General features: G+C 47.4%; 1 protein-coding gene and 1 pseudogene across 12 annotated transcripts; one reads left to right on the forward strand and one right to left on the reverse strand.

Annotated features, from left to right (window-relative positions):
• Window positions 1-11061: 11061 nt before the first annotated feature.
• FAM156B (family with sequence similarity 156 member B) lies at window positions 11062-54451 on the reverse strand. Of its 12 annotated transcripts, XM_027608577.2 has the most exons (5): window positions 54150-54325; window positions 45998-46160; window positions 45645-45741; window positions 45338-45518; window positions 11062-12491 (listed from the first exon to the last, which is right to left on the reverse strand). In XM_027608577.2, the coding sequence occupies exon 5, from the start codon at window positions 12368-12370 to the stop codon at window positions 11729-11731; it is 642 nt and encodes a 213-aa protein (XP_027464378.1). In that variant the 5' UTR covers window positions 12371-12491; window positions 45338-45518; window positions 45645-45741; window positions 45998-46160; window positions 54150-54325; the 3' UTR covers window positions 11062-11728. The 12 variants fall into 12 exon arrangements, with proteins under 12 accessions (XP_027464378.1, XP_027464377.1, XP_027464379.1 ...); XM_027608576.2 differs by lacking the exon at window positions 45338-45518; XM_027608578.2 differs by lacking the exons at window positions 45338-45518; window positions 45645-45741; window positions 54150-54325 and adding an exon at window positions 54334-54451.
• LOC118356542 lies at window positions 38892-39855 on the forward strand (annotated as a pseudogene).
• Window positions 54452-72089: the final 17638 nt, after the last annotated feature.

The following is a 72089-nucleotide window of genomic DNA, read 5'->3' on the forward strand; positions in this document are numbered from 1 at the left end:
GCATTCTCTGCCGCCCCTCTGCATACATGCTCCACAGGGCAACCAGCCCCTCAGCTCTGCTCGGGATCCCGCGCCTCCCACCTTCTCAGAGACTTGGCTCCTGCAGTGGAGTCTCCTCTCTCCTGCTCTCTCTACGTGGGAGCATTCCACAATAGAGGGGGGGAAAAAAAACCCACTGCCTTCCCCCAAGTCATCCTGCAGCTACTGGCCCCCAATCTGTACCTTTCAAAGCAAAACTGCTTCAACTTCTCCCGAGGCCGTTAGCTCCTGCGCCAGCTTCAATTAGAGCTTTTGTCCCTATCTCTCCACTGCGACTGTTCTTGTCAAGGCCTCCCTTAACATCCATATTGCCTGACACCACTCACACTCTGTGCACGTGCTAGGGAAGCTCTGAGGCACCTTTGGCGCTGTGACCATTCATTTCTCCACCTATTTTTTAGATAGATAGATAGATAGATAGATAGATAGATAGAGTTGGGAGGTGTATATAAACTCAATTTCTATTGTATTTGACAACGTGCCAATTTCACATTATGCCCCCTTTGACCTGGATATATGGGAATTTGGGTCAACATGAAAGACAAGCCAAAGAAAGAGTATCCTTTTCAGTCACAGAGGGGGCAAAGGCCCCCCAGAGGAAGTGGCGGCAGAGGTGAAACAGCTCAGACAAGGGACAGGTGTTCAAGAAGTGAGGAGGAGCTCCAGATACAGGAGGGTTTCCCGTCATTCACGCGTGGGACTCACAGGGTACACTCTGTACAATGACCCAAGCGCTCTCTTTGAGTGAAGGGATAACTGGAGTGGAGATATATAGCTTTCTGGAGCTGATCTTAGTTCCTGCTATGTTGTAGATGAGATGGAGGGGGGCTGGACTCCCCTATGGGGGATGTAGAATGTGGCTGGGTTCATAACCAGAGGTTCATGAAGGAAGCTTTCACCCGGTAGAGGCTTAGATGACTCTGCAGCTGCACCTGTGGAGGGCACAGTCCTGCCCAGGGGTGGGATGGAGGATGAGACCCAGATGCAGAGGTATTTGCAGATGCCAGCTGAGTGAGGTAAGGCTGAGGCAGCCAGGGAGCACCAGGTCCCCACCAAGAGGAGGGAGACGGAAGTGCAAGTTACACCCGCCTCCGTGCATGGCATCAGCAGCTGGACCTGGGGGGACAAGAGTCATCCTTCCCTCAGAGACCACCCAGGGCACTGTGAGCCACATAGGTGTGTCATAGAACCCCCCACCCCTTTCCACATCATCACACACACCCGTAAGCCACACATACCCTTCCTCATATTGGGGAGGAGTGAGGGGCGAGGCGTGGTGGAAATGTGAGACTGAGCATTCGTAGATAGGGACCATTCAGCGATTGCATCGGACCACGCTTACCTATACCACATTCAATGTAAATGCATGGCTTCCCTCCCCGCTTGCCTTCCAGTCCAGATGAGACTAACGGAACCAAAGCGCCTGGGTGATGTGAGGAGCACGAGTGAGTCTGTGATCCGAGCTCACCATCCCCACCGGCTTTTCCTCTGCCCGCGGTCTGTCCAAGCAGTCATGTTAAAGGAGACTGGGGGTCCTTGTCTTGTCCTCTCCTTTAACTCAGGAAGCGTTTACCATCCACAGACGGACCCCAGGACAGAGGACAGAGAGAAGAGGGGCCCACACAGACACACACAGTGGAGTAGTTGACAAGCGTTGTCACAGAGCTGAGCTGGGCCTCCTCGTGGCCACCCTGCGCCTGCCCTCCACAGGCAATTTCTCCTCGAACAACACAGACGCTCACTTCAGGGCCTGAGTTCTGGATCTGGGCTTCAGAAAATGTGTCCAGAGCCAGAGGAGGATGCCTGGAGGATTGCACCTAAAGCCAGTGATTTTTATTAGAAGAAGGAGAGGTTTTCCCTTCTTAATTTGTTTGAAGGTAAAGCATGTGAGTTTCCTCCAGAGAGCTGAGGGGCCCAAGTGAGGACCTCAGTAGTTGCTGGCAGAGCCAGCACTATCCCCACACCCCAAGATCTTTTCCCCCCTCTGCTGGGTGCTCAGAACATCTGATCCTCGAGGGAGGGCCTCCCCAGGTCCGCCTAGAGCTGTCACATCCGCAAGTAGGGACCCGGGCTTTTGTTTGCAGAGACCAGCAATCGGGCACCCAATAAAGGACAAGTCTCAGGCCTCCAGTTGCTGTCACTGGCCCCGTGAGTGTGTTCTCCGTGGTGAGAGCCCATTAGCTTCTGGCTCATGACAACACAGTCATGCAGCACGAACGGTGTTCGACGGGCTTTCTTTATAGAAAGCTAGAGGACTTAGAACGTACTCGCTTATGCCCACTGCCCCACTGGGTTCCTGAAGCTCAGAAAGTCATGCTTTCTACCCCCCTTCGTCTGAAACAGACAGTGGTGCCCTGAGGCCCTAGAGTCTCTCAGATGGAAACCACGGTCTAGTCCCGAAGAAGCCATCACGCTCTCGTGTCACTCTGGGGAAGGAAGGGGTCGACCTGGAGCAAGGGCTTGGTCTCTTCTTACAGTCGTGGTTCACCGGGCCTCCCTTCCTCATCTGGCCTCCTCTCAGATAATGACCTATCCCTCCCTCCCTCATCCAGCAGGGATAATAAGGAGCTTTGGAAAGATGGGGTTCCCTTCAGAAAGGTGTGGACTCTGTGGCCACAAAGCAATGGCCGAAGTGGCTTTCGGACCGGACCTTGGTCCTTCTCCTGAGAGCGTTCGCCTGAGTTACCGCTCGGCGTCTGACCAGTGGCCCCTGTGTAAGATCTTAGAACAGTCCGGACCCGGGCCACTCCCTGACTTGCAGCCACCCGCAGGAGCCTGTGCCCTGCATCCTCTTCACGGTGATCTGAGGACGGCACTCTGACCCCAGCTTTGCAGGGGCAGAATCACATGGCGCTTCTGTCCTGCGGCTCCATGGCCCAGCCTCTCTGTTCCTCATTGGAAGGACCTGAAAGCCCAGGCTCCTCACCACCGGAGAGGACATGCTGAGGCCAATCTCATGACCAGGACTTAGGTTTACAGAGCATTCTAGTCTATCCAGGCCCCGGCCGCAGACGAGGTTGCCCCGAACCAAGAAACATCTTTGTCGGAGACACCTGGTCTGAATGTCGTGGCCAGATGCCCAACGTCCCCAGACCTGCCACCGCCCCAACCCCCGGCCCCGACACCCAGGGCCCTCAATGGCGGCGCTGCTCTGAGCGTCCCCAGCACGACTCCTGTCCTCAGATGCCACCTCTGCCACAACTTCCCAATCCGTCCCCCCTCTGTTTCACTCTCGTCTGACAACTCAGTGTGGGGCTCTGCCGGGACACCAGCCGTTGAGGCATCTACCTGGAAGATGATGAATCTCTGAAGCCGCTTCTCCGTGGGTCACAGAGGCAGGAATGGGGCGGGAGAGAGGTGATGGAAGACTTGCTCCAACCCCACCGCTGCACGGACCCCACCGCTCTGCCCGCAACTGAAAGACACACCAGTGAGGCTCACCCCAGCTCTCGACTCTGTCATCGAGTCAACGGTCCGCACTATCCACAGGGGTTTCTGGAACCTGCATCCAGTTGTTTTTCAGACCTGCTTTTGGGGACAGAAACTAACATCCTCTGAAAGCACATAGCCACCTGCTTCTACTACCACCCTGTGTCTCTGATTCCTGTCAAGCCAGGTTTCTTGATCGTGTAGGCCGCAGTGTGGACTTACTTGGCTACCTCTGGATCCCTCCGCGATGTCCCCCACCCGCAGATCATCCCTTTGCCAAATTCTCCAAAGAGCTCCATGTTGCCAAACCAAAGTACCCAGCGCCGTCTCGGCCACAGTAACAGCCCTCGGTTTCACGATGCTGTGGTTCCTCAGCTTCTGGGACCGCAGCCCACCCTGGCTTTCCTCCTGCCTCCCAGATCTTCACTTCTAAGTCTCCTTGTTGGCCCGTTTCATTTGATCCCGTCCTAAATCTTGTTTTGTTTTTTCCTCCCAGGGATCCAACCTCTGCTCTGTGCTCTTCTCATTCTATACACGATCCGTGGGCGACGACATCGCCACCCAGAGCTCTACCCCCCCGACTCGTTTCCATCTGTATCCCCATGTATCCCTGTGGCTTCTCCCGTCAACGAGTCCACCGAAGAAATGCCTGCTGGGCCCCAGATCCCCAGTGGGCTGAACCTATGGGGCATCTGCACTCAGAGGTCCCACAAGCCTTGCCAATCTGCAGACGACCCCAGACCTCCATTCCCTCCTCTCGGGTGGACACCACCATCCACCCAATGCCTTAAGGCAATATCCTGGGGAGGTTGCTAGGTGTGCTCTCCATCGCCCTCCACCCCCCCCCCCCCGCCTCGCCCCGGCCCGCCCCGCCCCTCCTCTCTGGGACCTGCTCAGGAAAAGGCTACACCATCATCCTCGCGTTGCCACAGGTGTTCGCAAAGTCGCCTGTGAGAGCTCCTCCTCCGCAGATACACTCTGAGCACGTCCTCACAAAGCTCCTGGTTCGGGTGCGTTCCCCACAGGAATTCCCGAGGACACCTGGGCCCTGCAATACACCTGGGAGACTGACATCCCCATCTTCTGTAAGAACCCCCTGTGTAAACTCGATGAATGAGGCACAGCAGTAAGCCCGGGATTTGGAATATGGAGTTGAGTATCTGGAAGCAATCTCTCAAGGAGAAAGTTTGGGGAGGCACGTGTCCTTGGGTGAGCATGAAACAAGGGACTGCCCAATTTTACTTTTCATCATAAATACCCCGACCTGTTTGGGCTCTTATCTGAGCATGGGAATGAGTTTGAGAACATAAAGTCTAAGAGAAAGTTAAAAAACACAACTCAGTAAACTTGGCAGATAAGCCTGACAGCCGAGCCATTGCCATCAATGGATACAAATCTCAGCCAACGCATTTTCAAAGAATTATTGGGATCTGTCCGATGAAGTTGTCTATACAATGTTTTCTCCGATCTTAAAGTAGCTAAGCACAAGGGATCTTGACAGGAAATAAAAAGTCTTACGTCTCGTGAGCAAACTTTGTAGGGTTTTAACTTCACACTTTGGTTTTCGGGAACATTGAGAGCAGCCAGTACAATGGCAATTTTAAAGCCCGCGTTTACTCTGACGTGTTTTTCCTTTCCTCACAGCCTATGAGATCGGCCAACCACAGCAGGTAATGGTGAAAACCTGCGGGCCTTGTAAGGGGAGTCTCAAAGTTCTGACTTGAGGGTTTCGCCTTAAGGATGGTTCTGTTTCCACGGCTGCAAACTAGGTTTTCATAGAAGTTTCCAAATAATGCTCTCGCTGGGGCCACATTCCAGACTCTCTACCTCAGACTCCCTGGGGATGGAGCACCTGCATCTGTCCCTCTTTTTGTTGTTGTTGTTTTATTAATAATTTTTTTATGTTACTTCCAGTATAGTTAAGATAGTGTTATATAAGTTTCAGGTGTAGAGTACCGTGACTCAACAATCCCATACACCACCCGGTTCTCATTAGGAGAGGGGCACTAATTAATCCCCCCACCCACCTCCCCTCCGCCTACCGTCAGTTTGTTCTCTATAGCTAAGAGTTTGTTTCTTGGTTTGTCTCTCTCTGTCTCTTTTTCTCCTTTGCTCCTTTGTGGCTGTTAAATTCCACGAGTGAAATCATATGGCCCTTGTCTTCTGACATATTTGGCTTAGCATCATCCTCTCTAGCTCTACCTGTGTTATATGCAAATGGGAAGATGTCTTTCCTTTTTATGGCTGAGTAATATTCCATTGTATATATACCACATCCTCTTTATCCATTCATCTATCCATGGACGCTTGGGCTGCTTCCATGCTTTGGCTATCGTAAACAATGCTGCTATAAACATAGGGGTGCATGTACCCCCCCAAATTAGTGTTTTTCTATTTTTGGTTAAATGCCCAGCAGTGTGATTGCTGGACTATAGGCAGTTCTATTTTCAACTCTTTGAGGAAACTCCATACTCTCTTCCAGAGTGGCTGCACCAGTCTGCCTTCCCACCAACAGTGTGAGAGAGTTCCCCTTTCTCCACATCCTCGCCAACGCCTGTCGTTTCTTGTGTTTTTGACTTTAGCCGTTCTGACTGGTGTGAGGTGGGATAGCTCACTGTGGCTGTGATTTGCATTTCCCTGATGGTATGTGATGCTGAGCATCTTTTCACGTGTCTGTTGACCGCCTGGATGTCTTCTTTGGAGAAATGTCTGTTCATGCCTTCTGCCCATTTTTAAACTGGATTATTTGTTTTTCAGGTGTTGAGTCCTCTTTGAGCTGCTCCAGGAAAGATTCGATGTGCAGCTGAGGTTGAGAAACATCGCTGAACTTTCCCGGTCCTGGTTTAAAGAGAATCTTGGAGTCTACAGCCATGTGTACTAATACTGAAATTAAAAAAAAATTCCTCCTGTGTCTTCTCTTGCAGGAGCTTTTTTTTTTTTAATTTGAGTCTAGTTGACACACAATGTCACGTTAGTTGCAGGCGTATATCACAGTGATTCAACATATCTAGTGTCACGCTCTGCTCCCCAGTAGCGTAGCTACCATCTGTCACCAGACAATGCTGTTAGAGCATCACTGACGATATTCCCTATGCTGTGTCTTCGATCCCGTGACTTTTTCATTCCTTCACCGGAAGCCTGTATCTCCCCCGAGCCGCCCCCGCCCCGCTCACTCCAACTTCCCCATCCACCCACCCCCTTCCCTCTGGCAGCCATCAGTTTGCTTTCTGTATTCATAGGTCAGGAGCTATTGGTGACATATTTACTTTACAGCCATATTGAGAATAATTTCAAGGACTCAGGGGTGTGTTTATGCGCCAATGTCCCCTTCTCTACAGGACACTCAGGCAGGCGGAGGGGAGGGAGAAGGGCCTCAAGGATGGAAAGGCAGCGGGATTTCCATTGTCCTGGTTACCCCTATGCCGTGGATCCCCACTGGCTTGCTGAGTGAGGCAGGGGCCCGTGTGTGTGTGTGTGTGTGTGTGTGCGCGCGCGTGTGCGCGCGCGCACGGGGGGAGCAGGGGGGAGACAACATCACTCCCCAGTCTACACATGTCTTCCTGTGGCCAGAGGTTGAAGTGAAGGGTGAGGCTGGTTACCAGGGACACCGCAGCCGGTTCCATGGGATTCCTGAAGAATGGAAAAGTCCTAAGTGGGTTTCAGATGCAGCATGGACTATGGGAACGTGGCCCCAGCCAGATTTCTGAGACAACCACTCTGTTCACCCAGTGGCTGCCCGCGCACGAGGACACGTGGACACGCAGACACGCGCAGACGTTGCACTCACCAGCACTCCGTTCCGTCGTGCCCAGGGCTCGTTCTGTTGTGCACAGGGCTCGGGCTGGCGGGAGCTGCTAGCTCACATGGAGGAGGCAGGTGATGATGGGTCCCGCGGGCAGGACCCAGAGAACATGGAACGAGAGATGGGGCAGTTTCTTAGTGTTATAAAGTCAATGGCATACCTCTTCCTCCAGGGCTTACTTAGACATCTGCATTACATTTTCTAAAGGCTGTAATTTGGGGCGCCTGGGTTGCTCAGTCAGTTAAGCATCTGCCTTCAGCTCAGGTCATGATCCCGGGGTCCTGGGATCGAGCCCCACGTTGGGCTCCTTGCATAGCGGGGGGCCTGTTTCTCCCTCCACCCCTGTTCCCCACTCATGCCCTCTCTCCCTCTCTCCAAATAATAAAATCTTACAAAAAAAAATAATAAAGCCTATGATTTATCTCCCAGGAAGTTCACCCAATTAAAGGCTGCAATGCAGTGACTTGTAGTAGATTTATGGAGTTGCGCAGCCTTCACCAGGATTCCGCTGTACAACATTTCATCCCTCCAGAAGGACCCTGCGTATCCGTCAGCACTCAAGTCCCACTCCTACCTCCAGGCCGAGGCAACATCTAAGGGAATTTCTATCTCTTGTAGGTTTGCCCTTTCTGGGCACTTCCCGTAAACGGACTCATGCTTCAGGCGCACTTGTGTGTCCGTGTTCTTGCACGTAACATAACACCGTGGAGGCTCCTCCGTGTTGCTGCAGACACCGCAAGGTCATCCGTCTTCGTAGACCAGTGGCATCCACTGCCAGTTTGGTTATCCTTTTACCCGTTGAGACTTTTAGACTGTTTCCTTTTGATTATCCTTTTACCCGTTGAGACTTTTAGACTGTTTCCCCTTTTTCGCCGTGAACATCTGAGTACAAGTCTTTGCTTGGGCATAGGTTTCGTTTCCGGTTTCTCCATGTCCTCATTCTTTGTCTTGCATGATTGCACCGGCCGGACCCTTCAGTCAGTGTTGGACGGAAACGGTGGGCCCCGGCATCCTCACCTTGGTCCGCCTCTCAGGAGGAAAGCATTCATTCCTGCACTACTCAACGGGATGTGACATGAGACTCATTTTTCTTCTAGATACCCTTTACCGGAATCGGAATGAGGACGTGCCCTTCTCGCCCTAGGCGGCTGAGCGTTTTTGTTTTTTTTTCCTTTTTTTAGCATGAATGGGTCTTGAATTTTGTCAAATGTCTGTTCTCTGTCTATCGGGATGATCAACTACATGGTTCCCGTCCTCACTCTATGATGATGGTGTTTACCTTAATTGCATCTTGAACGCTAAAGCAATATTGCAACCCTGGGGTAAGTCTCACTTGGTTAGTTGCATACTCCCTTGTGAATGGTGTTGGATCTGGTGTGCCGTTTTGGTGAGGGTTTACGGGTGGACAGTCGTAATAGATATTGGTTTATAGATGTCTTGTGTTGTCCTGTGTGGCTTCGGTAGCAGGGTAATATTGTCCTCATAGGCTGAGTAAGGAAGTCTTCCCTCCTCCTGTCTACTCTGGAAGAGTCTATGAAGGACGGCTACTGTCTCTTCCCACAGTTTACCAGAATTCACCAATGAGGCCCTTCCTCTGTGGGAAGGTTTTTAATTCCCAAATTCAATGTCTTTACTTGCGATAGGTCCATTCAGAGTTTTCTCTTTGAGCATATTCCATTTTGCCCCTCTTCTCTCCCTGTGATTTCTTGCCTCCTGGTGGCTCTGCCTCCGGGTCTCTGGTCTGGAACCTGGCGTGCGGAACATCTCTAGACCTCACTGGATTCTGGCTCCCAGTCCGGAACTTGGGACCGTATGCTGTGTCAGATGGGACCCCCAGATATGCTCGCGCGCTCCATACGTAGGCAAGGGGACCATGCCTTCGAGGGGGGGGGGACGGGGTGGCACCAATGAGTCCCTCGGGGACACCCACCCAGCCATTCTCCATGGGCCCCCAGGTAGGCCGTAAGTCTGTGGTGAGGAGCGCCCTCAGCAAGCCCCCGGTCTGCACTGCCCTGCCCGGGTCCTGCCCGCTCCTCTCGTCTCCCGGCGAGGCAGCCGCACAGGGGATCCGTGACGGCTCCCTGCCACACGTCTGGGTGTCCCAGCTCTCCCTGATTGAAGGCTCAAGTCCCGAGGCCCGGGACCGTCTCGCCATTACTCCAAACTGCCCCGCCCCGGCAGCCAGCCTAGCACGGAGTCGGGGAGGCAAGGGAGACAAGGAAACCTTCACGAGTGGCTCTGCATTTGATGCTGGTTGGCGTGGCTGCAGAGGTGAGGCCACCTCCTTCCCGTCTCTGTGACTCTGCCAGGTGGGGAAGACTGGCCCTGCCCCAGGGCATTCTGCAGAGGATTCAACGAGGTAGCTCCTAAGACTTGGTGCTTCCAGCTGGGAAACGTCCACCAAAGTCACCGGTTCTCCGCACTTCACCCACAGCCTTTGTGGAGGTTACAGGTGGTGAGCTGGTTGAGATGCCCGCTCTGAATGCAGCCCGCCTAGGTCTGTGTGCCATGCCCCGCTCCGGTGCCCACGTGCGCGACACTCAGCAAGTCACCTAACCTCTCTGTGCTCCGCTTCCCCACCTACCCATTGAGACTGAGGTCTTGCTCCACGAAGGGTCTCTGGGAGCGGATTCCATAAGCTGATATTTGCAAATATGCAGCATAGGGTCTGACAGCTAGTACACAATCAAGAGACTGAAATGCCATGTTACTCCTGCTCCCCACACCCCGAATGACCAGTCTGAATTGAGGCCTCAGAGTTTCAAGAAAGAAAAGTCCTGCTTTAGGGCGCCTGGGTGGCTCGGTCCGTTAAGCGTCTGCCTTCGGCTCAGGTCATGATCTCGGGGTCCTGGGTTCAAGCCCCACGTTGGGCTCCCTGCTTGGCGGGGAGTCTGCTTCTCCCTCTCCCTCTGCCCCTCCCCCTGCCCATGTTCTTTCTCTCTCAAATAAATAAATAAATAAATAATCTAAAACGAAAAAAGAAAAGTCCTGCTTTATTGACCTTCTCCTTCAAGTGGGAGACAAGCCTGGCAGGGTCAGGTGAGCTCCTAAGCTCTCAGATGAGATCACAAGTTGAGAACATAATAAACATACCTGTGCTCAAGCCACTTCCCTCTGCGGGAGACTCGTACATCTTGGCAGCAACACAGCCCTGGGGACTACCTAAAAATAGAGCCTGACAGAAAGCAGAATTTATTGTCAGTTTAGAGGAATCGCATGGGCATTTCGTGGGTACACAGCATTGGATCCTGTGTTTGTGTGTGGGGAGGGGGGAAGGCGCCAGGTGGGGGTGGGGTGACCGATTCATTCAATGAATCCTGAAATGAAAAGGCACGTGCCTAAATCCCAAAACGACTCTCCAATTATTCAACGATGCTCTGGTGGTCCCGCAGGAAGCATGCAACTGCCGTTCCCATGCACCAACCCAGGGCCACCAGGCAACGAACGAGGAATGGCCCCTGAAGATCCTGAGGCCAGGGGAACCGGCACCATCCCGCGGGAGCTCCTACCGTGTGCAGCGGACTCTGCTTCCAACTCTCTGTGGGCAGGAAGACTCTCCTCCCCTTGGCTCCTGGATCATGTGAAGGCCGGTCCTGCTGCAGGGCCGCAGACGGTGACGTGATGCTGCTCCCTGGTGCCCTCCCCGTCCCCTGCCCCAAACCCGCACAGTTTACAGCTCCGCCTGATAAACCGTGATCTGCTGCTCTAGGATTTAAATGTCGTCATCTCAGACCTAACAAAGAACAAAGCGACAGGGATCAAGAAACCAGAACTCAAAAGCTATTTTCCTTTCATACGCAGATTTATTTGGTACGCATGACGAGGCAACCCATCAGAAATTCCGCCAAGGGGAGTACCATCACGAAGCAGGGAAACGTTGACCTACATTTAGCTCAGCGTATTCATAATGGCTTACACAGAGAACACCGTGGTGAACCCCCACGTTCCAGTTCCACGTCCCTTTCCGTCAGATGCTCGATTTAGCGTCAGATTCTCGGAAGTGGGGCTCAGTTGAGCGCACGGGCATCCCAGCAGACCTAGTGCTGCTTCTGGGAGGCGGTCAGTGACACGGCACGAAAGCACATGGCCATCACCAGGGCATTCATGCTACAGAGAAACCCTATATCTTACTGACGACAAGGCAGGGAGGAGAGACAGACATCCGGGGTGGGAAAGTGACAACATGCATCATGGGAGCCGAAACACGGAAGTTAAGGACCTCTGGTACGCAGTGAACCACAGAAAGCCCCACGGTGACCCAGAAATTCCAGGCAGGAAAGGGACTGGCTCCACGCTCACACGGACCGAGTGTCCAGTCCTCACGCTGCTTTTGCTCCTTCTCTGACTTCTCTGACCGCTTACTGTTCGGTCCCCAAAAGGAACCCACGCTCAGGATCTGGCCACACCAGCCTCCACGTCTGAATCCGTTCAGATCTCTGTCACGTGAGGACAAGAGCCTCAGTTTTCTTTCAACCACTGCTTCAGGAGCCTCTGGAACATTCTTTTGCTTTCCTGCTGCATCTCCAGTTGGAGCTTCTCCTCTCTCTCCTGCTGTTGGAGCACCCCTTCGGGCAGAAGGCCGGACCGGCTGGTCCCCAGGCTGAGGGTCAAGCCACTGAGGCCCTGCACCAGCGTGTCCCAGGAGGAAGGATGCGGGGCCCCTTTCCTCTCTGCAGGCATCCCGGAGACGCTGGGCCTATGGCTCTGGCAGTATCGACATTCACATCGGAATCTGTTCGGATCCCTATCCCCCGAGGAAGGGATCCTGGCCTTCCTCTCGACCCGGTAAGGTGCCACGTGATCGAGGTGTCGCCGTCTCACAGGCCCCAGAAGTGTTCTCTTCCTCTGAGGGGACGCTGCCCTTTCCCACCGCCTCTCTTGGAGGGTTTTCTCATCCCTGTACCGCTGCTGGAGCAGCCCCTCTGGCAGAGGGGCAGGGCATCTGGTGCCCGGACTGGTTTTGAGGTCACCGAGGCCCATGATTAGCAGTTCTGAGAAGGACGGAGGGGAGGCTGCTGTGACTTCCCGGGAGGTCTCTTCAGAGCTCATCGGGGAAGATTCGGGAATCAGTGTTGAGTTACGTTTCTGAACTGGATCCATGGAGGCGTCGTCGCTGCTCACAGCTCCGCCTGGCCCTTGGGTCTAGACAGGATGGTGAAGATGAAGGTTCTCAAAGAGCTGGAAGGTAGCGGAGGGACGGGCACGGCCGGAAGAACCCAGACTGCAACACATGGTGATAAAAGAAGAAAGAAAACCCGTTACTGTTCCTCTGACTTCAGCTTTCCGTGCCTCTGTCTCCTATCTGTGAGATGGGGACGACAGTGAGCCCTAGTCACGAGGACTGTTCTGTGCTCTCAGTGAGATAATACAGTTCCAAGAGCTCAGAACACTGATGGCATATAACCAGGGTCTCAGAAGTGAGAGCCTAATATCGTGTCCACCCACGTGACCCGCCATGCAAAACGACGTCCTGCAGTCAACCACGGTAATTCCTGCAGACGTGTTGTAACTGTTCTCAAGCATCACTTTAAGAACAATCCATGTGGGACTGGCTTGTGCCCTCCTCCTAGGTGTTCATGTACTTTCGAAAAGGAGACATTTGCTAAAATCTAAGCATTTCACCATGCTCCCCGGGAGGGACACATTCTTTTCAAGTTTCACTGGCTTTCATCTACTTAAAAAGGATATTCAAGCCTATGGACATCATTTGAAAATTCCCCCGTAAGAATAAATAAGAATTTACCAACGCAAAAGAACAGAAATCAATGATATTTCTAACAAGACACATTAGAGGAACTCAAATCAAAAGTTGCTTCTTTGAGGGCCACCTGGGTGGCTCAGTCGGTTAAGCGGCTGCCTTTGGCTCAGGTCATGATCCCAGAGTCCTGGGATCAAGCCCCACGTCGGGCTCCCTGCTCAGCGGGGAGCCTGCTTCTCCCTCTTCCTCTGCCTGCCTCTCTGCCTACCTGTGCGCTCTCTCTCGCTCTCTCTCTCTCTGTCAAATAAATAAATAAAATCTTTAAAAAAAAAGTTGCTTCTTTGAAATGATCCATAAAATCGATACACCTCTCACAAGACTGAGGAAGGAAAAGAAGAAAAACAGAGAGAAGAGCAGAGCAAGATACATCCCACTTCATGCTTTCTAGCCATACGACAAAGCCAGGGAAATCAGAACAGTGTGGTACTGGCATAAAAACCGACACACAGACCAATGGGACAGCATCGAGAGCCCAGAAATGACCGCCTGCATATACCGTCAACCAATATTCGACATAGGAATCAAGAATACGCAGCAGAGAAAAGACAGTCTCTTCAATAAATGGTGCTGGGAGAATGGGATAGTCACACGTCAAAGAAGAAAGCCGGACTCCTGGCTTATACACACAAAAATGTACTTGAAATCGATTAAAGACTGCAATGTAAGACCGGAAACCATAAAACTGCTGGAAGGCTACATAACAGAAAAGCTCCTTGACACGGGTCTTGGCCACGAATTCCTGGATATGACCCCCGAAGCACAGGCAACAAAATAAAAAAGAAACAAGTGGGGTTACATGTAACTAAACAGCTGCTGCTGTTTCCACCAAAGAAACCACCAACGAGGTGACAAGACAACTTATAGGATGGGAAAAAATATGTGCAAACCGTGTTATCTGTCAAGGGGTTCATATCCAAAATATAGAAAGAACTCATACAACTCCATGGCAAAAGGGCTAATGATCCAATTTAAAGACGGGTAAAGGCTGTGGATAGAGAGTTTTCTAAAGGAGACGTACAAATGGCCAACAGGGACAAGAAAAGCAGCTCCAAACCACTAAACATCGGAGAAATGCGAATCAAAACCACAATGAGGTATCACCCCACACCTGTTAGAATGGCTAGCATCAAGAAGACAAGAGATAAAAATGCTCGCTGGGATGTGGAGAATAAAGAAATCGTGGGGCGCCTGGGTGGTGCAGTTGGTTGAGCGTCTGACTCTTGGTTTCGGCTCAGGGTGTGGAAAAGATAATCAGATTTGTGGTTATCAGAGGTGGCGATTTAGGGAGGGAGAAAACAACTGGAGGATAACTTCCAGTTATAAGATAAATAAGTATCGGGGGTGTAACGTACAACATGATGACTAGTTAACACTGCCGTGTGGTATAAATGAAAGTTGTCTGAGAGTAAATCCCAAGAGTTCTCTTCACAATGAAAACACTGTTTTCCTTTTCTTCTTTTTCGATCTATAGGAGATGGTGGATGTCAACTAAGCTTACTGCGGTAATCCTTTCATGATATATGTAAGTCCAAGTATTATGCTGTTTCCCTTCTACGCTGCCTGTGTCACTTACATCTCAAGAAAAGTGGAGAAAAAGAGAGAGAAAAGAGAGAGAGAAGAAATAAGTTACCAATAGCAGGGATGAAAGAGGAGATTTTGCTAGAGACCCAGCAAATATGAAAGAAACTAGGCGGCAATATTACGTTCAAATCAACATATATAAATGCAACAGCTAGGGAACGGATTGATTACCCGAAACCCATAAACCATCAAAACTTACCCAAGGCGAGATAACATGCACAGTTCAGTATCGTTTACAGAAACTGACTCAGTTGTTTAAAACCTCGACGACAGGGCAGCCTGGGTGGCTCAGTCATTAAGCGTCTGCCTTCAGCTCGGGTCATGATCCCAGGGTCCTGGGATCAAGCCCCGCATCGGGCTCCCTGCTCAGCGGGAGGCCTGCTTCTCCCTCTCCCACTCCCCCTGCTTGTGTTCCCTCTCTCTCGCTGTCAAATAAATAAATAAATAAATCTTAAAAAAAAAAAAAAAAAAAAAAGGCACCTCGACAACAATCCCAGACGGTATCGCCAGTGAATTCTACCAAATATCGACAGGAGAAACAGACAGACGCAGATATTCTACACAATTTCCTCCAGAAAACTAAGTGGAGGAAACACTTGCAAGTGATTTAGGAGGCTAGCATTTCACTGATAGTAAGAAAAGAAAACCACTGACCAATGTTCTTTCTTAGCACAAGCACAAAATTCCCCACCAAAATACCAGCAGTGGAATCCAGCAATCCATTCAGAGAAAACACACCATGATCAAGTGGGTTAGTCCAGGAAAGCAAGGGTGGTTCAGTAACTGAAAACCAACTAAGGCAATCCTCAGATTTAGCATATAACTGATTAAGCAACGTCATCTCATTAAAAAGAAAAATGAAAGACTCAATACTATGCCTATCAAAATCCCAACGGCATCTCTCAGTAACAGAGAAACAATCCTAAAATGCATCTGGAACAACACAAGACCCAGAACGGCCAAGGCCACCTTGAGGAAGAACACAGTTGGAGGTACCAAAGTCCTTCATTTCAAAACACAGTCCAAGGCTACAGTAAGGAGATCAGTATGGTACTGGCGGAAAGACAGACACAGACCAATGGAACAGAATAGAACCCAGAAATAAACCCAAGGCATGTACAGTCAACTGATCTTGACGAGGATGCCAATAATACCCAGCGGGGAGAGGACACTCTCTTTGACAAATGGCGCTGGGAAAACCGGATGCCCACGTGCAGAAGGATGATACTGGACCCTCTGTTACACCACACACGACAATCAACCCAAAGGGGACTGAAGATTCAATATAAGACCCGATACTGTGAAACTCCTGAAAGAAAACGTAGAGTAAAGCTGCATGACATTGGTCTTGGCAATGATCTTGTGGAATCAACACCCACGGCACAGGCAAGAAAAGCAAAAATAGACAAGTGTGACTACATCAGACTTAAGAGCTTCAGCACAGAAAAGGAAACCACCAACAAGGCGCAAAGGCAATCTGCAAAATGGGCAAAAACATTTGCAAACCACGTATCTGACAAGGAGTTGATTTTCACTACGTATAACAAACTTTCCCAACTCAACAGCAAGAACACAAACAAACCAATGTAAAAATGGGCAAAGGATTTGAATAGACATTTCTCCAAAGAAGCCATACAAATGGCCAAAAGGCATATGGAAAGTGGCTCCACATCCCTAATCATCAGGGAAAGGCCAGTCAACATCACAATGAGCTGTCGGGCCGCACACGTGAGGAAGCTTCTCGTCAGAGCAACTACCAAACACAGCAGATCCCAAGTGTCGCTGGGCATGTGGAACACGGGAACCCTCATGCCCTGTCGGTGGGACACAACCTGGCGCAGCCACAACGGAAAGCACTACGGAGGTTCCTCAGAAAGGTAAAGCTAAAACTGTCATAGGTTCTTGCTCATATCGGAGTGCCCCCCTCCAAAACAACAAAAACTAAAAACCAAAAAACCTACCATATGACCCAGCAATCCCACCCCTGGGTCTATGTCCAAAAGAACTGAAATCGGCATCTCAAAGAGCTGTCTGCACTCCCGTATTTACTGCAGCTTTCATCCCCGGATCCAGGATAATGGAAACCACCCAACTGTCAGTCAACAGAGGAGTGGATAAAGGAAGCGTGGCACGTGTACACAATGGGACATGAGCAGCCGCACCAGAGAGAAGGAGATCATGCCATTTGCAGGCCAGCTGCTGTGGATTCAAGAATGGGGACAGATGATGCCGCCTCTCACTCAGTGCCTCCCACGGGCCAGGTAATGTCAGCTCCGTGTTTCACATCTATCGTCTCCTGCAGGTCTCCCAACAAACCTCGGGGAGGCAGAGTGACTGCCCTTTCACCAGGAGGAATTTGAGGCTGAAGGAGAGAGACTGAATGGCGGGTCTGCCCTGGAATCCAGCAAGAGTGTCAACCGAATGCTGGGGTGCAGGGAGAGGAGTCTGGAGATACAGGCAGGCACCAGGACACAGAGAGCTTCCGATGCCATGTGGCAGTTACGGACTGTCACATGCTCTGTTACCTGCCCTGCCCCCCCCCCCCCAGCCCCCCGCACCAGAAGCAGCCCCTAGCTGTCCGAGGACAGAACGGGAGTGACCGGCATTCAGGCACAAGATGGAAGATGATGTGTATTTGTGTTTCTCCCAGGTGGGAGACCCACAGCGGGAAAGCCAGCCTTCTGGTGAGGGTCATCCGTGCGTGATGCAAAGGATGAGAAGAGAGTGGCACAGCAAGAGAGTCTCTGGGGCTGAGCGGACACGTTGGATGCTGTCTTCGTGGTCTTGGCTGTGGCTCATCAGTGTGAAGCGTGACCTGCAACCTACCCCGGGGCAGCCTCAGTGGCTGCAAAGACAGGGAACGTGCCAGGCACAATTCTGTGAACCATCCTTGCATTACCTCATTACACCCTCAGAAACGCAACCCTCTCTGTTTGGTGATGTCATTAGGAAGAACAGTAAACCCATTTCACAGGCGAGGAGAGTGAGGCACACAGGGCCAAGTCAATTTCTCCAGAGGACATGACAGCAAGTGGCAGAACTGGGTTGGAAGGAAGGGTGTCTAGGATCAGAGCTTGTGTCCTTAGCCATTAGACGGCATGTCTCCCACAAAACAACAGAGAACCAGACCCCACCGATGCTCACCAGATCAGGAAGTCAGCTTTGTGCTGTGAGTAAGGAGGAGACGCCTCCGCAAACAGGTCTGGGCACAAAGGTAACTCACAATCACACAAACGAAATCAGAAGGAAGGGTGGGCGCAGGCGGGGACACACTCGGGGATCCAGTGATGCCATCAGGGACGTAGGTTCTTTCTAGCTCTGATCTGGCCTTTTCTGGAACAGATGTTCCAGGACCAACAGCCAGATACGGCAATGTCCAGGGCAGAAAGAGACTTTCGAGTCCTGTATCTTTCCTATGAACGAGGAAGTTTCCCAGAAGCCTTCCAGCAAACAGTCTCTTCCTTTCTCGCCGTAAAGCACGGGCTCACACCCCCATCCCTCAGTCAGTCAGGAGGGACTGGAACGGGACGCCACATCTGTCCCGCATGCAAGGTTTGGGAATGTAACGGCTCTGAGGAAGCCCTTCGCCCCTTACTCACCCCTGGAGACTCAGGCGGCGTTTCTACCAGCAAGCCTTCTTTGCCCTCTTTCCTTCACCCTGGACAGCGGACCTTCCGCTGGACATCCACAGCACCCTGCGTTTCCCCTAGCCCAGCCCCAACCCCACCCAGCTCTCAGAGGCGGACTATTTGTCTCACTCACTAACCAGCCCAGGAGCTGACAGAGGCCGGGCACTTTGACTTGTTCACCCATCAGGGCCTCAACCCCAGTGGACATTCACAACTATCTACCAAACGGAATAAAGGAGAATGTGAGGCCGTTTCTAAACATCTCGTTTGGTGTATCAACCCTGCAGAATCCCTGTTTTCTTGTCCCAAAGGAGAAAATGCCTGTGCGGGGAGGGTAAGTGACATCACAAAAGCTCACCTCCAGTAAGAGACAGAACTGCAGCCCAGGTGCGTCCTGACTCCAGAGGTATGCACCCTCGGTGGCAATGCCTCTCTGGATTATCTGTAAGCCCCAAAGCCTAGCCTAGAAAAGTAACCCCAAGGGAGTGAGTTCAGGCTTCTCGAGCAGGTGCCCTTTCACCAACGACGTGAACAGGGAGAGGAGTCTGAGAGGCAGATATCTGGCGTCAGGACTTTCCAGGCAAGGGGGAACACTCGGGAAGAAGTGTCTGAAGCAGAGGCTGCTGGACACAGTGCAGATCCTGTCGGGAGGTTGGAGCAACTGAGGGCGGGGCAGGGAGTGAGAGCCTCACAGAAAGCGGGGACAGCAGAGGGTGACGGGCCCTGGATCCGGCTGGGTGAGTAAGCTTCTACTCAGTCAGCTGGACCACGAAGGACACCCACGGATCACAGATGCTGAGTGACAGCCTGTATCAGGCTGTAAGGTAGGCAGAGGAGGGACACGGAGAAGACCATGCAACCATTCAGAGAAGAGGCAGGTTTGGGCAAAGCGCTGGAAGGACAGTGAGGAGGAGCGCCTCCTTGGGAGGCTGACAGCACTCACCCGGACCGGCACACCCTCCACCTGGGTGCCCATGTCCCCGTCCCAAAGGGCATTTGTGCTCTAGCCATAGCATCACACCCTTAATTAGCAGCCCGAATTCACGCAACAGTCCACCTGTTGGACAGATCACTGTGGGCACCTGCTATGTGTGCCGGCCACTTGGTGCTTGGAAAACGTTCTCTGAGCTGACTGGTGCTCCCAAGATCTCGATCCAAGTTCCACTGCGAGACGAGAACTGCGGCTGATGGGGCGACAGAATGTCCCACGCAATTAAAATATCTTTATAGCCTCGTTTTTTTTTTTTTTTTTAAGTATCTGCAATCAGAGATGGTACAAAAGATGCAAGCTTCCTCCTCCTCCCAAAGAGAATCTTGAGCACAGAGATGTCCTGTTTCCTCCATTTGTAATCCAGAAACAGCTGGTACACTAGCTACCCTTTATGATGAAGTCATAACGACACCTTGGGTCAGGGTCCTTCCGTCATTGAAGAAACACGTCCTCAGCACCACCTGAATACCATGCGTCAGTTTCCTGGATACAGTCTGGGGACGCAGGGATGATTTAGGCTGCAGTCAGCCAGCAGACGACCACCACATGTCCCGTGAGAAGAGTGATGGCGGAATTTAAGTCACGGGACCTTAGGAACACAGAGGAGGGCATCTTACCCCTACCTAAGTGTCCGTGTGTGTGTGTGTGTTTGGTGAGGACGCACTTCTCAGGGGTGGGGAGCATGATGAGGTAGGCACTCTCGATCACCCACATTTTACAGACCTGCGAGCTGAGGAACCGAGAGATCCCCACAGGGAGAGCCAGAGTTCCGTCCTTGGTCTACCGAGCTCCAAGCACCACTGCCGTTTGGCCAGCCCCACGGCTGTGACGCAGCCACTAAAAGCACTTGGTCGGCCTCTGCTTGCCTCGCGATTCATAATCGCTGGTGAATAAAGTGAGCCTGGCGCAGACCTAGTTTGGGGGGTGGGGTGGATTGCAAAAGTCTCTGTAATATGGCAAAGGACCTCTCGACAGGGGCACCCTGGAAGCTGAAGTCCTGCTTGGCGGTTGGCTCTGAGGCAAGCCTTCCACGCCAAGGGACTCCGGGGCTGTTGCTTCGGGGCTGCTCCTCAGAGGGCAGATGCAGGGTCTTAGAACCTTTTGGGGTTGCTTTACCCTGCAGGGTACCTGCGTTTCAAGGTGGACAAGGAGTTGGGACCATGATGACCACGCAATCGTCGAACGGCATCTGCATTTCAGCAACTGAAACACAATCCAGGTGTGTCATTGTGAGCGCGAAGACCGGCTTTGGAGTCGGGCAAAACGGAGGCGGGATTCCCAGATCCACCCTCTCCTGCGTCAGCCACCTAACAACCCCTTTCAGTCTGCTTCCCTGTCTACAGACGTTGGGCTTTGAGACTCACCTGAGCCTTTGGGTAATCAAACCGTATGTACCACGCACACTTTAGCTCCTCAAGAGCTAGGCTGCAGGAAAAGGCAATCACACTGTGCCCTGTGTTAGGGACATGTCAGCAACGGAGCGAGGTATGCCAGGCCCCTGGGAGTCTAGTCCCACCCTGTGGCCAAGGTTGGGGTTGGGGCGGTGGTGGTTGGACTGGTGGTTCCATCTTTTCCCTTGTCCAAGGCACACACTTTGTTTCATACCGAGGTGTGCTGCTCCTAGAGGGGTTGCAGTGAATGAGGGTAATCCCCCCGGTTGAGTCTACTCTATGGCAGGGAGAATCAGCAGTGGGTTCACACTCTCCACTGGATGCTGGAGGAACCGACACAGTTTCCTCCAGGGCTTGCTGGCACCTGGTGGGGGCCCCTAGGGAGTCATACGGAGGCACTGTCAGATTCCCTTGGAGGGTTCCCATAAGAGCAGGCAGCTGATCCTTGCCACCTCGAGGGCCACAGGGACGAATTAGTCAAACCTCTTGTAAACGGAACACCAGTTAGTATACTTTTTCTTGTCCTAACAGAAAACTCAGACTGCAACTTACGGTGAAAAGTGAGCTCTTCAAAACAAAGCCCAAGAGGGGGAGGGTGGCTGAAGGCCTGCTTAATTTCCTGAGTCACAGGTGCCATAAAGTCACATATTCTTTCCATGTTTCTGCTTATCCCTCCTCAGTGGAAGGTAGGATCCCTTCACATTAGGAAAATTTGTGCCACATTCCAAACCCCGAGTTCAAATGGATCCGAGGCTCCATGTAAAATGAGGTGAGATCTTTGCCGAGTGTAATCCTATTCTAAGCAAGGAAGCCTTTTCCAGAAAAACTCTGCGGTCAGATTGCATTTCCAATTAGCTCACTGTGAACCAGAGTAAAACATCTGTCCATTTGGCGGAATTTATAATGAAATCTCCATCACTTCTTTTCAGTACAAAGTTCGGTGAACAGTGCCTTTTCACCCAGGTACTGCTCCGGATAAATGGAAATTGCTCTCTACTGAACCTGACAGCTGAACATAGGTAGGAAATCAGGCAAATGAAGCGAATCCTCGATCTACAGGGGATGGCAATGCGTGGGGCCGAGGAAATGAGAGGCAGGGAGAAGAGAGTGTGTCTGGGTCCACTGGCCATCTACTGGAACAGAAAGAGGTGGAAGGGGTTGGAATATGGCGTGGGGTGGGGCAGGAGGCGGTGTGCGGAAGATGAGGCAGCTGAGGGTAGGCAAGGCCTGCTGTGCCTAGTCCAAGAGGCTGGACGTTATCTTAAGGACAGCAGAGAGCCCCTGCTGAATTTTGAGCAGGGTAGACAAGACCAGGTCAGGATTTAAGAACGGCCCCTCAGGCAGTGGGATGAAAACATTCGTGGCCAAGGGTCAAGATTGGTGGTGATTATCAAGCAGAGACGACGGTCATCTGGCCTAGGGAACGAACCCTAGTGACGGAAGACGTGTCAAGAGCTTATTTAGAAGGACGGAGGAGGTTGGATTGGCCGGCCTTGGTGACTGAGGGGGTGGTGAGCGAGGCAGCAAGGAAGGATGGCTTCTTTTTTTAAAAGATTTTATTTATTTATTTGAGAGAGAGAGAGAGAGAGAGAGAGAGAGATCAGGAGCAGAGGGAAGGGAAGAGGGAGAAGCCGACTCCCCGCTGAGCAGAAAGCCCAATGCGGGACTCCATCCCAGGACCCTGGGATCACGACCTGAGCCAACGGCAGCACTTAACTGACTGAGCCACCCAGGAGCCCAAGGAAGGATGGCTTGAAGGATCGCTGGCCTAAGCAGCTGGGTAGAAAGTTGCTTTTCACTGAGTTAGGCAACACCGGAGCAGATGCAGATGTATGGGGAGTGGGGGGTGGGCATGGTCAGTTTTGGACGTGCCGTGTATTCTCTGCCTGTGGCACTCAACCACCTAAGTACCTCAGTGACTCGAGGGAGCTGACCCAGCCTCTCTGTGCCTGAGATGCCTCACCTGGAATGAAGGATACTAAAAATTAGGAAAAATACCTAATTTCTGTTTCATTTAGTCTAGGATAACGCTCTCCCTTTGCACAGCACAGTGCCGTTTGACAGGCACTCCCTAGGTAAAATGGGAGTCTCTCTACTTATCCACATATTGGTCGGTTTTACTTAACTGCCTTGTGTGTTTTCAACATGCAGCACACGTTGGCAGTGCCAAGAGAAAAAATATTAATTCAAAGCAATGTGTTTAACACATGAGTGCCATAGGTCAGCCCATCAGCCTGTCTCTCAGCGACACAGCCCCGCTTCAGGCACTGCCTTGTGTGTTCCAGTCTTCCTCCTGTAGTCTCACTCCCTCATCCCTCGGGGATGGTGGTGAGCCTTTGGGACCTACTCTCTCCAACACTTCTCTTCCCTGGAAAGTCATCTCCCGCGTCTCACAGAGTGGCTAGCACTCGTTGAGTGCAATGTGTCTGTGGGCCTGTCAGTTGTCTCAGGAGGTGTGTAGCTTCGGGGAGGATAGAGCCAGATGTGTGGATCTGGAAACCAACACTGTGTTCCTGCACAGCCAACAGGTGATGAAGCCATCCATACCACGATTTGAAATCAGGGCTCCACCACTTATTCCTTGTGTGCCTTTGGGCGGGTGACTTCACCTCTCTGTGGTCAGTTTCCCCGCTTGTAAGATGAGGACGATGACCTTATTCTGGGATAATGACTCATTTCTGCTTCCTTCATTTAGATCAGGAGGATAGTACCTTTTAAAAACCATAAAGTGCTCTTCAAGTATCAATTACTTCCACGGCTAAAAAGAGAATCTCTGCTTGTCTGGATATCCGCTTGGACAGGCACAGAAGAGGCCAAGCACATTTTTACCCTGTAGACAACGTTGAACTTCACCTGAGCCCTGAAAAAAGCCACAGGAAAGCAGTCTCCACAGGCTTTCCCGTTCCAGAAATGGCTTACCCCAAAGGACCACTCATCCCCTTATAACTTTGAGAAGCCTTGCTGTTCACTCTTTGTCATACCTGCCATCAGCCTCTCGGGGGACTCTTGGGTTTACTCGTGACAAGGCCAAACACAGACCTTCTTCCTTTGGCTGAAGGGCCAGACACAGTCCCTCCAGCTCCCTGCTGTCTCAGGAAAAGCAGACTGAGGTTAAAAGTCAGTCCTCCTGAAACTGGCTAGACACAGAGAGAGGACATTTCCTGTCCGGCTGACTGAGACTAATCCTGAGTGCAGAAACACCTCTACCTTAAATCTCCCCACTATAACGGGTCTACGCGTCCCTACGAAGAAAAGGCAAAACCACCCCGTCGAGACACTCTGATGCTCAGATCCCGGTGCTCTCCGGATTGCAAGAGCTTGAATAGACAAGCTCTCTACTAGTTTTGCTTTTGCCCTTCCTAGCGTGTATGTACAGCCTATGCAAAAACTCCTAGTAAGAAAACAAAAATTAGTAACAGGTACTTCTCACGCGTGCGCTCTACGAGGGACGTAACCAGGCTGTCACGGAGAAGCCCCTCCCTTCCCACCCTACCCGGCTCAGCACCAGGTGCATCGTCTGTGACGTCACCCGCTGCGCCCGGAAACTCTCACTGCGGCCTCAGGAAGCATTCATCCCGTGCAGTCACCTGGTGCGCCGCCGTGGGGGCGGGCTCAACCTTCCCAACCCGCCGGGTGCCTACGTCGCGGGTTCCATGCACCCACGCCGAAGCCCACGGAGAGGAGCCCACTGTGCCCCGGGACGTTCCCGTCTCCCTGCCGGCCCCGTACAGCCCGAGGGAGGCTAAAAAGCACCCGGCTTGGGCACAGGGTCCCACCCCTATGACGTCACGGCCGTCGCGGAGCCCCGCCTCCTGTATGCAGGCGCGTGGTGCGTCTCTCTAGGAAGCCGGGAGGTCTCCTCTCGGTGGTCTTAACCCTTCTATTTTTGGAGGCGCGCTTCACCGCGCTGCGCTGAGGAACCGAGGGGGTGCGCTGGCGGCGGGATGACGGGAACCTGATCCCGGGAAAGAACGAGCGAAAGCGAGGGTCTGAGAGTGAGAGGAGGAGAATCTCCCTAAACAGGCCGTGTGCTCATTAGTGTCGCAGGACCAGCATTCTCCCTGGGCCACGCGCGACCGGTGCTGTCTGAAAGAATAGCTCTTTCTCTCACAAGCCCTATCTCAGCAGTATCAGGATTGCGATTTTGAAAACCTGCGTATGGCGTATTTCTCTTTCTCTAAAAGGGTTGCCATTTTTGGCGGACACAAGATTGAGACTTCTAGTGGGCACTGCTAGACCCCGGGGCATCACTGGGCTCCAGTCAGTGGTCCACGGGGTCAGAAAGAGTCCGTTTCCTAGGCAGTGCCTCCTGTATCTCCTGAGAATTCTGTCTAGGAGGTGAGGGTGGGAGAGGGAGAGAGAGAGAGAGAGAGAGAGAGAGAGAGAGAGAGAGAGAGAGAGAGAGAGAGGGAGAGGGAGAGAGAGAGAGAGAGAGAGAGAGAGAGAGAGAGAGAGAGAGAGAGGTCATGTGACATAGGAAAAGATATGCTTTTAACAGGCTGTGATTCCTACAATGGTTACAATTATTTAGACCATTGTAATCACATTACAAGCCGCAGTGTATGAGATTTGGAGAAAGAAGGCATCTTTGGTTATCCAGTCTGCTGGAATACAGCCGATCCTGACAGTAGGTAGACATAGGGCTGGTGTGATCAGAAATTTGGTTTTATAATTAATCACAGGATGCCATTTACATTTCCAATACAATTTCCTTATGTTGACTACTACTGGGTGTACTGGGTGGGGGGGGGGGTGGGGGGGTTGCTTTGCTTGTTTTGTCAAAAACGTAAAATTGAATGGCCTTTCCTGTCTGCGCCTCTCAAGGTACCAGCAAGAGAGAGAGAAAGGATTTTTAAAAAAAGATTCCATATTTTAAGGAGATTTGCAACAACTCCCTATCAAAAGGGCAGGGGCTCTTACCTGGATGGAACCTCTTGGGATTCCGTAAAATGTTTTGTGAATAGTTTTTTTAGGGAAGCACTGGTTCTGGTGTTTTAGTTGGATATTGACGACATTTCAAACTGTACTTGAGATCTGCGTGAAATAGGTAAGTTACAGCTCTGGATTGGGAGAACCCAACCCTAGGGAAGGGTCTGAGGGAAGCACACCACAGAGTCAGTGGTCGAGAAGCCAGGTTATTGGGAGCTGGAATGCATGACTCCCGACGGGCAACTCAGATCAAGCTCTGTCTTTCTGGACAGTTGTCAGACTGAAACATTGGGTAGAGGTCACAAACACCTCATGTCTGAACTCGGTATGTGACAAAGTCTCTCAATGGGGATATGAACAGCCACGTGGCTCAGAAGTTTCAATGCCTGCAACACAGCACCACAAACAGAGGAGGCCTCACCCTGGGACCCGGATCGCCCCCAGCTCAGAAGCATCACACCCTGGACACAGACTCGTATCCCAGTCACACACCAAGGGAAGCCAACCACATAGACTCACTGGCCTAGACAAGGAAGCCCAGGTGCTGGGAGCTGGAGTGGATGAGCTCCAGACCCAGGAAAGGGCAGCTAGGAGACCTCAACGCACTGGACATACAAGATTAAACAACGCACAGAACTCAAACTCCTGGGATCTCAAGAAATGAGGAGAAAGACACGAAACAGCTCAGAGACAATAAATTCTAAAATAGAGACCCACATGCGTTTTAGGAACCTGGCAACCTGCAACACAGAAACTTAACAGCTCACAGACCTCACACCCTGCACATAGATGCCACACAATCACAGAGCTCACAACCCTGCATGCAGACACACAAACAGCACAGAGCACCTGTACTGTGAACACAGAGCTTGCTCGGACACCTCCTGTCCTGTGACCAATAACCTTTGTGATCTCACAACCTACAGTATGGGCCCCCAGGAGCTCAACTATGTCAACCTCGACAGAGACGCTCAGGAGAGCTCAAACCCTAATTCCCGAAATACATCATGGCAACAGCCCCAGTCACCTTACATTCTGCACACTGCACCCAAAACAGGCCAGATACCGCACACACTGGGAGAGAGCCCTAAATAGACCAGAGAACTCTCACTTGGGACACACAACACTCCACAGCTCACTGATCCCACACGCCGGACACACCCTCACACAGCTCAGACACCTCAAAGCCTGGACAGACCCCAAACCAGCTCAGAGAAATGACATCTTGCTTCTGACCACAAAAAGTCACCCCACACAGGACACATGCCAATGAGAGCCACAGTGAGGTCTCACCCAGCCCCATGAGTGAGACACAGAGACTGAAAGACAGAATTACAGAGAGCCTTTCTGGAACACAGCTGTCTCCAGGGCATTAGCCCCTATCCCAGTGTGCCCGTCCAGGCACCTGAGGAACGTCCTTTTCCAGGCGAAGGATGACCCCCTGGTGTTGCCGTCATTGGCTGTTTTCCGGACGAAGACACAGCTGCACTAGGCCCAGGCCACACCCAGGAGGGCAGCTGGCCCTCCCCCCAGGCTTGACACACAGTAGAGCCCTCCACCCGTCAAAATGGGGCTATCTTCTAGGTTGGAAGTGTTCATACCATCCTCAGGAGACTCACACTGTCCTTAAGGCCCCAGAGCCCTCCTGCTGAGGAGTGGAAGCTGTGGAAGGTGGAGCAGCACAGTCCCATGCTGCTCAGGGTGGATCCAGCAGCCCCCACCCCCACCCCCACCCCGAGCCTTGTGGAAGGCCTGGCCCACATCCCATTCACCCTGAACACAGCGCTTCCTTCAGCCTTCTCAGCTCCTAAACCTCGGAGGCATTGCAGCCACCTGGTTTTCCCAGGGTCCATCTGAGCCCGGAACCAGAAGGACACCTTCAGCCAGCAGATCCTTTGCAAGCCCGTGAACACGAGCGGGGGAAGGAGATGGGGAAGGGGTTTGCATTGCCCTGCCAGGTAGATATGCCCACAGACCACGTGCCTGACCACCGAGGCGCACCCCTGTTCCACCCACCGCTCCACCTTATCCTCTCCCCAAAGAGGAAACCTGTCCCCTCCTCTCAATGCCTAATTCTGCTTTAAAGGAAAGGTGGCATGAGGGTCTCCAGTTCCTGCCGGGCTTTGTGCAAACAGGGAGGCACGCGCATTTCCCCCCTCTCTTCTCGCACCATGAGGCCAACACCAGAGCAGGGCTATTTGCTCACGGGCAGTATCTACTGTAAGGTGTGGAATTTGGGGACAGAGGCTGATGTGGGCCCAATTGGTGCACCTTGTCCTCCTCAGGGGACACACACACTGGCCCACCTCCGAGGCCATGGTGGATTTTCACAAACCCAGGAACCCAGGAACCCAGGAACCCAGGAACCCAGTGTTGCATCTGCAGCCTTTCAGACTCAGGTGTGAATACAGTCAGGGCTTAATGCCTGACTGGGGAGAAGTTCACTGACTTGAGAACCCACCTATGACTTACTCACCTACCCTCAGCCAAACACCTCCCCTGTCTAATGCTTAAAATCCCATCATTTAAGCATTCACCTCTTTGGGTTGAGTAGGTCACCATCGGGTTCCCTGGAGAAACCTGGCCTGGAGTAGGTCATGAGCTCTCTAGAAGCTCTCTGCCCATCCAAGACCTCCATGTAGTCTCGTGGGCACATAATGGGACACTGGAGTAAGATTTAGTGATTGGTTATTGGGCCCTGATATCCATATCGTGGGATCCAGTACCCACTGTTAAAAAACCTAACAGGAAAATAGACTAGAGGACAGAATAAAAGCCAGTGATCCCACTGAGCTGGCTAGTATCTTCAGCCTCTTTTGCAGATCAGCAGCCTGAGGTTCCGGAGAAGGACTGCAACCCGCCCCCCCACTTCCACCTCCACTCTTCCAAGCCCCACCTCTGCACCCACAATCTCTCTGAGGACACCCCCACCTCCAGCCAACGGGAGCTCTCTTCCCTGGAAGAATCTGGTAGGCAATCCCATCTAGACCAGTCAGATCCAGTGGTGTCCTTCATCTCTGCCCTGCTCACCTATCAGGGAACCATCCACGAGCTCCATTGCCATCTTCCCTGGTCCCCATTTGATGAGAATCTGTAGAGCTGACGGGGTGGGGTCAGAAGTGGGATGATGGAGGGGCGCCTGGGTGGCTCAGCTGTTAAGCGTCTGCCTTCGGCTCAGGTCATGATCCCAGGGTCCTGGGATCAAGCCCCGCATCGGGCTCCCTTGCTCGGTGGGAAGCCTGCTTCTCCCTCTCCCACTCTCGTTGTCTGTGTGTCAAAAAATAAAATCTTAAAAAAAAAAAAGTGGGATGATGGTGACCTCAGGGGAGGTGGAGGTCCTTGCATGGTGGTGAGCTCCCCGCACCATGCACACAATGGTTGGTTTGGGAACACAAGCCTCCCTCACTCCCGGTTGTACCTCCCAGAGCGGACTGCTTCTTCTGGGCCTCTCAGCGGTACATCCTAGTACGGGAAGGTACCTCCCACTGCTCCTCTACCAACCTTTCACCCTCTCCTGTCACCGCACACTCTGGTAATTTGCCCAGACAGGGTCACAACACCCTCCAGCTCCCCCTCCTGCCCGGGAATACACCTAAATGGGTAGTGGATGGTTCCATCTCGGTCTTGCTACTCTTAAAATCCCCTGGGGGATCATTCCAGCTGCAGACTCCAAGATCGTGTAGACAGCCTGGGATAAAGAGCTCAGCCTCCTGTCAACAGCCCCTGCTGCACGAATGGGGTGCTGAGGAGGCCAGCAAGGGGGCATCTGTTACCCCAGCCACACCGAGGGAAGCATGAATTGGTAAAAGAACTTTGCAGGGCTCTGTGGTGGCATCTATCAAAATCTGATTCTACCCTGTCCCCACCCTCAGTACGATTTCAGCTTCATGAAAAGAGGAGCACACGTGGGTCTTCTGTGATGTCTCCCCAGCATTTAGAACAATATCAGGTACACAAGTAGGTACTCCGGAGATGTTTCTGTAGTAGCCAAAGGAACCTTGGATCCAGCAATTTCCACTGCTGCCAACTTGTCTTAAAGAAATATTTACACAGGCTGAGGGGCACCTGGGTGGCTCAGTCGGTTAAGCGTCTGCCTTCGGCTCAGGTCATGATCCCAGGGTCCTGGGATCGAGCCCTGCATCGGGCGCCCTGCTCAGTAGGGAGCCTGCTTCTCCCTCTCCCTCTGCCACTCCCCCTGCTTGTGCTCTCTCTCTCTGTGTCAAACGGATAAATAAAATCTTAACAAAAAAACGAGAAATATTTACACAGGCTTTGTGTACAATGACAAGATAAATTTCTGGGGGAAAGAAACTCTCAATGGCCATTAGCAGTCAACAACCTCTGGAAGGGGAAATGAGAGATGAAGTGTTCATATCATACCATGGACCACCCACTGGCCTTGAAACAGAATGAGAGGAGCAAATCTGTACTGGCCAGGAGTTTTATTTTATTTTTACATATATTTTTAAACAGGGAGCAGCATGTAATAACTACCCCTAAGTCAACCAGTGTCTGTATGTGTATATATGTATGTGACATGCAGTTTGTAAATACGGGTTAACACCTAATCCGGCTACAGCGGTCACCTCTGATGACCAAACTGATGAAGGCAAGATTTGGACAGCTTACTATGTCTTCAGGTGTAGCCAACTGTATTTCTAAAAATGGCCAAAAACCTATCCAAAGGTCCATGCTATCCTTTAATTTTTTTCATTTTATTGAGCTGTAAGTCGTGTACCATCAAATTCACCCTTTTTAGCTCTATATGCACAAGGTTGTGCAAACCGTCACCAATATCTAATTCCAGAACAAACCCCGTACCATTAGCAGTCCCTCCCCAATCCCCTGTCCCAGGAACCCTGGATATTCACTCATCGGCTTCATGTCTCCACAGATTTGTCCATTCTGAATATTTCAACTAAACAGGATCATACATTATGTGGCCTTTGAGTCTGGCTTCTTTCACTTAGCATAATATGTTCAGGACTCATCCATGTTGTAGCAAGTATCACGACTCCATTCTTTTTTGGCTGAACGTTATTCTACTATATGTATAGGTCACCATATGTGATATATTCATGACACGGTTGGCATTTGGGCTGTTTGCACTCTTCGACTGTTGTGATTAATGTTGCTAGGAACATTTGTATGCAAATTTTTGTGAGAGCTTATGTCCTCACTTGTCTTCGATAGATACCTGGGAGGGGGATAACTGGGCCACACGGCAATTCTGTTTAACTTTTTGAGGAGCTGCCAAACTGTTTTCCACAGCAGATGTTCCGTTTTGCATCCCCACCAGCAGTGTATGAGGATTTCAATTTTTGCACATCCTCCCCAACCCTTCTTATTTTCATTTTTGAAATTCTATCCATACTAGTGGGTGGGAAGTTGTAATTCACTGTGCTTTCAAGTTTTGTTTCCCTAACGACTAATATTTTTTTTTGAACATCTTGTCATGTCCTTATTGGATATTTGTACATCTTTTTTATAGAAATGTCTATTCAAATGCTTAGCCCGTTTTTAATTGGGTTGTCTTTTTACTGTTAATTTGTAAGAAATCTTTTTACATTCTGCATACGGGACGCTTATCAATACACAAATATTTTCTCCCATTCTTTGTTTTTGTTGTTTCACATTCTTATGGTGTCCTTTAAAGCAAAAATTTTTTCTAATTTTGAGGAAGTCATTTTTATCCATTTGGCATTTATTATCTGTGCTTTGGTGTCACAGCTAAGAATCCATCACCTAACCCAACGTCACAAAGATTTACTCCTATGCTCTTATAGAAGTTTTATAGTTTTAGCGCTTACATTTGAGTTTTGGTCCCTTTTGACGTAATTTCTATCTATGCTAGGAAGTTTGGATTCAAATTCATTCTTTAAATGTGAGTATCTAGTTGTCCCAGCACCATTTGGGACATGTAATTGTCTTGGCACTGCTGCCAACAATTAACTCACCGTGGTTGTACGGGTTATTTCTGGGCTCTCAATTCTATTCCGTTGATCCCTATGTCCACCCTTAGAGCAGTACTACATCGTATTGATTACTGGAGCTTTGAAATAATGTTTGAAATCGGAATGCATGAGTCTTCCACCTTTGGTTGTCTTCTGCGAGATCGTTTAAGCTACTCTGGGGCCCTGAAATTTCCACATGAATTTCAGGATCAGTCTCTCAATTTCTAAAACACTGCAGTTAGAGTATCGATAGGGATTACACTGAATGCTTGGATCAATTTGGGGAATGTTGCTAACTTAACATCAGGTGTCCCAATCCATGAACACAGGAGGTCTTTCCATTTATTTAAGTATGCTTTAATCTCTTTCAACTGTGTTTTCTAATTTTCGGTGCATAACTCTCACACCTGTTTGGTTAAATTTATTCCTAAATCTGTCATTCTTTTGACTCTACTGTAACTGAAATTGCTTTCTTTTCTTACTTATTTGGATTATTCACTGCTAATGTATAGAAATAGAATTGATTTTTGTATATCAATCTAGTTTATGCTAGGGTTAAACTAACTATAGCAACAACAGAACTGAAGTCCAACTTGACTAACGAAAAGATCGACTCAAACACCAACACCCTCTGATGAAAAAGCAAACAAGAGGGACACGTTACATACAAGGGAACCAATAGGATGGAAGGCTACTTACTCCTCAGAATCCATGCGACCCAGAATTTTCGGACTCATGCCAATGCTTTTGAAAAATGAAGGTGAAACGAAAACTTCAAAACAAACAAAAAAGCTGAGGAAATGCATACCCAGCAGATCTGCCCTACGAAACATGTTAAAGGAAGTACTCTGGGAAGAGGCAAATGATAGCCAAAGAAAATCAGGGATCTTGGGGCGCCTGGGTGGCTCAGTCGATTAGGCGTCTGCCTTCGGCTCAGGTCATGGTCCCGGGGTCCTGGGATCGGGCCCCGCGTCGGGCTCCCTGCTCGGTGGGGAAGCCTGCTTCTCCCTCTCCCTCTGCCTGCCGCTCCCCCTGCTTGTGCTCTCTCCCTCTCTCTCTGTCAAATAAATAAATAAAATCTTAAAAAAAAAAAAGAAAGAAAAATCAGGATCTATACAAAGAATTGAATAGGGCTGGGCATGGTAAATTTGTGGGTGAATAGGAATTTTTTCTCTTATATTTAATCTCCTTAAAGGAGAAGTATCTAAAGTAATAATAGTAACAATGTATTATGGGGTTTAAGACACTGGTAGAAATAAAATTCAAGGCCACCACGGCACCAAGGATGGAGAAAGGAAGTGGAGGTACAGTCGTATGATTCTTACAGTGTACATGAAGTGGTAGAGTATCATTTGAATGCATGCTGTGACAAGCACCAATATATACTGTAAACCCTAGAGCAACCATTTGAAAAGACCCTTTAAGGTGTATAACTAGTAAGCCAACAGTGGGGATAAAATGGAATAACAGCAAATGTTCAACTGATCCAAAATTATGGACAGAATAGGAGCATCTGAATAAAAAATACATACGATAGAAATATACAGCCAGCCAGATGGTACCTGTACATGTAAAGTGTTAACACGCTAAATGTACATTGCCTACACATCAATTAAAAGACCTAATTTGACACTTTAGATAAAAATAGCAAGACCCAACTATATACTGTCAAAAGAATCCCACTTTAAGTATAAATACATATATAAGTTAAGTGAGTGGAAAATGGTAATGCTATGGTCTGAAGGTGTCTCCTCCCAAACTCTCATGTTAAATATAACCCTCAAAGATGACAGTATTAGGAGGCTGGCCTTTTTGGGAGGCGTAAGTCCTCGGGCAGAGCCCTCATGAACGGGACAAGGGCCCTTATAAAAGAGGCTCCAGAGAGATCCAGGTCACACGACCACAAATCTGTGACCTAGAACAGGGCCTTCACTAGAGCCCAACCAAGCTGGCCCTTGATCTTGGCTCTCCAACCTCCACAACCGTGAGAAATAAGTTTGTGCATAAGCCACCTCGTCTGTGGTACTTTGTTCCTGCATCCCGACCACACTAAGGCACACCCAGCAAACGTGAATCAAATGAGTAGCCGGAGGGGCTAAATTAATATTGCACAAATACACTGCAGAACGAGGATTTTCACAAGGGAAAAGACAGATTTACGTAATAAAAGGGAGGTCTAGCCATCGAGAAGATATAAAAATCACAAACACGCATGCATTTTTAAAGCACAAGAGCTGAAAAGTAATAAAACTAAGAAGAAAAACAGACAAATCAGTTATAGCGAGAGCCTTCAGCATTCTCCTGCCCACAACTGACAGTACAAGTGGACAATACAATCAGACACCCTATGGAACAGCGGAGTATCACTATCCACAGACATGACCTAACGGATACTTACAGAAGGACAGTGGAATACACATTCTTCTGAAGTGCACATACAGAGTTCACCAAGACAGACCATGTGCTGTGCCATAAAGCAAACCTCAACTTCTAAAGGACCAAAATCATACAAACTAGGTTCTCTGACCACAAAGAATGAAAATAGAAATGGGTTGCAGCGAGGTACCTGGAAAACCACAAGATATTTTGAAATTAAATGACATTTCTAAATAACGCCGGGGATCAAAGAAGAAACCGCAAGAAGGTGAAAAGGAAAACACAGCATATCAAAATTTGCGAGGTGAATCTAAAACAACGCACTGAGGGAAATTTCTATCATTAAATACTTATATTAGAAAAGAATTGTCTCAAATCAATTATCTAAGCTGTCACCTTAAGAAATTAAAAAAGCAAAATCAATTTAAACCTAAGGCAAGTGGAAAAAGTATAACGGAGGTCTGAACAGAAATCAACTTAGTAGAAATCATAAAGTCGATACGAAGGAATCCATGAAACTAAGAACGGGTTCTCTGACAAGATCATTAAATCTAATAGGTTTAGCCAGAGTGATAAAAATGAATGAGGGCAGGGGCGCCTGGGTGGCTCGGCCGATTAAGAGTCTGCCTTTGGCTCAGGTCATGATCCCAGGGTCCAGATCGAGCCCCGTGTCGGGTTCCCTGCTCAGTGGGGAGCCTGCTTCTCTGTCTCCCTCTGCCACTCTCCCTGCTTGTGGCTCTGTCAAAGAAACAGACAAAATCTTTTAAAAAAAAATGAGGGCAGAGTGACACAGATGACTAATATCAGTATCGCCAGAGGGGACATCAAATACAGATCCTTCAGACATGAACTGGATAAGAAAATATTATTAAAAATATTATCCAAACAAAGATGAAATGGGAAAACTCCTTGAAAGACACTAGCTAGCAAACCTCAGTCAAGAAGTCGTTAACACGGGGGCGCCTGGGTGGCTCAGATGGTTGAGTGTCTGCCTTTGACTCAGGCCATGACCTCAGGGTTCTGGGATTGAGCCCCACGTCGGGCTCCCAGCTCAGCGGGGAGTCTGCTTCTCCCTCTCCCTCTGTTTCTCCCCCTGCTTGTGCCCTCTCTCTCTCAAATTAATAAATAAAATCTTTAAAAAAAAAAAAAAAGACATAGTTAACACGAATGGCCCTATACCTATCAAAGAGAATGAATTCAATAAATCAAACACAAAAAACCATTCCCTCACAAAAAACTCAAGGCTTAAGTGGCTTCATTGTTTAAATGCTATCAGGGGCGCCTGGGTGGCTCGGTCAGTTAGGCGGCTGCCTTCGGCTCGGGTTGTGATCCCAGGGTCCTGGGATCGAGTCCCACATGGGCTCCCTGCTCAGCAGGGAGCCTGCTTCTCCCTCTCCCTCTCCCTCTGCCTGCCCCTCTGCCTACTTGTGCTCTCTCTGTCAAATAAATAAGCAAAATCTATAAAAAAAAATAAATTCTATTAAACACAGATGGAAGAAATAATGCCAGTTTTGTACAAAATCTTCCAGGTAACTGAAGATGATGTTACACGTCCTAAAGCATGTTATAGAGCCAGCAACATCCTGACATCAAAGCAAGACAAAACGTTTTTAAGAATATAAATTACAGACTGTGAAAAAAAATAAAGGGAAATATCACTATAGAGTTCAGAGCCTAGAAGGGAGAGCCATACTGCTCAACATCAGTTACAGGAAGGGCTGTCCATTATAGACCCAACAGAAGACTAATCAACATGATAGAACCTCAATTCCAGGCCCCAACACGGCATCGCCTACAAGACAGCAACTACCCTTGCAACTCAGCCGATGAGAAACTGTCATCATTCTGAACTCCTGCTTTTTGTCCAATGGACTTTTGTTCAAAACAACCCCTTCCGACTTCCTCCTTCTCCATAAAATAACATTCCTCTCCTTTGTTGGACTTGCCTAGGATTTTGCCTTAGGTTGCTCGTTCCAATTTCTAATTCTCCGCTATTCCTGAACAGACCCATTTTTTTGCTGGTAAAATAACTGGCTGTTTTACTTTTAAGGCTAACAAGAGCAATGCAACTCATGAGCACAGATGCAGTAATCCAAAATAAAATATTAGCTGTTTGAAACCAGCAATATATACAAAAGATAAAATACCATAGTGAAATGGCATTTGCTCTACGGCTTCAAGATGGGTTGAGTGTTTGATAATCAATCACTCTAACTGACCATAATAACAGACTAAAAATATATGAGCATCTCGACAGATGCATAAAAAGCATCTGATAAAATGTACCTCATAAAAACTCCTAGCAAATCAGGAGTAGAGAGGGGTTTCCATCTTAGTCTCTTAGGGTGGATGTAACAAAACTACCATAGACTGGATGAGTTACAGAAACAAGAGAAATGTATTTCTTACACTTTCGGATGCCGGGAAGCCCAACATCAAGGTGCCAGCAGATTCGGCATCAGGGGAGGCCCTGCGTCCTGCCACACAGACTGCTGACTTCTTCTCCTCACACGGCAGGGGGGCCGAGGGAGCTCTCGGGGGTCTCTTTTATAAGGGTGCTAATGCCGTTCGTGTGGGCTCCATGCTCATGACCTGATCATCTCCCAAAGGCCCCACCTCCAATTACCATCATACCGGAGAAAGGCTTCACTATGAATGTTGGGGAGATGGCAATATTCATTCCGTCTATGGCAACATCCTTAAACGGATAATTGGCACCTACCAAAAGATCGAAAGCTAATGTAATCGTGAATCGTCAAGGTCTGAATGCTTCCCTTCCAAGACAGCGAACACGGCAAGCATGTGTACTTTTGCCACTTCTAGTCAATAGTTTACTGGCTGTTCTAGCCAATAAAAAAGTCAAGAAGAAAGAAAGAAGTAACACAGTCATTATTCACAGGCAAAACCTGAATCCATAAAAAGAATCCACAGAAAAGTTACTTGAATTAAGAGGCCAGTTTAGCAAAGTAACAAGATACAAAATCAGTATGCAAAAGTCAATTGTTTGTATATACCGGCCATAAACAATCAAAAACGGACATTGTAAAAAGCAACACTACATAGTATACTACTAAAAAACAGGAAAAGGGAAGTGTGCCACCATCGTCCCCACTCCCCAACTACAGAATTGTGGCTCAGAGGTTTTGAAGCAGAGAGCTCCTCTCAGAGGAATGAATTCCATCTGCAATGGAGTGTTTTGAAGGTTAGGCCTAGGGGCACTTTCAAAACAGTGGAGGCCGTGGGGTAAAAGGCAACCCCGGAGGAGACTGGTGGAATTCCTGGACATAGAGGATCAACTGTAGGCTGGCTGGATTACCTGACACAATCAGGGAGAAGAGACAGCTGGAAGGAGCCTGCCTAGGGTCGGAACAAAATCCCAGACACTAACCTTGACAGCTGGCCCTTCAAAGGAGTGGGGATTTCAGGTTCAGGTTCAGATTATGAAGCAATATAGCCAGGGCACTGTTGAAAACAGTAGAAGCAGCCCCCAGTTAGCGGACCTGGACAGCTGGGTTTGGTCAGGGAAAGAGACAATCAAAGACAGCCCTGCCCAAACCAGTCACCCCAAGGTGACAGTGGGCATACCCGTGTCGGCTCTCCCTGAGGAGTCAAATCTGAAGCATAACACAGCTAGGATGGGGGGCGAGGCTAGGGGGACAGTAAGGAGTGAAAACAGACTCTAAATAAACCAGCCAGACACTAAACAACTAAACAAGCTAACAGCAATAACAAATCCAGGAAGGGGTGTGACGGTCCAGTACCCAGAACTGCTATAATATTTTAGACGGCGATTGTCAGGTTTCCAGACAAGAAAGAAAACTTAGGATACATGCAAAGAAACAGGGAAGTATGAATAAGCGAGCAACAGAAACTGCCTGTGGTTGCAACCAGATGTCAGATTTGACAAGGAATTCAAAGTTGCTGTTATAAATAGGTCCAGAGAACAAAAGGAAACCGCAATCAAAGAAGTAAAGGAAGGTATGATGAAAATGTCACATCAAATAGAGAATAACAATAAAGAGAGAACAATTATCAAAAAGAACCAAATAGAAGTTCTGGAGTCAAAGAGTGCAATAACTGAAGTCAAAAATTCACTCAAGGAGAGCAACAGTTGTTGAACTACCAGAGAAAGATTTAGCCATCTTGAAGACAGGCATATAGAGATTACAGAATCTGGAGAAAGAGAGGAAGACAAATGAGGAAAATAAACTGAGCTGCACAGGAATGTGGGACACTCTTAGGAACGCCCACAGAGAGGATGAGAATCCCACAACACAGACAGAAAGGAGCAGAAAAAATATTCAAAAGGAAACTGCCTGAAAGAAACTAAAGGAACTCCAGACAGGAGAAACGAGAAGAGATTCAGACATATCATAGGAAAAACGCTGAAAGCCGAAGGCAAGGAGAAACTCTTGAAAACAACAAGAGAAAATGACCCCTCACTTATGGGGGCAATCCAATCAGATTAACAGCAGACTTCTCAGCAGAAACAATGGAGGCCAGAAGGAAGTGGGATAATCATTCAAAAGGCTCAACAACCAAGAATCTCATATCCCGTAAACTCTTTAAAAATGAAAGCAACACTACTGAATTTGTTCCTTAGTTCTAACGGTTGTTTTGGTCTGGTTTGGTCTTTGTCAGAGTCTTCAGGGTTTTCTACGGATAAGAGCATGTCGTCCGAACCTGGTGGGCATGATGGCTAAGTAAAATAAAGCAGACACAGAAAGACAAACACTGCGTGATCTCAGTTATACATGCAATCTAAAACAGACTCTTAGAAGCAGAGTGCAGAACAATGGTTGCCAGGGGTTGGGGCAGGGGTAAGTGGGGAGGTGATGGTCAAAGGTCCAAAGTTCTAATTATGCCAGAAAAACAGGTTCTGGAGATCTACTCTACAGCACAGTGCCTTTAGCTGATGATACCGTGTTGTAGACTTAAAATCGCTAAGAGATGATCTTATGTTAAGTGTCCTTACCACTAATGATGATAATATAGTAACAACCACACCAACAAAAACAAACGGGGCTAGACGCCCGGAGCCAGCGCGGTGAGGACCATGTTGCTTCCGAACATCCTGCTCACCGGTACACCAGGGGTTGGAAAAACCATGCTAGGCAAAGAACTTGCATCAAGATCAGGACTGAAATACATTAATATGGGTGATTTAGCTCGAGAAGTCTGATCAACGGATATCGTGGAGTCTGGCAAGATGGCTTCTCCCAAGAGCATGCCGAAAGATGCACAGATGATGGCACAAATCCTGAAGGATATGGGGATTACAGAGTATGAGCCAAGAGTTATAAATCAGATGTTGGAGTTTGCCTTCCGAAATGTGACCACAATTCTAGATGATGCAAAAATTTATTCCAGCCATGCTAAGAAAGCCACTGTTGATGCAGATGATGTGCGACTGGCCATCCAGTGTCGTGCTGATCAGTCTTTTACCTCTCCTCCCCCAAGAGATTTTTTATTAGATATTGCAAGGCAAAGAAATCAAACTCCTTTGCCATTAATCAAGCCATATTCAGGCCCCAGGTTGCCACCTGATAGATACTGCTTGACTGCTCCAAACTATAGACTTAAATCTTTACCAAAAAAGGCATCTACTTCTGCGGGAAGAATAACAGTTCCACGGTTAGGTGTTGGTTCAGTTACTAGCAGACCAAGTACTCCCACACTTGGCACACCAACCCCACAAAACCATGTCTGTGTCAACTAAAGTAGGGACTCCAATGTCCCTCACAGGGCAAAGGTTTACAGTACAGGTGCCCACTTCACAGTCCCCAACTGTAAAAGCACCAATTCCTGCAACATCCGCAGTTCAGAATGTTCTGATTAATCCATCATTAATTGGGTCTAAAAACATTCTTATTACCACTAACATGGTGTCATCAGAAAATACTGCCAATGAATCATCAAATGCGTTGAAAACGAGAAGATGATGATGATGACGATGATGACTATGACAATTTGTAATCTAGCCTTGATGCTTGTAACATGTACACTTGGTCTTGAAACCATTGTACTGAGATTAAACATGCATGCTGGGTATTTTCAAGTTGTGTTGTAGAAAACTTAACTGGCATTTAATGAGTAAATATGGTTATCCTTTCCAAAAAGAACAACAACAACAAAAAAACAAATGGGGTGGCAGGAAACTGTGGGAGGTGATGGCTACATCTACGTCCCTGATGGCAGTGATGGCAGATATCTGCATACATACTCGTCAAGTGGTACACATGAAATACATGCAGCTCTACCTATCAATCATACCTCCATAAAATGCACCTCTTTGGCACCACTAATCACGGGGGTAATTTTTATGTTTCTGTGTATGATGGTTAGATGAACTATTCTCTTCTGATTTGGCATAAACGCCACGAAAACACGGAAGTGTCTTTATTCATTCTATCCCCCAGGCACCCAACACAGTGTCTAGATAGTGGTTGGGAACTTGGTGAATCACAGTTAAATGAATGGAGTCTCCCCGTGTTCACACACACACACACACACACACACACACACACACACACACACACGGTCAATCACAGTTAAATGAATGGAGTCTCCCCGTGTTCACACACACACACACACACACACACACACACACACACGGTCGCCATCATACTCATGCAGATCAGTGAGCAGTGCCTGGGCACACACCCTGACCTGGATTAGGAGGTGGAGGAGCACCAGCAGTTTTGCTGGATGGTGGCTCTGAGCTTCTGTAAGGTGAAGTAGCATGACTGTCAGCGGGGCTAAGAAGCTTTCCGAGTCTAAGGTCAAGGCTGAGACCTTTGTGCCTTCACACACTCAGTGTCCCCTTGTTACCGCCAATGGTGGGTCCTCAGACTGCTCATCACCACGCTCAGTAATTCCCTCCCAGACCTCGGGCCAGGGCGCTCTCTCCCCACAATAATGGAGCACGCTACTCTCTTAGCAGAAAAGCAAGGCCAGAAAATAGGTTTTTTGCCGTTCGTCCCCTCCTGACGTGTTTTCTCACCTTTTATTCACTTCCATGGTTCTCCTTTGAGTCTCCCAACCCAACCTGCTAATTCCCAACCAGTGACTACAACACCTGTGCATGCGCCTCACTGGCGATGTAGGCGTCTATTGGAGGAGAGCTGGATCTAACTACTGGACGATGTATTTTCTTTCTGCTTTCTCATCTGAATCTGTAAGCTTCCAGACGTCAAGAAAACTACTCCAGCTGGCCCACAAAAGGAGAATGCTTCAGGTGAGGATGCCACTCTCATGCACAGCGTGGTGCAAAGCAGTGCTGCCTCATAAGAACCACACGCTGCCCCGCTGCACCGCAGGGGCCAAAAGAGAATGAAAGCCTAAGAAATCTTAGTGCAGATCCCTCATCTCAACGGCACAACCGTCTCCTCTCAGGGACATGCAAGCTGTTGTCTGGTTTGGTTTGGTTTCAGCCTGCATCCTCTGGGGCGATTTCATAGCACTTGCAGACTTAGCTAACCTTCCATCCAAAGCTCTCTGCTTCCCCCGCTGCTCCTCTCTACTGTACCACATCGCTCCTCTCTGCATTAAATGCCCAGACTGGGTTTTCACCTGGCAAGGGTATCAAAGCTGGAGTCTTCATAAAAACGACTTGAAACTCGTACCAGAGACACTGGCTGTGCAATAAGAATGAAGATACAGCAAATCAAACAGTGAACAAAATGTTATTTGCAAATTATCTAGCATCTCACACTTAGGGTAAATGACTTAATGTGGTGTACTCTCTTCCAGGCTTCACGCTATGCATTTTTTAAATTATGAGATTGGAGTGGGGAGGTCATCTACACTCTTTCATCTGCTGTTTTGTTTCCTAACGTTATACCATAAACTACTGTCCATCATGATAATGACGATGAGGATACTGATGCTGACGTCCACATGTACAGACCTTGATATGAACCAGACGCCCACTTAGTGATGTGCCTAGAGTGACTTGTCACCCCACAGGGTCTCATGCACTGAAGAGACATCATGTTCAATCCATACCCAGATCCAGTGTAATCAGATTAAGTTGCTGCACACGTTCACCTGTCTTTTGAGCCAGAGGACACCGGACACGGAGGTGCACTGCAGTTTAGGGCCAAATCCCACGTCTCTTTATGTTTCTCTCTGACCTGGGTACCACCACCCTGACTCTGCCCTTGCTGGCTAGGTGGCTTTGGGTAAGTTACTTCCCCTCTTAACCTCCACGTGTCTCAGTTTCCTGGTCTGTAAACAGGGCATGTCAACCTTAAAAATACTTACCTCCCAGTGTTGCAGTGACTAGTCAATGACTTAAAAAAAAATTCTATCTGTAGGGAAAGAGCTAAAAACAATGCCAGGCCTATAGTAAGCCTCCTGACATGTGAGCTTCTATTCCTATGTCTCTTTACTTCTGCTTTCTGCTTGCGCCCCTCATCCTCCCCTCCTGTTTGCCACGACTTCTCTCTTCCTGCCCCCAGTATACCTTCACCTCGCCCTCTCCCTTTCCCTCCCCACCGCCCCTTTCCTCAGACTCTCCAAAAACACCGTTTACCATCTCCTCATGATGGAGCTCAGAACATATTAATACATCGGCCTTTTGTTCAATCAATAATGAATATTAGTGGAAGAGAAAAATCCACACGATAAAACAGGCCACGTGAGAACTCCATGAGAAATAAAGTCTTACCGATGACAATTTGACCTAGTAACCGTTTCATAGCGTTCCCAGATTCACCCGTGACCGTCTGATGCAGGAGAAGTGGATTCAGTAGAACTAAGAGCAAGAAAAGGAGCCACGTGATGAGGTTCTTTGGCCTTTAAATTTCACTCTTTGACATGATCATGCAAATTCACCGACTCGTGTTCTATCCTTATCCAGTGACCACTTACTTTTCCAACCATCGTACAAGACGTACAAACGGGTCATTTGGTCTAATTTCCTAGAGAAGTTTCCACTCGGACTTCATAATCACCCATAAGGAGAGCTGAATACTCCCTATGCTGAGAAACATACGCCCTCCCCTGTGCCCCCGCCCCCAACTCGATTCTGGAGTCCCTGAGGAGCTGGCGTGATCGTGCCAAGTCCCTCCAGTGAGTCAGAGGTAGCCTCAACACCATCTGTCCGGAACACACTTCAGGGAGATGTGGGAAGGACAACAGGAACAGCAGCTAGAAATGACTGACAGCTCTCCACATGCCAGGCGCTGTCCTGACAACTTTCCTTGTCTTAACATAGAAGGTGCTCTAAACGGCCCCAAGCAGCAGCTACATTTACCACTAACTAGCGTTTCCATGTTGCTACAGGAAACGAGGTTCACGGACGTTAGGGAACGTGCTCAGTGTCGCCCAGCTGTAAGCGGTGGAGGCACAGGTCTGAAGGCGCTGTGGAAAACTCACCCTGCTGTGTATTTGTTCAATCAATGGTAAGCTCCAATGGCCACTGCAAAATATTTAGAATAACGGCTAACCCAGACCAGACTGGTTTCATAGCATGGAACCGCGCAGGAAACAGAAATGTGATTTCAACAGCAATCACGTAGATGGAAGCTCGACAGGATTGGATTCAGGAGACTTTCTGCAAACAGTACTCTCAGAGCCTCCTTAGAACAGCAGACAGCACATCAGTCTCCTAGCCAAAGGCATTGGGTTTGTGCACCAGAGAAGGCACCAAAGTGGTGTCGCTTCCGCACCCTCACAGTGGAGAGAGAAGCCTGGCGGCAGGAAAAACAGGACCATTCCCCTGCTCCAGTAGTTCCCAGACAAGCTGTCCACATGAGTCAGAACCCAGGAACTTTGAAAAAATGCACATGCTGGGGCGCCTGGGTGGCTCAGATGGTTAAGCGTCTGCCTTCAGCTCAAGTCATGATCCCAGGATCCTGGGATCGGGCCCCACATCGGGCTCCTGGCTCAGCGGGGAGTCTGCTTCTCCCTCTCCCTCTGTCTCTCCCCCTGCTCATGCTCTCTATCTCTGTCTCAAATGAATAAATAAAATCTTTTTAAACAAATGCACACACTCTGATCCACACCCAGTGAATCTCATTTAGTGAGGCCACAACGGTGCCCTAGACTGTGATTTTTAACTCTGCCTAGGAAACACTCAAGAACTTTATTAAGCCCCTTTGGGAGCGAGCCTGTCTCCAAGGTAGTGACTTTCTTGACAGACACGCACATGAGAAGACCAGCCTGAAAGCAGGCAAGAAGACGGGACATAATGAACACGGCATGAGAGGCAAAGCAAGGGCAGGGCAGTGCATTTTCTGAGAAGACATCATGACCCCGCTGGCCTTTCTTCCTGAAGGCTTCTGTCTATCTCAAAACCCTGTTCTTTGGGGTGCCTGGGTGGCTCAGTCATTGGGTGTCTGCCTTTGGCTCAGGTCATGATCCCAGGATCCTGGGATCGAGCCCCGCATCAGGCTCCCTGCTCGGCGGGAGGCCTGCTTCTCCGTCTCCCACTCCCCCTGCTTGTGTTCCCTCTCTCGCTGTGTCTCTCTCTGTCAGATAAATAAAATAAATCTTAAGAAAACAAAAAACAAAAAACAAAAAACCATTTTCTTCAAGGCCAGTGGATGGGGATGGTGACAGGAGATGACATTTAGATCCCACGATGGCATGGGCTTTTCTCAAGGACCATGTAACCCATATGATGTGAGGTTACGCGATCTATTATCCCCACCTCCTCTCAGCCTTCGGCTCATTCTCGCACCCACACTCCATTCCACATCAGCCAGGAGCAACCAGAACTTGGGGCCAATGTCTTCCCTTCCCCTGCCAGAAACCTGCCCCTGACCTTAGAAGATCGTCTCCCTCTTCTTCTTGTAGCTGTCCGTCTGTGATCTCATCTGCTGGCCCAAACAGGACAGTAGCTTCAAGCCCAAGCCCAAGCCCTAGCCCTAGCCCAGCCCCCACGCCCCCACCCCCACCCCCCGCCCCGCTGTCCGCACGTGGAAGGGCTTCTCATCAATGAAGAGAAGCCCAGGTCCAGGAGCTAAGAGCCATGACTACCACAAAACCATCCTGGGCACTGCCATCCCATGGCAGTGGTGACCCCTGAAACAAAGCTTTACCTCACACCCTAGCTGTCCCAGAAACATTTTCTCATCACAGTAAGCAGACAGAAGAGGAAGGTGCCCGGAATCCTTCCTGGGGGGTACTGTGCCCTACTCCACGCTGCCACACTATTTCCTCTGACCAAATGCAGGCAAGGACCACAACATTCCTGTCCTTCGGTTGTGAATACGAGGCTTTGGGGGGAGGGTACCTGCATAATAATACTTAATATTTAAACCAAAATACTGGCACATTTTGAAAAGTTCAGAGGGCAATTTTGATTGTTGAAATGATGAAAGGGAGGTCCCGGCATTTAGGAAGGGAAAGTTGCAGGGATGCAAACCTTTTTTGCAGAGACTTCAGTACACTGGATTTTCCATGAATGTAACTTCCCTGTAAACTGAGGGAAACTGGCATGTTGTTTTACCTGGAAAGGTACCAATAACCCTTGACCGTTTTGGAAAACACATCAGCGAAAGCCATTCCCTTCCTGGCTTTGAGTCTGCGACCACATGCCAGTTATCACTCGGTAGCTGCAGCTGTGCATGGAGGAGACAGGAGGAGGGGAACCCAAGTGTACGGACCAGATGCAGCTTCTGCAGGATATGCTGGGAAAGGACGGGAAGAATTCAGTGGGAGACGTTCATCGTGTGATCTGCCAGGAGTGGCCGAACGAAACCAGCTTAACCACTGCCACTTTGCTTCCACGTCTGTCTCCCTCACCAGACTCTTACCTCCTTCTTGGAAGGTTGGACACACACCCAGTTCATCGTGGTGTCCTCAGACCGGAGGCCCCGACACTTAGCAGAAGGCCAGTCCACACCTGTGGAACTGAAGGAAACCGGGAATGGCTGGACCCCGCGTCAAAATGACGAACCACACGACAGAACCATGTCCAGACTGAAGCACGTCAGGCTGCGGAGGGCAGGACGCAAGTGCCACAGGCCTGTCTTAGGACCCCTGCAGCAGGGTCCCAGCAGCCTGCGGTACTCATCTCCCATTACATCCCTCAGGGGTCCCAGATTTGACCAGTTAAAACAATTCTCACCAACCATAAAAGTCTAACGTAGTAAAAGAGATAACTTACTGCTTAAGTGTTTGTCTGAACCTTGTTTTTAGCACAAATTCAGGCACAGCACACTCTGGTCGGGAAGCAGAAGCAGACCTGAAATCTTCCAGGCTGAGGCAGCGGCAGGCTAGGCAGAGCGCGCACACACGAAGTGTAATCGCAGAGGGCACATGTGACACTCCTGAAACAGAGTTTACAAGTGTTAGGGAGCCCAGAGCTGGACACACACGAATCAGGCAATACAGCTCACCAGGGCCTCGCTGTGGCCTCCCACCAAGGGATCTTCCCCTCCAGGACTCCCCGTCTGAGCCCTTGCTTTCAGAGGGCTGCCTGGAGGCAGTCAGTTCCAAAAGTATGGTCTGTCCACACACCAGTTCACCTCCTTCCGAGGGAGGAGGTCACGTGGAAGTGCTGCGCCGGCAAAGCCCAAGAGCTGGGGCCACGCCTGCTGTCCCACAGTCCCAGCTCTGGCAGGTGTGGCTGCAGGCTCAGCAGCCAGTTTGCATCCAAGTGCTCACAGCCACTTGGAAAGACTGCACTGTGAGTATTTCTTCAAAACAAAATAGACAGGGGGCGCCTGGGTGGCTCAGTGGGTGAAGCGTCTGCCTTTGGCTCAGGTCGTGATCCCAGGGTCCTGGGATGGAGCCCCGCATCTCCCTCTCCCTCTGCTGCTCCCCCTGCTTGTGCTCTCTCTCTGTCAAATAAATACATTTAATCTTAAAAAAAAAAAAAAAACAGTTTCCAGGAACAGTTTGGACACACAGAGGTCATTAATGTCTTTGCTTCCTCCCTCTGCCTCTCCCCAGGTGCCAGGTTTGCGTTTTCTCCACTGTTACAAAATCAGTGTGTACGATTCTGAAATTGAACTTTCACATTTCTTTACTTATCCCCTCCTCTCCTCTAAACCTTCTGTATGGAGGGCCTGTTCTCAAAAGGGACAAAAGCGTTTGCATAGGAAAAACCTACTGCATAACGACAAAGACTCGTGATCATTAGGAACTGTCAGGATGAAATCCTGAATTTTCAACATTTTCAAAACGGGTTTACATCACCTCCTGCCCCTTTTGTCTCTCTCATTCATGCAGCGACCAGGCTAGGAAAGGTCGTTCCCTTGCTGGGCGCAGCTGCATTGAACAGCGGCCCTGCCTCACATCTTGAATCAATTTTCTCAATGCATCCAGGCACCAACAGCCACAATGTTCGAAGCCATTTTGAAATCCTCCCTTTTCCCCTCTCACTGAAAGTTTATGGAAACTGCTAGCAGTAAACTGACACTTACCGGTGACCACACAGGGACCAGGGGGCTTCCTGGTTGGAATGGGGGGAGGGCCAGCCACAGAAGCAGTAAGCAAGGTGAGGAAAAGGCTGGAGTGCTTTTCCCCCCACGCCGTCTTTGCCTCTAGTTTACAGAAAGCTTTTTCCGGCTCAGGGAACTGATTAAATTTGTTTCCTCCCACTTGGGAGGAGAGAGCAAGTTAAACTTTCAACACTTTTGGCTGACCCAAAGCTCACCTTTGGGAAGGTCTGTATCCTCTTCCCTGGCCCTGAGAAAATCAAGCCCCAAGTCATAAGGTGGCTACAACAGTTCAGCTGCTGTTTCATACCGTGGGTATATCCACAGTCACTGGGCACAAACGGTTCATCATCTCTACCGCATCAGCCTTCCCTTACTCAGAGAAGCCTTTCAGCACATTTTAGTGAGGCAGGGTCTTCTCGCTAGTGAGTCCCACGGCTACCACCGCTGTTTCCGATGTCCCAAGACCACCCTTGGTTTTGCTGAATCCCCAGGAGGGCCCAAAGGACTCAGCCCACAGTCATCCTCCGGGCTAAGATTTATTACAGCAGAAGGATACAAAGCAAAATTACTCAGGGGAAAAGGTCCCCTGGGTAACATCTGGAGGAAACCAGTGCAAGCTTCCAAGAGTCCTTTCCCAGTACAGTCATGCTATTTGTACCTCCAGCCACAAATCATGGTAAGTCACACGAAACGCTGTCTACCAGGGAAGCTCATGGCTAACACTGTGTCTGAGGTTTGTTTTGGGGGCTGGACACAGAGACACACTCTGCCTAGCACGTACAGAGATTTCAGATTTCCAGAAGGAAAGCAGGTGTTTAGCATGAAACATATTGTTTGGACAGTTTAGGAAGAGTAAAGCATCCTGCTCGGGTAGGGAATGGTGGGAAGCCTCCCAAAATTCAAGTTCCCGGATGCAAGGTAAGGGCCAGCATGCTGATCTCTGCAAGGATAGTGGTTTCAGGCCTGCTATGTTAACTCTTCTCTGCACAACACCCAACAACAACAGTGCTTCAAGATACATCACCAAGTCAGACAGAAGGGAAGGATAAATGAACAAATCTACAAATGGTAGCTGCAGAGTTCAACAGATGCAGAAGGTGTGCAGAAAGAACAGGAGAAAATCAGCAATATGTGGATGAACTGAACAACACCGTGAACTACCTGGACGTAAGCGACAAGTGCAGAACCCTTCCCACAGCAGTGGCAGAATATATTCTTTTCAAGGGCATATGGGAGTTTCACCAAGGTACCCTGCATCCTGGGTCTTAAAACAAATATTACAAGTTTTTTTTTTTTTTGAAGATTTTATTTATTTATTTGACAGAGAGAAACACAGCGGGAGAGGGAACACAAGCAGGGGGAGTGGGAGAGGGAGAAGCAGGCTTCCCGCCGAGCAGGGAGCCCGATGCGGGGCTCGATCCCAGGACCCTGGGATCATGACCTGAGCCGAAGGCCAAATATTACAAGTTATAAAATAGTTGAAATCATACGGAGAATGCTGCCTGAGCAAAAGAGAAAAACTACGAATATGTAAGAAAAAGTGGAGAGGAAAATCTCCAAACACAAGGAAATTATACCATACGCTTCTAAATAATCCATGGGGCGTGCAAAGGGCAAGTCTCAAGGGAAATTAGAAAATATTCTGGATACTAACCCTTTATCAGATGAACTGAATGGAAATGAAAATACAAGATATCCAAATTTGCAGGATGCAGCTACAGCAGCGTTGGGCAGTAAATGTACAGCATCAAATGTTTGCATTAGAAAAGAATCAAGGACCCAAATCAATAATGAAAGCTTCCCCCTTAAGAAAGTAGAAAAAGAAAATAAAAATAAACTCAAAGCAAGTAAATACGGGAAACAGACATTAGAACAGTTATCAGGAAAAGAATAATCATTGAAACCAAAAGCTGGTTCTTTGAAAAGGTCAATAAAATTCATAAGTTTCTATCCAGACTGACACAGAAAGAAAGGAAAGATACAACACTATGAGGAAAGAAATAGGTTACAGACTCTACAGTGAAAAGATTCTAACAAATAACTCTACGTACCTACATTCGGCAACTTAGATGAAACAATCAATTGCTTGAAAGAGACCAACTATTAAAATTCAACCAAAGAAAAAAAAAACCACCCAGATTATCTGAAAAACATACATCTTATTTAAAAATTTTTATCTTTTAAAAACTTTCAGGAAAGAAATCTCCAGGCCCTGACGGTTTCTCTGGAAAATCCTACCACACGTTTAAGAAACAACAACAATTCTATACAACCCCTTCAAGTAAACAGAAGACAGGGAATGTTTCTTGAATCATTTTATCAGATCACCATTACCCCGATACCAAAATCAAAGACAGTACTAGCAAATAAAATTCAATAATATATCAAAGGAATAATACAGCATGACCCAGTTGGGTTTATCCTGGAAAAGCAAAGGCAGTGCAGTATTCAAAAATCAATGAATAGGGGCGCCTGGGTGGCTCAGTTGGTTAAGTGCCCCACTCTTGGTTTTGGCTCAGGTCATGATCTCAGGGTCTTAGGATCGAGCCTTGCCTTGGGCTCCATGCTCAGCAGGGAGTCTGCCTGTCCCTCTCCCCCTGCTCCTTCCCCCCACCCCACTCCCGTGCACTCTCGCTCTCTCCAAAAATAAGTAAATAAATCTTTTTAAAAGTCAATTAATAAATCAATTATATTAGCGTATCAAAGAAAAAAACACATGACCATATCAATTCATGCAGAGAAAGCATTTGACAAAATTCAACAGCCATTCATGATAGAACCATTCCACAAACCAGGAACAGAAGGGAGTTTTCTTAACCTGGATTTAAAACATCTTACAAAAATACCTACACCTCCCATCCTACTTAATGGAGAAAGACTACATGTTTTCTCCCTAAGACCAGGAATGAGGCTAGGATATCCACTCTCCCCTCTGTTATTCAATATTTGCTGGAAGTCCTAGCCATTCCAGAAAGGAAAGAAAAAAGAAAGATCAGGAAGGAGGAGATAAAACTGTTCCAATTCACAGATGACATGATTATGTACATAGATAATCCCATGATATTAAACAAAAAACCTCCTAGAACTAGTAAGTGCATTCAACGTTGTTGCAGCATACAAGCTCAACACAAAAAGTCAAGCAAATTTCTACATGCTAGCAATGAACAATTACCTAACAAAACAAAAAGCAGAAATCACTGGCACATATCACTTAAAATAGCTTCCCCCCTCAAATCTAGCAAAACATACACAGGACCCGTATGCCCTCAACTACAAAAGGCGGAGGAAAGAAGTATAAGAAGGCCTGAATAAATGGAGACACATACTGTGTTCATGGGTTGGTAAAGTCAGTACAATTTAGATGTCAACAGGTCCCAAAGGGATCCATCATATTAATACAATTCCAATCAAAAATCCCAGTAGGACTTTTTTGGAAATATACACTGATTACGAAGTTTAGGCAGAAAGGCAAAGGAAGCAGAATAGTCAAATAATTTTGAAAAAGAAAAAGGAAATTGGAGGAGTAACACCGATTTTATGATTCACTATGCAGCAACAGCCAAGATATGGAAACAACATCAGTGTCCATGGAGGGATCAATGGATCATGAAAATGTGCTATAGATACACGATGGAATATTATTTGGGCATAAAAAAGAAGAAAATCCTGCCTTTTGCAACTGCATGGATGGACCCTGAAGGCTTTATACTGAGATAAGTCAGACAGAGAAAGATAAATACCTTATGGTGTCACATATGTGGAAATTTAAAAAGCAAACTCATAGAAATAGAGATGAGAATGGTGTCTGCCAGAGGTTGGGGGGAAACGTTGGTCTTCGGCACAAAATTCCAGCCAGAAGATGAATAAGTTATGGGGATCTAATGTATATAGACAGCATGGTGACTATCATTCACAATACTGTATTAGATATGGAAAGTTAAGAGAGTAGATCTTACATGTTATCACCACAAAAAAAAGAAATGGTCATTATGTGAAAGAACAGAGTGTTAACTAACTTTACGTAGTAAATATTTCACAGTGTATACATGTATCACGTCATCACCTTGTATACCTTACGTTTACTTATGTTATATATCAACAGTATCTCAATAAAGCTGAAAAAACAAAATTATCGCCAGTATGTTCCAGTGGGAGCCCCTTTGAGCAATTTTGTGTGTCCTTCTGACAGCAGCCAATCCTTCCTTGACCTGTCCCTTATAACTGGTACCACAAGTTGAGCCAGGTTCATTTCTCCTTTCCCTCTGCCATCCCAACACAAACGCGTATGAACATCTGTATCTATCAGTCTCTGCATATATGCACACATACATACCGAAAAGCATGAGTTCACATGGAGACCTCCAATCCCAATGTAACACCTCAGAATTTGTTTTCTTCCCTTCTGTATTTGAAACTCCCTTTTCCGAAAGTGAGAGTCATGTCTCCCAGTATCTTTTTACACATTTACTGAGTTGATGAATCCCACTGTATATAAGCCACCCCTCCTGCACGACAGAGGCCCACCCTCACATGCTCTGCTGAACCACTCCCTGACCTCGACCTCCATACACCACTCGAGTTAGAATCCTTGAGCCAGTTAGCCTTCTCCCCATCCAATCCCCGGGGACATCCTCCTCACCACCTTGGGCTCTGTCCCCAGTGCAGCCTGCTCCTATGTATGGATGCCCTTGTCACTGTGCCTGGGCTCTGACTCCTCAAGTATGGGATGCCCCTACACACACACACACTTGCCTTGCTCTGTAGCACCGAATGGCTTTAGCGCTGAACTGCTCAGGCACAGAAGAGAAGAGAAGGGAAAGAAAGGGGAGGGGAAGAGGTGAATATATCTCAGTACCATCAGTTAATTAAGGTGAACTGGGCCAAATCTGGGCAATATCATGAAGCCAGTGCTTTTGTTTCCCCTCACTGCTCTCCAGCTTCCTCTTCCTGCCTCTCTTCTCTAACCCTGTTCTTTCTCAGTCCTGACCTCCATCAAGTGTAGAAAGGTAATGAGGGTCATGATTCCCGTACGATCATTTACATCAGCTGGCTGGCTGACATCCAGGGTGGACGGCATCCACCCTGCGGCTCTGACACTCAAGCCCTCTGTCTCTCGTGGCGGAGCACAAGGTTTCCCCCTCTTTTAGCAATTTCAGGTGTAAGCAGGAGAGCAGATTCCGTGCGCTTCTCGGAGCCTTGGGTCCTCTGTCTGTAAAATGGGGATGAAGACCACCTCCCTCACAGGTTGTGGGAGAAACAGACACAGCAACACCAGACACCTTTCAATGAGCTCTATGTGTCAAACCCAGCGATGAGGGCTTTGGCCAGCATCACAGGACTCCTTGATATCCAGGAACGCACCCAGTGGATTTCCCCTCAGCACTGTTGCACCTGCTGTACCTTCTGCCTGCAATGTTCTAACAATGCAGGTGGTTCCCCGGCCTGCTCCTTCACTTCCTCAGGCCTCTGCTCAGTCATTACCGTCTGAGGGAGTCCTTCCCTCATCACCCTGAATAAATAACAACATGCTCCGCACATACTCTTTCCTCTAACCGCCTTATCTTTCTATGTAGCACTTGCCACCCTCTGATAGTCAACATATATTCACTGGCTAACTCTATGAAATGCGAGACTTTGTCAGTTTTGTCCTGTGTTGTATTCCAACTCCTAGAAAAGTACTCAGGCACACAGCAGGTGATCAGAAAATTCTTGGGGAAGGACGGCTGGGAGTCAGGACCCTGACACACACTTCTAAGTTGCACAGGTACCCTCCAAGACAGGCACTGGCCCCATTTTATTGATTGTGATCCATATTTAGGCTTCAGGAGACAGGTGACTTGCCCAATGACACAAGCAGGATTTGGGGCTCTGGGCTTTGGAATCATATCTGCCACGTTCCAAAACCCTCGCTTCCTGGACAGAGACCTCACAACCACAAAGGTCAAAGATTTTACTTCTGAGACACAGACCCCAAACAGCTCAGATACCCAGCGACAACAAAAACAGATCACTGAACACAACCTAAAAAAGATCCCCAAAATCTCTGCACAAAGAGCTCACAACTTGAGTCACAGACTCCCCAAAGCAACAGAGATCGTACACACGGAGACAACTCCCACACGTCAACAGACCAACGTCTTCCCTCTAAGGACACAAATTAAAAAATCTGCTCAGCTACGTCACATCCTAGAGAGCCTCGCAAACCATGCAGACACCTCCCAAGCCAATACAAAGACCTCCAAAAACAGAAAGACATTTAGGTTCAAACAACTCGGAAACATCACAGAACCTTCAGATAAAGCCCCCAGACAAATCAGAGAACCTACACCTTGGACACAGACTTCCAAGCAGCTCAGATCCTTTACACCTTAAGACAGTGCCCCCCACCCCAGGCAGCTGAGAGACATCACAACTTGAAACCCAGAATCACAAACAGCTCAGAGATCTCACACCCTAGGGTGCAGCTGCCAACATAGAGATCTCAAACTCAGGGACACCAATGCACAAAACGCTCAGAAAGTGCACCCCCAGATATACAGACACACAGCCTAAAACACCTTATCCCATGGCGTACACAATCCACTCAGACAGCATATCCCATTCACTCAACAATCCCCCAAAAGCCTCAGAAAGATCAAATGTACCCAAACTGCATCTGTACTGACCTATCTGTAGCGATACACATCCCCAAACTGCCTGACACACTTTACTTCCTAGGCAGGGACGCCAACCAAGCACACAGACCTCGTCCTGGACATTAATTGATTGCATCTGGAGGACTGACGGCACCGCGCCAGACGCGCCCAACTAGGCTTGTGACTGGGTTAGGGCTGAACAAGACTGAAAGAGCTCACGTGAAGACGGCACACTCACCGCGCGCGTCCGGCGCCAGACACTGGCTACCAGCCAGCTGTTGCGCCGAACCTCGCCACCGACTAGGGCAGCATCTTCAGCCCCTCGGGGCAGTCGGTCGGTGAGCAGTTCAACTCGGAGAAAAATTCTACACTCTGAAAGGCCACACACACGGACACACACAAACACCACACACACCCCTCACCCTGAGTTCCAGCTCTGCAAGCGTCTTGCCCGTCCCAGCCAGACGACCAATAGGAACTGGGTAGGCGAGGACGGAGGCGGGGACTAGGAGGTTTAATTCGGAGGCACCGTGCGCCCCGGAAGGGTTTACTCCGGCCATCTCACCGGAACCAATCGCTGCGTAGAAAGCCTCTGACCCCGCCCCCCACAGTGGAGAGCCAATCCCTCGCCCGGTTGTTGCTCAACTGGACGTGACCATGTAGAGACGGAGGGGTGGAATCGGCGAAGTGAAGGGAAGGCTGCGGCCTCCCACCGGGTGTCCACTCGGGCTCAGATGGGCCAGGAGAATGGAGTGGAGCGGGCGGGAAGGACCCGGCGGCGCTATTAGCGCCTCCGTTGGGAACCGTGGCTGATGCAGACCTTCGGTGTTGTCACCTACACAATGGATTGTTCCAAAATCGGACGCCCCCTCCCTAATGGTACCTCCCGGCGAGGACGGTCCTACCTCCTTGCCCCGGAGAGGTACTTCCAGAGACTCTTCCTGTTCCATCTCGAGCGCCCCTTGGTGGTGCGAACCTGGAATGGCTGCTTGAAGCCCGTGCCCACGGGCCGTTCCAGGCTGGCCCCAGAGGGAGGGAGGGCCGAACCAGGATGCAAACTCCACAGCTCGCTGCAGTCTTGGACTCGGGGGAAAAAAATCTTCCTGAGCTGAAATTTACCTCCCTCCAGTGGCCACCATTGTACCAGGGAGCGTTGCAAGCGTTTTTTGTTTTTTTTTGTTTTTTTTGTTTTTTAATGTGCTGGGCGTTGTGCTGGCTTGTGTCTCCCTGGGCAATGCAGAATGGGGCTAGTGGGGGAGCAGGGGCAGGAAGGCTAGAGCACAGGACTGGGGTTAGAGGCCTGGTGTGGGGCAGGCCTCTGTGGTTGACTATGAGTAATAGGTCAGAGGGATAGCAGGATCTTTGGTTCTGTTAGGGAAGGGGCCATCTCCCAGGAGCCCCAAGGACACTGAGAAAGTGAGATAAAGACCTCCGACTCCGTCACCAGCCTGTCACCCGTGAACATGTTCCCTAGGAGGATCCTTTAGCCTGTGTAGCTATGTGCCTCATCACAGCCTTGCATTTATTTACTCATTCTCTCATTCGTTCATTAATTCCCTCCAAATTAGATGTCAGGCAGTATTGTGGCTGTTAGGAATACAATCGAACGGACATAGAAAAAAAAGAAAACCTTGCTCCCACAGAGCTTACATTCTATTGGGATCATACAGCACAAAAATGTAAGGAAGTTGTCAGGTTTTGGCAATGGCTGCGATTAAAAATTAAATCAGAAAAACGAAATAGAGGGGTCAATTTCTAGAAACAGGTCAAGGAAAGTCTTTCAAAGCATGTGATCCTTGAGCGGACACCTAGAGGACATGAATATCTGCAAGAAAAGTATCCCAGACAGAGGTAGAGCCGATGGAAAAGTGCGAGAGTGGAAATTCGTCCAGGGTGTATGAGGTACAGTGAGGAGGCCAATGTAGCTGGCTCAGCAAGGCTGAGGGAGAGAGGTAGGAGATGAGGCGGGAGGCCAGATCCTGTAGCACCTTCAGGGCCTTGGTGAGGACTTTGATTTACTCTGTTTGAGCCCTGGAGGTTTTGGTTTGGGGTTTTTGTTGTTGTTGGTTGGTTTGGTTTTGTTTGTTTTGTTGTTGTTTGTAGTAGAAAAGCCCCTCAGGTTCTTTCAGAGGCCAGAGGCCCAGGCCACCCAGTGTATGGGGAGCAGCTCTCTGCTTGCCCCAGGAGAGAACTTCCCTTCTACGCCTCTGCAGCTGAACATACCTTCCTTGGACAGTTCCATAGACTCATGAGCAACCCCCCACGGTTCCCCCATGAACATCCCTGTCAAAGGATGATAGCCTCAGGAAAGACCAAGCAAGGGCCCTCTGGCATGAGTGAGGTCCCACCCAGGTGGGTGGGCAACAGAGACAAAGTCACAGGCACAGAGAAGCCAGAGAAAGAAGAGCATTAGAGAGACCAGGACAGAGAGACTCTCTGGCCGCACACTGTCCCCACTGAATTAGTACCCACCTATGGGCCCCCAGCTCTGCTACTGGATGATGTACGTGCCTGTCTCTCCAGAGCAAAAGAGGCACCTGACGTAATAATTCAGCTGCCTGTGGTCTGGCCCTCAGTCACACCGCCTTGTCCTACATCGGGACTCTCTGCCCCTAAGGACAAGGACACGTTTCAGTTATGGGGAGGCATATGCTGTACGCACGGTTCCTCACAACCCCTCATGCCCTTGACTGCCCTCCTGCTGATCTCAGTGCCCAAAAATGCTGCAAGGAGGGAAGCTAAGGCAGGAATCTCTAGGTTTGCTTGAGGCTTTGTGCAAATTGATGCACTGAGGTGCTTCCCTCACCTCTCTACCTTCCACCACCACCTCCGCATTTCATACCTCAAGTACTGAGCCGGGGAACAGGGTGTGTGCGTGAGAGACAGAGAGACATCCTGAAAGTGAGTCGGTTACAGGGTCCTTGTGGCCCTGGGCAACCCTCACCCTTCCCCCTTCCTAGTCACCCCCTACCAGGCCTTGCTGTGCTGAGTTCTGCCTGCCTCCTTCAAAGAGCTTAAGTCACATCCAGTTCCTCCCTCCTCAAGAGCTGAGAGTGCCCTTCCTCCCTGGGCCTCAGCCCCCTTACGTGCAGACGATGACCTTCTCCTTAGGGGTTTGTCAATTAACTGAGTTAGCACATGTACATAGGTTTGTGACAGCGGTTGGCCCCTAGCAGGGGTGGGGGTAATGTTAGCAGATATTCCTTTTACCTGTATTGTTACCACGGGCTCCTAGGAGCTGCATGGGACTGAGGAAAGGCCCTCCCTGAGGATGGGGACACTAAACGTTCATTCCTGTGGTAGCGGGGCAGGCGTGGGAGGCAGCGCGGCGAATGTGAGCTCCCAGGCTAGTGCTGAGAGCCCTGTGAGCGTGAGGTCCATCCTGCCTTCCTCGCAATCATGTTCTCAGATGCAGATATGCGAACAGCTCAGAGACCCAGCTCTCTGGACAAAGACCCCCCCTCCCCCCACACCGAATAGTTCAGAGACCTCATACCCTGGGATAGAGACTCACAAATCGTTCAGACTTCTCTCAACCTATACACCAGCCACAAACAGCTCAAAGCTGTCACAACCTGACAACATAGTGTCAACTGGCTGAGAGGTTTCCTAGTCCTAGTAACAGCTGCCCTTCTGCTCGGAGGCCTTGCACACCGACTCCCAGAGCCTACGGGCTGCACCCTGTGACACAGTGCCACGAATTTTGAGCTCAGGGCTGCTGTGAGGGCAGTGACAGGGAGTCTCTGTTCCGGCCACCCAGTGGGGGAGAGGCCTGGTGTCTTGCCGTCCTCGCTGTCTGCAGTCACACCGTGTCATCCGGAAGTCAGGTTCACCACAGGGCTGGGGAGTTCTCTGGGACCGAAGGGTTCTGAGAGTGACCTCTCAGGTCTGGATCCTGGGGATGCCTGTTATCTGACCCACCCTGCTCACCTCTGGTCATAGTGACTTCTGCATCCTGCCCCTTCGGGTCTTATGGTGATCTTAGATCCATAAATGGAAACCTGTGGATCCTGTCATTTCTGCCATCTCTTAGCACCCACTGTAGGATACTGTATCCTGCAGAGTGGAGAGGCCTTTCCTTCTCACTGCCTCTGGCACTCCCCCCCTTAAATCCCTCTGAACGGCCCTGTCGTTTCCCCAAACCGCCTCTTCTGCTGGCATCAGCTACACCCTCTCTCTGCAGACACCTGTCTGCTCTGCTTGCACCAGGCATCCCCTTCCACCCCCGAGCCTCTTTAGCTCCCTTCCCCAGCCGTAGTCACGGGGCCTCAGGTACACCCGTCTCTCCCGTTTTCATCCTGTCAACCAGCACCCCAGCTCTGCCTCAGAGCACCCACTCAGGACCTTTCCTTCTCCCTTGCAAGTGCACAACGTTGTGCAGGATAGATCTCTTTCCTTCATCACGCAGGGGTCTCTCCTAACGTCCTTGTTAGGGAGGAACTGAAAATTCTCCAGGATGCAGGTGAAACTCCAGCGCCAGACTGGGAGTCCCAGGCAATTCCCCAGGGCTGAGAGTAAAGGGAAGGTTTTCTTAGAGGAGGAGCTGCGGTGAGTGTCCCTTCAGGAGGTGGGATGACGCTGTGCAGGGCTGGGTCTGTGAGCACAGAGAAGGGCCCCTGGGAGGGACTGGGGCTGCATGATCACATTAGTATTTCCATGGCTCTCCTTATGGGCTTTTTAGCCTCTGGCCAGCCATGCCCCAAGGCAGCTGGACAACCCGAGTCTGTTACCTGCTTTGTCTCGGCCCAAGTGGCCTCGCTGGCGACCGGGTTTTCTTCTAAGGGGGCCTAGTGATGATTAAGTGAGCTGGCAGCTAGGAAGTTCTTAGGACGCTGCAAAACCGATCAGTGATCACCTAACACTCAGAGCCAGGTGCATGGGGTGCTGACTCCTAGAGTGATCTCACTAAACCCTGCATGGATGGGCCAGCATCTTCAGCCCTGTTGACTGGACAGTGGACCACTCCTGGAGACCGGCTTGGACTGGTCCTTCAGGCCTCCACTGCAAATGCCCAGCCATGGACCATAGCGCCTGACCATGTGAGCACAGGTACCGGGCTTGGGGCTCCTTCCCTCGGCCTTGCAAGAGCCAGAGCTTGCTGTCTTTGGGTGGGCCACCCAGAGCCACCCTGGATTCCAGCCTGCCTCATCCCACCACCAGCCACCTTCCCCTTGGCCACCTCCTGTATCATTCAGATGTGTAGGAGGTGGCATGGCCAAAATGGGACTGGAGTGGCAATGTCCTAGAATGGGTGTCTGCCCGCAGCCGGGCTAGCAGTCTGGAGTGCAAGATAGCATCATCGTCACCTCTGTCAGAAGCTGGGGCTAATCACCCTGGGGTGGGGTCGACTTTCCTGCCCCTGCATACACAGTATTTGTAGTGGTTGTGGTCCATCTCTGTACCCACAGTGCTAAGTCTCGCAGGGGATAGTTTCATCCTCATACCTCATCCCCGGTACACCCCCAGGAGGTGAGACCTCAGAGGGGCTGTTTCTCACTTAAGTCCTGTGGATCATTCTCGTGGTTCTAATGCTAAGGTAAAACTTCAAGATCACCTGTTGGTCTTGTTCAAACATGACTGCTGGGCCCTACCCCCAGAGTTTCTGATTCAGTGTGTCAGGGGTGGGGTCCAGGAATTTTCATTTCTAACCAGGCTCAGCCTCCCTCTCATATGACTGAGTGGACTCGGATTCTCATCTCCCTCCACCTCATTACTAGTGGACCAGTCCTTTCCTGTCTCTCTCCCTCCTCACCCCATAACACACCCAGATGAAGAATCTTATCCTTAGACCCTGAAGATCTTGATGAGGTCAAATTTGTAAGTGTCTAGTACTCTGCATCAGAGCTCCTGCCCCATGAATGATGTGAGAATGCCAGTCAATACACTTTCCCTACCCTGGACCAGTGATGAACAGTATCATGGCACCATCTATCAACCTGAAAAAACCTTGCAAAGCTAGGCTCGTGAGGACAAGGACTGTTTTTGTTCAATATCCTTAGTCTCTGTAGTGCCTAGCACATAGTGGGCACTGACTGAATGCTCACTGAATGATCTTTTTTTTTTTAAAGATTTTATTTATTTATTTGAGAGAGAGAGAATGAGAGATAGCACGAGAGGGAAGAGGGTCAGAGGGAGAAGCAGACTCCCTGCCGAGCAGGGAGCCCGATGTGGGACTCGATCCCGGGACTCCAGGATCATGACCTGAGCCGAAGGCAGTCGCTTAACCGACTGAGCCACCCAGGCACCCTGAATGACTGATCTTTGACCCAGTAATTCCTCTTAAAAGAATGTATAATCAACACCCACATGAACAGAGCTGTACATTCAAGGAAGGTAGTAGAATTCAATCAGGAACAACCTCTAACTGTCCATTAATAGTCAGTGATCATTGTATGGTATCTGAAAGATGAAGGGCTCATCTTTTACCATGGAAGGCCCACTGAGTTTGGAACTGAATGACAGGACTAGTCTATACTGATCACAAGGTTCTTCTTCAGGACATGCTGTTAGTGGTGGAGAGGGGGCAGTGAAAAAATGGGAGATGGTCATAGTAGGACCTGGGGTGAATTTGTGTGTGTGTGTGTGTGTGTGTGTGTGTGTGTATGTGATGGCTTTAGTCATTTTGGTCAGTTTAACTATATTAACTCTTCCAGTCCATGAATTCAGGGTGTAGATGAAAGATCTCAAATAAACAATGTAACTTTACATCTGAAGGAATTAGAAAAAGAAGAATAAACAAAATCCAAAGTTAACTTAAGGAAGGAAATAAATGACATAAATGAGGAGAAATATACAGCATAAAGTCTTGGTAGAAACCTTCAACAAAGTATGTATAGATGGAAAATTCCTCAATATCACAAAAGCGTTATACAAACGTCCCACAGCTAATATCATCCTCAATGGGGAATAACTGAGAATTATTCCTCTACTGTCAGGAAAAAGACAGTGATGTCCATTCTCACCATTACTATTTAATACAGTACTAGAAATCTTAGCCTTAGCAATGAGACAACAAAAAGAAATAAAAGGCATCCAATTTGCCAAGGAAGAAGTTGAACTTCCACTATCTGTAGATGACATGATACTCTATGCAGAAAATCTAAGGGGCTCCTGGATGACTTAGTTGGTTAAACATCTGCCTTCAGCTCAGGTCATGATCCCAGGGTCCTGGGATCAAGCCCCACATCGGGCTCCTTGCTTAGCAGGGAGGCTGTTTCTCCCTCTGCCTCTGCCTGCCGCTCCCCTGCTTGTGGTCTCTTTCTCTCTGTCAAATGAATAAATAAAATCTTAAAGAAAGAAAACCTGAAAGACTCCATCAAAAAATTGCTAGAACTGATAAATGAATTCAGCAAAGTTGCAGGATATAAAATCAATGTACAGAAATCTCTTGCAATAGCTGGTGCAGCCACGCTGGAAAACAGTATGGTGTTTCCTCAAAAAGTTGAAAATAGAGCTACCCCACAACCCAGCAATTGCACTACTAGGTATTTACCCCAAATATAGAAATGTAGTGATCAGAAGGGGCACCTGTACCCCAATGTGTATAGCAGCAATGTCCACAATAGCTAAACTATGGAAAGAGCCAAGATGTCCATCGACAGATGAATGGATAAAGAAGATGTGGTGTATATATATATATATGTATATATATATATAATGTATGGAACTAGAGGGTATTATGCTAAGCGAAATAAGTCAATCAGAGAAAGACAATTATTGTATGATCTCACTCATACGTGGAATTTAAGAAACAAAACAGAGGATCATTGGGGAAGAGGGGAAAAAATAAAACAATGAAATCAAAGATGGAGACAAACCATAAGAGACTCTTAATCATAGGAAACAAACTGAAGGTTGCTGGAGGGGAAGGGGGTGAGGGGATGGGGTAACTGGGTGATGAACATTAAGGAGGGCATGTAATGTAATGAGCCCTGGATATTATATAAGACTGATGAATCACTGAACTCTACCTCTGAAACTAATAATACACTATATGTTAATTAATTTAATTTTGAAAAAAGAAAAGATATCTGTAGCATTTCTATATACTAATAATGAAGTAGCAGAAATCAAGGAATCAACCCACTTAAAATTGCACCAAAAAAAAGATACCTAGGAATAAACCTAATCAAAATGGTAAAATATCTGTACTCTGAAAACTACAGAGCACTTATGAATGAAATTGAAGAAGACACAAAGAAATGGAAAAAATTCCATGTGCATGGATTCGAAAAACACACATTGTTAAAATGTCTGTACTACCCAAAGCAGTCTACACACTTAATGCAATCCCTAAGAAACACCACCAGCATTTTTCAGAGAGCAAGTACAAACAATCCTAAAATTGTATGGAACCACAAAAGACCCTGAAGAGTCAAAAGTAATCCTGAAAAAGAAGAGCAAAGCTGGAGGCATCATGATTCTGGACCTCAAGCTATATTTAAAAACTGTAGTCATCAAGACAATATGGTAGCGGCACAGAAACAGACCCATAGATCAATGGATCAGAATAGAAAACCCAGAAATGGACCTACAGCTAAATGGTCAACTAATCTTTGACAAAGCAGGGAAGAACATCCAATGGAAAAAAGACAGTCTCTTCAACAAGTGGTGTTGGGAAAACTGGACCACTTTATTAGCCATACACAAAAATAAACTGAAAATTGATGAAAGAACTAAATGAGAGACAGGAATCCATCAAAATCCTTGAGGAGAACACAGGAAGCAAACTCTTGGTATCGGCTGTAGCAACTTCTTTCTACACGTCTCTCTGGAGGCAAGGGAAACAAAAGCAAAAATGAACCATTGGGAATTCATCAAGATAAAAACTTCTGCACAGCAAAGGAAACAATGAACAAAATGAAAAGTTAGCCTACAGAATGGGAGAAGATACTTGCAAATGACATATCTGAGAAAGGGTTAGTATCCAAAATTTATAAAGAACTTATGAAACTCAACACCCCTAAAATAAATAATCCAGTTAGGAAATGGGCAGAAGACATGAATTGACTTTTTTTTTTCCAACGAAGACATCCAGATGGCTAACAGACACATGAAAAAATGCTTAACATCACTCATCATCAGGGAAATACAAATCAAAACCATGATGAGATACCACCTCACACATCTCAGAATGGGTAAAATTAAAAACACAAGAAACAACAGGTGTTGGTGAGGATGTGGAGAAAGGGGAGCCCTCTTGCACTGTTGATGGGAATGCAAACTGGTGTAGCCACTCTGGAGAACAGTATGGAGGTTCCACAAAAAGTTAAAAAGTTGGGATGCAGCAATTGCACTATTAGGTACTTACTGAAAGGATACAAAAATACAGACTCGAAGAGGTACTTGCACTCTGATGTTTATAGCAGCATTATCAATAGCCAAACTATGGAAAGAGCCCAAATGTCCATCAAGAGATAAATGGACAAAGAAGATGTGGCATATATAAATACAATGGAATATTACATAGCTATCAAAATGAACAAAGTCTAGCCATGTGCAACGATGTGGATGGAGCGAGAGCATTTGATGTTAAGTGAAATAAGTCAGTTGGAAAAAGACAAATACCGTATGATTTCACTCATATGTGGAATTTAAGAAACAATACAGATGAACATATGGGAAGGGGAAAAATAGAGAGGGAAACCATAAGAGACTACTACTGAGAACAAACAGGGTTGATGGAAGGAGGTGGGTGGGGGATGGGCCAAATAGGTGATGGGTATTAAGGAGGGTAGTTGTTATGATGCGCACTGGGTATTATATGTAAGTGATGAATCACTAAACTCTACTCCTAAAACGAATATTACATTATATGCTAACTAGAATTTAAATAAACATTTGGAAAAAAGCATACTCCATCAAACTTTCACAGCAAAAATAAATAAAAAAATGAAAATAACAAAAAAATTAACCAAAGAGGCAAAAGACTTTACAGTGAAAATCATAATACTGATTAAAGAAATTATGAAGACTAATGTGTTGATCTTGAATAAGATACTATCTTCTTTTATTCTGTTATCTCCTTAATAAAATGGAAATAACTGAATGGATAGATATTTTTTTTTTAAGGAAAAGGGGCTATTCTGATTACAGCTGACCTGTGAACAACATGTGTTTGAACTATGTGGGTCCACTTATATAGCAGATTTTTTTAAAGATTTATTTATTTGAGAGAGAGAGAGAGAGAGAGAGCACAAGCCGGGGGTTGGGGGAGAGCAGAGAGAGAAGCAGACTCCCTGCTGAACAAGAAGCCCAACATGGGGCTCGATCCCAGGACCCTGGGATCATGACCTGAGCTGAAGGCAGATGCTTAACTGACTGAGCCACCCAGGCACCCCAATGTTTTTGATAATACAGTAATGTAAATATATTTTCTCTTCCTTATGATTTCCTTTTTTTAATTTTTAAAAGATTTTATTTCTTTTTTTAAAATTTTATTTTATTATGTTAGTCACCATACAATCCATCATTAGTTTTTGATGTAGTGATCCATGATTCATTGTTTTCATATAACACCCAGGGCTCCATGCAGTACATGCCCTCCTTAATACCCATCACTGGGCTAACCCATCCCCCCACCTTCTCCCCTCTAAAACCCTCAATTTGTTTCTCAGAGTCTATAGTCTCTCATGGTTTATCTCCCCCTTGGATACCACCCCCCCTTCATTTTTCCCTTCCTTCTCCTAATGTCCTCCACGCTATTCCTTATGTTCCACAAATAAGTGAAACCATATGATAATTGACTTTCTCTGCTTGACTTATTTCACTTAGCATAATCTCCTCCAGTCCCATCCATGTTGATGTAAAAGTTGGGTATTCATCCTTTCTGATGGCTGAGTAATATTCCATTGTATATATGGACCACATCTTCTTTATCCATTCGTCTGTTGAAGGGCATCTCAGCTCTTTCCACAGTTTGGCTATTGCGGACACTGCTGCTATGAACATTGGGTGCATATGGCCCTTCTTTTCACTACATCTGTGTCTTTGGGGTCAATACCCAGGAGTGCAATTGCTGGGTCATAGAGTAGCTCTACTTTTAATTTTTTGAGCACCTCCACACTGTTTTCCAAAGTGGCTGTACCCACTTGCATTCCCACCAACAGTGTAAGAGGGTTCCCCTTTCTCCACAAGCTATATTACAAAGCAGTGATCACCAAGACAACATGGTACTGGCACAAAAACAGACATATAAACCAATGGAACAGAATAGAGAGCCCAGATATGGACCCTCAACAATATGGTCAAATAATCTTGGACAAAGCAGGAAAAAACATGCAATGGAAAAAACACAGTCTCTTCAGTAAACGGTGCTGGGAAAATTGGACAGCCACATGCAGAAGAATGAAACTTGACCATTCTCTTCACCATACACAAAGATAAACTCAAAATGGATGGAAGACCTCAATGTGAGACAGGAATCTATCAAAATCCTAGAGGAGAACATAAGCAGTAACCTCTCCGACATCGGCCACAGCAACTTCTTTCAAGATACATCTCCAAAGTCTAGTGAAACAAAAGCAAAAATGAACTTTTGGGACTTCATCAAGATCAAAAGCTTCTGGACAGCAAAGGAAACAGTCAACAAAACAAAGAGGCAACCCACAGAATGGGAGAAGATATTTGCAAAGGATACTACAGATAAAGGGCTGGTATCCAAGATCTATAAGGAACTTCTAAACTCAACACCCAAAAAACAAATAATCAAGTAAAAAAATGAGCAGAAAATATGAACAGACACTTCTCCAAAGAAGACATACAAATGGCTCCCAGACACATGAAAAAATGTTCATCGTCATTAGCCATCAGGGAAATTCAAATCCTTATGATTTCCTTAATAACATTTTCTTTTCTCTAGATTACTTTATTCTAAGAATACAGTATATAATACGTAAGAATAAAAAATATGTGGGTACCTGTGTGGCTCAGTTGGTTAAGCGACTGCCTTTGGCTCAGGTCATGATCCTGGAGTTCCAGGATCAAGTCCTGCATCGGGCTCCCTGCTCAGCAGGGAGTCTGCTTCTCCCTCTTACCCTCCCTCCTCTCATGTGCTCTCTCTCTCCCATTCTCTCTCTCAAATAAATAAATAAAATCTTTAAAAAAAAGAATAAAAAATATGTGTTGACTGTTTTAGTGGTTAGGATTCCGGTCAGAAGTAGTTTATTAATAGCTTAATTTTTGAAATAAAAAACAATCTAGATATAAACTTGTGGAATTAAGTCATATTTAGCAAGGTTTCTGGAAAGAATATCGATGTCTGGATATATTTGTGTTTACTAGTTCAATCAGAATATAACATTTTAAAAAGTGATATAATTTTCAGTAACACCAAATATTTATAAGTTTAATAAAATATTTACAAGATGTTTTGATGATAGTTTAAAACTTTATTAAGATAATTTTATTGTCAAATATCTAACAAAGAACAGCTTGCATGGTTTTAGCTTGTCTTTATTTAAACATGTGGTTGCCCTTCACCTGTAAGACAAAATAAGATTTGGGAACTTTACTTAGTAGAATTTTATTTAGATGACATTAATGTTATACAAAGGACACCACAGTTTTTGTTTTATAAGATAGACTTCCAAACATATTTTACTAATGTATTTTAAACACACCACTCTTTCTATTGGTATAAGGCAACAAAAAGGTTGTTCATGTTCAAAACATATGAAATGAAATGAACTTATTAAAAGGTAGTTATAAATGAAGGCAAAAATTGTGTGTACTTTTACTAAAAATCCAAGTAACACACAAATCAACTTGAAATAAAAGAAATTTATAAATCAATATTAAGTAAAACAACTCGAAAAATATTCTGAATATAAGATATTAAAACAGTAATGTCACATTTGTTACTGCTTGAGTAAATAGAAATTCCAGTACTACAATTGTTTTTTCTTTATTATGCAGAAGTGCAAAAATGTTTCTTTGGTTTACTTTAGTGCTGATGTGAATGGCTAAGTAGGATAACCATTTTGTCCCCATTTCTACCTGTAGTCCTAGTGTGATTATGAATAATGTCTTTTTTCACACTTGACTGTGTTGAGTTTGTATAATAAATTATATAATCACACTAGTTTTGAGTCATTGCCTTCATTTCTGATATGAAAATGTGAAGCTCATATATACTGTGTCTTAGAGCATGGTAAAAAAAAAAGAAAGGAAGAAATGAATGGAGACAGGGAGGGAGAAGAAAAGGGAGAGAGAGGGGGATAAAAAGATATCTAGAAAAGTCAGACATTTGTTTCTAAAGTAAGTACTTTTTAAAAAACCTTTATTAAGGAATAATTCACAAATATAATTGTATATATTTAAAGTGTACAAAATGATGATTTGTTCCACATTTACATTATGGAGTGACTACCAGATAAACATAAGTAACTAACACACCTATCACCTCATGTAGTTAACTCTTTTTTTTTTTTTTTTGCGGTGAGAATGCTTAAGATGTATTCTCATCACCTTTCAAGTATACAATACCATCTTATCTTCTAAAAGTAAATACTTGTGAGGGACAACTCTGACAAATTTCATAAGCTTTCCTATGGTCTCTGTGATGTTTACATAATTAGGTGCTGCTGGGATTTATTAAATATGTTTTCCTAGTATATCAAATGGATCCATATTTTGAAAACATCAGAGTTCAAAAATGTATTCACTTTAAATTACATAAAATACTCAATGTCAGTGTCTTGTTCATTTTCAATATTACATACACTTGGGTGTATATATTTGGGCTTTTTCCATTTTCCTCAAGATTATGTACGCTAGTGGATACTCTTCATAAGTATTTTTAGAAAGAGCAACTTTTTGATTTATTAGTTGTATTTTCTTTTTACTAATGATTCATACCTTTTATTAAGTACCTCTTTCTTTTTCCATTAGGATTATTCTGTTGCTCTTTTTTTCCTTACTTTTTATATTGGATGGTCATGCAATGTATTATCTATTTAAAAACATACATTTAAAGGCTGTGATCCTCCTATGAGTATATTCTAGCCATGTAAAATAGGCTCCTGGAAGCAGTCTGAAAACTGTCTCTTAATGTAAATAGTCTAAAGGAACGGTTCAACAATTTAGAACAAAAAGTTTAAGTATACTAATACATGGTAATTTATTCCCTAAACATCAAGTGCTTCCTTTAAACTCAGAAGCTCTTATAATTAACGGTCAGCAATTTGGAAGACACGTGTAAAACATACTTAAGTTGGTTAGTCAGGAATTATTAAGATACTGGTCTTTGGACTTCAAATCTTATTAATTTATGCCTCAAGGCAAAAATTAATAATATGCCATGTTTGAGATGGTTAGAGGTGATTATATCATACCATCCATAGCTCATGAAGACTGACAGTGGGGACAAGGAGCGTGCTTAGCATAGGTATCTTACAGCTGCCTTGAGCATTAGTGACTACATGCACTCTCTCTACTTGATCAGACACAGAAACTAGAAACTTGACTATCTCTTCCCATTTTATTATTCAGTCATTTGAGCCTTCTTTGGGGACAGGATATGACAGCATACAACAAGGTTGAAATGCAATAGGTTTTTTTTTTGAATAGACAGAATAATCCAGAATTTGACAGAATCTAAGAATGGGTATCCAGGTCTCCATACACAAAAACATCAAGCAAGATGATAAAATTTGACTCAAGTTGTTATTTGTAACAAATAAGTCATGTAAAATAGAGTATTTTGTTATTCTTTGAACAGAACCACAGAATGCAACAATCAGCATTAAAAAGGATTGTAATATATCTGATTTGAATTCACTAATTATTTTAAGATTAAGGGTGGGATTTAGAATTAAGTGGTTCTCCAAGAATCACACAATTTATGTTATAGCTGCTACTTTATACAAACTGATATTTATTCCAAATATATATTGTATTTGTTAAAAGGCAGACATTATTAAAAAAAACTCTGAAAATTATTAGCTAGTTAAAATACTGATACTCAAAAATAAGAAAATGTTCTCATTTTTTTAAAAAGATTTTATTTATTATTTATTTGAGAGACAGAGATAGTGAGAAAGAGCATGAGCAGGGAGGAGAGGGAGAAGCAGGCTCCCGCTGAGCAGGGAGCCCAATGCGGGGCTCGATCCCAGGACCCTGGGATCATGACCTGAGCCGAAGGTAGACGCTCAACTGACTGAGTCACCCAGGTGCCCCAAATGTTTTCATTTTTTAAAAAAATATTTTATTTATTTATTTTTAAAGAGAGAGTGCAAGCGCGCTAGCGGGCTTCGGGGAGGGTGGGCAGAGGGAGACAGAGAATCCCAAGCCAACTCCACACTGAGCACAGAGTCTGACACAGGGCTTATTCTCATGACTGTGAAATCATAAACCGAGCAAAAATCAAGAGTTGGATACTTAACGGACTGAGCCACTCAGGCGCCCCTGTCTTCATCAACATGGCTTTGACCCAATTTGTTTCTATATCTGATCGTCTAGAAGTCAGGCAGTCAGGCATTTAGGGTTTAAACTACCTGTCAAAGTATCTTTACATGTGAATTCTGTTATTAAAGTAACAGTAATATAACATCTATATTATTAAAGATATAATGGTCAAGAAAACAGAAAAGCACATACTTTACATTGTTAATGGATCACATACCTGCTTCTGGCATTTTAATGAACTCTACACTTGGTAAACTTGCCCCCTTCATATTAGGAGCATCTTCGCTTTTATCCCCAGTCTTTGACTGAACCAGTTTCCGGAGATCAGCTTTCATTTCAGGCCCTTAGAAAAGAACGGTCATCAATTTAAGCAGTAAACATAAACATAAACATAAAGAAGTCATAATATTCATTCTTTCAGTTATATGAAATAGAAGTGTGTAGGCTAGTGTGAAAAAAAAAGTGAGGGAAGATGGACTTTACATCTTTGCTTTTCTGTATTATGATACTTTATTTCAAACGACATTCTAAAGATAAACCATACTAAATCTATATTTCTTTCATATTACCATAGTGTACTAAGAGTAGAGAGCATCAGCTATCTAAGAAATCTGAAGTCTACACTATAGATATGATTATAATGAAAACATAATATCCTGGGTCACCTGGGTCACTCAGTTGGTTAAGCCTCTGCCTTTGGCTCAAGTCATAAACCCAGGGTCCTGGGATTGAGCCCCAGTCTGGTTTCCCAGCTCAGCAGGGAGACTACTTCCCTCCTTCCCTGCCCCTCTCCCCCGCCACTGTGCACTCTCCCTCACTCTCTTAAAATAAAAAAAAATCATGAAAAATGTAATTTACTGGGGGCCTGGGTGGCTCAGTCGTTAGGCATCTGCCTTCAGCTCAGGTCATGATCCCAGGGTCCTGGGATCAAGCCCTGCATCAGGCTCCCTGCTCGGCAGGAAGCCTGCTTCTCCCTCTCCGACTCCCCCTTCTTGTGTTCCTTCTCTCCCTGTCTCTCACTCTGTCAAATAAATAAAATCTTAAAAAAAAGTCCCTTTTAAAAAAAATTGTAATTTACTGAACGATTAGCTTATTGTATTTGTGGGACCATGACAAATCCTATACTAGTGAGATCCATCCCCTATTGGGGCAACCTTTAAGTTTTTGAGAAAATTAACTAGTTAGGTTTCAGTGCAAAGTCCCTCTATGTAACTTACGATAAATGAGTCATGTATAGAACAAAAAAAATAAAAAATAATAGCAAAACATTAGTGACTAATAGTCAAACTTTTGTATTACAGTGAGAATAAAGGAAGTAGGGTGGAAAGAAATTAATGAACTTTGTTGTCAGTCGTATTGTGGAAACCTCTTAACAGTGAATTCCAAAAAAAATCCATGGTCTGAATGATGTCAATAAAACACTACAAGTATTTGATGAAAATACTATATTTGGAAGACATTCACTTCTTGTTTCCGATCATATATTTTTTAAAGATTTTATTTATTTATTTGACAGAGAGAGACAAAGCCAGAGAGGGAACACAAGCAGGAGGAGTGGGAGAGGGACAAGCAGACTTCCTGCCGAGCAGAGAGCCGATGTGGGGCTCGATCCCAGGATCCTGGGATCATGACCTGAGCCGAAGGCAGACGCTTAACGACTGAGGCACCCAGGCGCCCCGTTTCATGATCATATTAACATATTTTTGATTTTCTTAATCATAAAGATATTTAAACACCTTTTGAAGCCGCTTAAAATCTTACTAATATAGTGACCCTAATGCCAGTTTCGCAAATTATCCAGCTCTTACGAAACATACCATATCAAATGATTAATCAGACAGTGGCTATCATTCATTGAGCTCTTTTCTGGAGTCCCTCTCCTGCTCCATTCGACTGATTCCTGGGCCAGTATTTTTTTTTAGATTATTTATTTGACAAAGAGAGAGAGAGAGAGCACAAGCAGGGGGAGAGGCAGAGGGAGAGGGAGAAGCAGACTCCCCACTGAGCTGGGAGCCCGACCTGGGGCTGGATCCCAGGACCTGGAGATCCTGACCTGAGCGGAAGGCAGACGCTTAACCATCTGAGCCACCCAGGTGGCCCACAAGGCAAGAATTTTAAGACCAAAAGCTCAAAGTTTCTTGTGGTTGAAAACTGTCCTTTCACACTTTTTATTGACGCGTTAATGGGTTTTTCAGGTAGTTCCCAGAACAAAGAAGAACGTTATTTGCGACTCTTGTGTTCCCAAGTGAGGCCTTGCTGGATTAATAAGTTTACGTTGATGTAGAGAGCAAAGTGGAGTCTGTCATGTCAAGCAGGGCCCTGTGTCAAGCAAAGACCCAAGTAGGTAACGGTACTGCTGCTAGGAGGGATGGCCGGGACCAGCATCAGCCGACGCCCCAGCACTGATAACAAGCAGAACCAGAGGAGGTCTGCAGGGGCAGACCTTTAAATCCCGACTAAATCCCTTTAGAAAGGGGAAGAATTTTGCAGCAAACCGCCAGACTCTTCAGACATGACCCCTCTATGACTGACCGCTGAGAAAAGGCAACTGCCTCTGATAGCTGCGCCCGACGGATCTCTGAACAGAACTGAGATCCTTCACCACTTGAACGTAATAAGCGGTCATGCCCAGAGCTGCCCCGGACCAGAACGGACCGGACCGAGGCCTTGTTTCAACTGCATGCCCACAGACTGACTTCCCCTTTGGTTCACTAACTTCCTGCACCCTTGTGTTATCTCGCTTGTGGTGTGGTTTGTCTTCCGTCCTGCTCTG

The sequence above is a fragment of the Zalophus californianus genome, chromosome X (genome assembly GCF_009762305.2).
Source record: "Zalophus californianus isolate mZalCal1 chromosome X, mZalCal1.pri.v2, whole genome shotgun sequence".
NCBI classification, from domain to species: domain Eukaryota; kingdom Metazoa; phylum Chordata; class Mammalia; order Carnivora; family Otariidae; genus Zalophus; species Zalophus californianus.

What these genes read in the sequence shown, in the direction of transcription:
- FAM156B (XM_027608578.2), bottom strand. Translation starts at nt 12,370, where the DNA reads ATGGATCCAGTTCAGAAACGTAACTCAACACTGATTCCCGAATCTTCC.